Source organism: Anser cygnoides, chromosome 1 (genome assembly GCF_040182565.1).
Source record: "Anser cygnoides isolate HZ-2024a breed goose chromosome 1, Taihu_goose_T2T_genome, whole genome shotgun sequence".
Lineage (NCBI taxonomy): Eukaryota > Metazoa > Chordata > Aves > Anseriformes > Anatidae > Anser > Anser cygnoides.
Window position 1 is genome coordinate 35725915 of NC_089873.1, and position 72089 is coordinate 35798003.

General features: G+C 37.1%; 1 long non-coding RNA gene across 1 annotated transcript; it reads right to left on the reverse strand.

Moving 5' to 3' along the window:
• Positions 1–23665: 23665 nt before the first annotated feature.
• On the reverse strand, positions 23666–33743 carry LOC106045591 (uncharacterized). Its single transcript, XR_001212868.3, has 3 exons — positions 32491–33743; positions 29378–29455; positions 23666–23899 (listed from the first exon to the last, which is right to left on the reverse strand). It is a non-coding gene; the product is annotated as an uncharacterized lncRNA (long non-coding RNA).
• Between the last annotated feature and the right edge of the window lie 38346 nt (positions 33744–72089).

The window sequence follows — 72089 nt, forward strand, 5'->3', positions numbered from 1 at the left end:
GCCACAAGCGTCTACTTCAGCTGATAAAAAAAGGGCATGTCCCTTGTGGAATACTATTAACCCCTTTACCAACATGTCAATAATGTCATTCTCCAGATACCTTTTTTTTTTTTTTAAACGTATAGTTTGCACAGTGTACTTCTTTCTCTGTCAATTAAACAGAGCAGCTCTGCTAGCTCAGTCAATGTAAAGGATTTACATACCATACATATGAAATTTCAATAAGTTGTCATAAAGAATATTTTTGAAGCTCAAAAATAAAACATGATTTTCAATGTAAAAACATACATATTAAATGGAAAATAATATAACTGAAATGCTCTTTCACAGTTGTACATAGGTAATAATCCATATATCCTTGTTCCACACATAAATATAGAAACATTTGCACGTTTTAATTCTATTTAGTTTGTTGGAATCTTTACCTCACCAATAAATGCAAAACATGATTCACCATGAAACATACTTCCTTACTGCTTAAGCTGCAGTATGTATATCTAAAGGTAGTTAATGGATATAAAATAAGTATATACAGTTTTTTTTTTCTTTTTTACTTTCCAAAGTTGTTTGTTATATCAATGCTGAATTTAATGTATCTTTTAACCTAATTTTCTTATTTTCAGTTTGAAAAGGGAAAAATATGTACTTTATATGAATGTAATTCAAATACAAATTCAAATACATTTTAATGTAATTGTAAGAGACCTGAACAGAGGAGAGAAGCTTTCTCACCTTTTGCTATTGTTAATTCCAGTAAGGCAAAGCATTTCATCACGCACTGAGGTTCAACAAAACTTTAAGGTAGAGATTCATGTCCCCTAGCTTTGGCCATCCAAAGGTCAAGCATCCAGGCTAAGTTTGTCCTATTTCCCAACAGCCAATAGAGAGACAGAGTGAGGGCACATCCATACGGCATGTAATCATGTCGTATTTTCACATTATACCTCCTAATCAGACAGCCTTAGCTGTCTCAGAAGGACTGTCTACTTGTTTTGATAGCGGATCAGGAGTAACACCTGACTGAATTTGTATTAGTCAGATTATGTTTACTCACTACCCTCACAGTGAGGTCTATTGAAACCATCAACTTTTAGAGTCAAGTATACTTATCCTGAACAATCCATCCCCCAGCTGTGCCTACATCTCTTCATTTACTGTGTAGCAAATTATTGTCTAAGGTGGTATTCAGTCACTTTAGCAATTCAGTAGAGAAAGAAAAGCATTACAAAATGAGAATTCATCTCATTTATTCCACGAATGAGCACTCTCTTTTCAGAGGTATCTGTCTTCTCTTCCTTAGAGAGAGAATTCACATAACATTGGTGGTCTGTATTTCACACAGGTAAATTTCACACAGGTAAACCTGAAGTGGAAGAATTACACCTGAAGTATTTTGCCAATTAAGGATGAAAATACATTGTTTTTTACATTATATGATGGAGTCAGTAGAGCAATTATTTGGTGTAACAGTAAAAAGAAAGTGAATTATTAATGTGCCAAATAAAATACTCTACATCAAAGGCTTAAAAGTTCAAAATTAAAAATGTAGAATGCAATAGAAATGATGGAACCTTAATTAAAGACTGGTAATCTTTCCACACTGTTTATTTTTCCACTCTTCATAAGATCAAATGCCTAATAAATATTGATGAAAATTATTAGTTTGCTATGGTTAACTCAAAAAAAAAAAAAAACATCCCACTCTACTAACATTCTCTCTGTGAAATTCATTTTGGCTGTAACTTTGCCAAATTTGACAGATGAGTGTGTATTGGGTCATATTCACTTGGGATTCACAGGAGCAGAAACTCTTTCCATACATCCACCCTTGTTGTTGTTTAACTGCTCTACTTACTGCTACAATCTACTGTCACAACAACACTCTGAATTTCTTATCAGACCTTCTTATTTTGCTTCCCTATTTCCTACCACTGTCTTTGCTATGGAGACATCTACCTGTGCATCCCTTAAGTAAGTCAACTGAGATGCAACCTTAGCTCCAAGTAAACCACATTGCTCATCACCTTGAGATGTGACAGAGTCAAAAATTCTGTGTCAACAAGGTATCAGAAGGTCATTAGCCCGATGATTATTGTTGAAAGAGGACTAGCCGGAAGCATCATCTTAATTCAAGATGAAGACTGTATTTTTGAAGAGACCTGGGATAACTTCACTCCACCATGCCTGCCACTTGTTTGGATAATACTGGGGCTCCAGAAGCACCATCCATGCAGAAGCATTCAAAGCAGGCAGTATTCTCCTGACCTGATTTGGGATCTCCACTCCTGTGAAAGACACATTTAGGGACACACCCTGTCTGCACAAAAAGTTGCCTATATATATCAACACAGGTTTGAAGCACGCTCTCTAGAGCCCATGGAAAGCAATAGGCATCAACAGATGCTATACTTGTCCCTTCAGACAGGATGAATCATACCCTTAGAATGTCAGTGTCTCTGTGCTGGACTGAAAGAGTCCTAAGCAATTGCCTTAAATTACTGGCCCTGAGTAATTCAACACAATTCAACCTTTCAGACCTATTGTTTTTATCATCCTCTGAAAGGGCGACTCAGTGCACCTGAATTGTATGCTGAACATTGATAGTCTTGATTCACCTCATCAAACAGGTTTTGAGGTGCTAATATATCTTTACTGAGTAATCCACATCCTGTTACACACTTTTGCCAGACTACCACGAAAATATATGACATTTACTCCAATGACAAAGCCAGTTATCATTCCAGGGGTACCATATATGAGGTTGATAAACACCCAACCATCCATGCATTACTGTCAACATTCATGGTAAGTTCAAATTTCTGTGGGAAGAAACTTATATCTGTATATACTTTAGGAAGGTAGAAATTGATCCCAAATCTATCCCAAGAACAGGAACCATATGCTGTGTGAATTGAACAGCAGTTCAGAGGTTAGAGGTTATCTGTAATCTCTGGAAAATAACTGACAACACTTGAAATCAGTACAAGAACAAAGCAAATATTTCTGAAAACTCTATTAAGCCTTGCAAGCTAGTATATGACAAAAACTATTATTTCCTGTCAGAAATGTATGTCTCCATAAACCTTCAATAATCTTTCCATCCTCACTTCTCAAAGTGTAATCACTGATATTTACACAGATCACACAGTTCTTTTTCTGTCTGCATAATTGTCTAAAAACTGGGAATTTCTGCTGACTTTGATGGATAATCCAGCTCAATGGATTTTGAAAGGAGTCTGCACTGACAGGGACATTTTCAGAAATACTCTGCCAACTTGTACATTGGTGAAGCTAGTGAGAGCAACAGACATGCATGACACAATTGATTCAAAATTAAATTTAATAGGCAAAATATAAAGATGTTTGTGTTGAAAACTGATGCAATCACAAATTACTGTTAGAAAGTGTAAATGTTTTTGACTTTCTTTAATAGACTTCATGTTTTGTTATTGGACAATAAATCAGCAGCAATATTTTGGAACTGGTGAATTAAGAGCAGTATGTTCTTTACATTAATAAACAGACTTATGCATGAAACCACTACTGAATAGAATATTAAATGAAAACACTGCAATAATGGCCTAGATTCCTAATATTTCAGCTGTGTGAAAGATTTCTGATAAAACATCTGCATGTTACTTATGAAAAATTTTGATTTCCCCTAATCTTTACTGTCAGAGACCTTCCACTTGTCATAGAATCACAGAATGGCTTGAGTCAGAAGGTACCTCAAAGATATCTAGTTCCAACCCCCCTGACATAGGCAGGGACACAACCCACTACATCAGGTTGCTCAGGGCATCATCTAACCTGGTCTTGAACACCTCCAGGGATGGGGCTACCAGAACCTCTCAGGGCAACCTGTTCCAGTGCCTCACCACCCTCTGAGTGAAGAATTTTCTCGTCTAATATAAATCTCCCTGCTTTCAGTTTTAAACCATTCCTCTTCATCCTGTCACTATCTGATTGAGCAAAGAGTCACTCTCCATCTTTTTTTATAAGCCACCTTCAAGTACTGAAAGGTTGCAATAAGGTCACGCCAGAGCCTTCTCTTCTGTGGGCTGAACAGCCCCAGATCTCTCAGTCTTTCTTCACAGGAGAGGTGCTCCAGACCCTTGATCGTCTCTGGACCCACTCTAACAGATCAACATCCTTCTTGTGCTGAGGGCTCCAGATCTGGACACAGTACTCCAAGTGGGGCCTCACAAGGGCAGAGTAGAGGGGGACAGTCACCTCTCTCAACCTGCTGGCCACTCCTCTGTTGATGCAGCCCAGGATGCAGTTGGCCTTCTGGGCTGCAAACGCGCACTGACGGCTCATGTCGAGCTTTTCATCCACCAGAACATCCAAGTCCTTCTCTGCAGGGATGCTCTCACTGAGTTCTTCTCCCTGTCTGTACCTGTGTCCAGGATTGCCCTGACCCAGGTGCAGCACCTTGCACTTGGACTTGTTGAACCTCATGAGGTTCACATGGGCCCAAATCTCAAGCTTTACCAGGTCCCTTTGAATGGCGTCCCTTCCTTCTGGTGTATTAACTGCACCACTCAGCTTGGTGTCATCTGCAAACTTGCTGAGGGTGCACTCAATCCCACCATCTATGTCATTGATAAAGATATTAAACAGCACTGTTCCAAGGACAGACCCCTGAGGGACACCAGTTGTCACCAGCCTCCACCTGGACATAGAGCCATTGACCACCACTCTCGGGGTGCAACCTTCAAGCCAACTCCTTATCCACTGAATGGTCCACCCTTCAAATCCATACCTCTGCAATTTGGAGAACATGATGTCATGAGGCACTGTGTAAAAGGCCTTGCAGAAATCCAGGTAGATGACATCAGTCAGTCTTCCTTTGTCAACTGATGTAGTCACCCCATCATAGAAAGCCACCAGATTGGTCAGGTACAATTTACCCTTGGTGAAGTCATGCTGGCTGTCTTGGATCACCTCTTTGTCTTGCATGTGCCTTGTCATTGCTTCCAGAATGATCTTTTCCATGATATTTTCCATCTTTTCTTGCCAGGCACAGAGGTGAGGCTCACCAGTCTGTAGTTCCCTGGGTCCTCCTTTCTACCCTTTTTAAAAACGGGAGTGATGTTTCCCTTTTTCTAGTCACCAGGGACTTCACCTGACTGCCAAGACTTTTCAAATATGGTGGAGAGAGGTTTGGCAACTCCATCGGCCAATTTCTTCAGGACCCTGGTATGCATGTCATCAGGCCTCATAGACTTGTATCTGTTTCATCAAGTGGTTTTGAACCTGCTCTTCAATTACAGTGGGTGGGACTTTGTACCCCCAGCCTCCATCTACGGGTTCAGGTAAACAAGAGATGTGGGAAGCCTGACTTTCTGTGAAGACTGAGACGAGGAAGTTGTTGAGTACCTCAGCCTTCTCCATGTCTGTCAGTACCAGTTCACCCATCTCATCCATCAGAGGGGGTACACTCTCTTTGGCCTTTCTTTTCTGAGCAATGTACCCATAGAATCCCTTCCTGCTCTTCTTTGCATTCCTTGCCAAGCTCAGTTCCATCCATGCCTTGGCTTTCCTTATCCCGTCCCTGCACATCCAGACTGCATCCCTGTACTCTTCCCAGGGCACATGTCCCTGCTTCCACTGCCTGTGCATTTCCTTTTTGTGCCTCAGTTTGACCAGCAGGTCCTTGCTCAGACATCCCAGTTGCCTGACCTCCCTGTCCACGTCTTTAAGCAGGGAGAATTCTTGCGCTCTAAGGAAAACATCCTTAAAGAGTTGCCAGCTCTGTTCAGCTCCTTTGTCCCTAAGGACAATGTTCCAGGGGATCTCATCTACTAGGTCTTTAATTAGCTTGAAATTCGCTCTTCAGAAGTTCAGGGCCCTGACTTTGCTCTTTGCTGGGCCCGTATACCTCGAGGTCACAAACTCAACCAGGGTGTGGTCACTGCAGCCCAGACTGCCTCCAATCTTGACCTCTTTAATGAGCTCTTCCACGTTGGTGAGCACCAGGTCCAGTAATGCTTCTCCTCTGGTTGGTTTGTCTAATACCCGGACCAGGAAGTTATCCTCAACATACTCTAGGAATCTCCTCAGTTGCTTACAGCCTGTTGCATAGTTTTACCATCAGACATCCGGGTGGCTGAAGTCCCTTATCAGGATGAGAGCTCGTGACCATGGTGCTTTAGTAGTTGAAGCAAGAATGTATCATCCACAGGCTCCCCTTGATCAGGCGGCCTGTAGTAGACCCCCTACCACAAGCTGTCCTTTATTGGTGTGGTCTTTAACTCTCACCCACAAGCTCTCAACATGTCCTTGGCTGTTTCTCAGAGGCAAGTCTTCACAATCAATCCCTTTCCTAATGTAGAAGGCAACACCCCTCCCTTCCTTCTCTGTTTATCCTTTCTGAGGAGTTTGTAGCCCTCTATTCCAATGTTCCAGTTATGTGATCCATCGCACCACATTTCCGTGAGAGCAGTCAGGTCATATTTGTCTAATTGCACTACGGTTTCCAATTCCTCTTGCTTGTTTTCCATGCTGTGTGCATTGGTGTAGAGGCACTTCAGCTGGGCAATCAGTCGTATCACATTTCCAGAACCCTTCCTGATTGTATTGATCTGCACTTCATACAGAAATCAAACTGAATAAAAGATTCTGTACCCATAGAACCGTATTCTACATTATGACCTACTTAAAGTATCAACACTACACTCAGAAACCTTTGTCCTCTCCTAACAGTCACTATCAAACCAACAGGTACTATAAGATACTTTGTGATGGAATAGGTCACTGCTTCCCTGACTAAAATTGAACCCCTTTTATAATGTAGCTCACACAGGCCTCAACTCAGAAAACTGTCTCCATTTCTCTGTGCACCTAAGTGTGTATTTGTCTTTAGGCACACACACTCACACTGCACAGTGCCTTAAGTGTCTTAACCTTTGTAATGCTAAGGGCCTTCCATTTGCAATTCTGTAGTCTGACTTTTACTTCCAGCTCTGCAACCTCTCACCTAAGCTGATGTAGCAGGATTTTTTCCCTTTTGTTCCTAAGCTATTTTTCTCATGTTATTCTCTCAGCCTTGCACCTGCCAACCCCAATATTGTAGTTATAGACGATTCTCTTTGGGAAACAACTTCCACTGGCATGAGAATGACTCCCCCACACACACATTCACCTTCCCTACTCCTTGTTTTGTAGCTTTTAGCTTATACTGCAAGAATACAAGGACTTAGTGAAAACCATAGAAGATAATAGTCTATTCTATTCTATAGTTCTATTCTATAGTCATAAATCACTGATAAGCATTATCCAATAACACACGTACCCCAAACTGAGCAACCAATGTGTGCAACACTTGCACCTGATTAAGCATGTTCCAAAGAGTTCTACAAGCATCATAAATATAGAGTGAGTTTGGCCAGGTCCTGAGGAAAACTATACAGCACCACAGAAAAAGCATGGCAGAAAAAATCATTGTCATCAGCAGCACTTTCTGCATTGCTGCACTGGATGAACTGCTGAATTGGAGAGGATGTAAGGATGATCTCTAGAGAACCCACCTCTTCACTTCCCAGCTGGCCACTGGGGACCTCTCTCTCTCTCTTCTCTCATTCTTCTGAATTTTTCCCTTGTAAAGTAACTTGGAAGTCAATTTATGTCATCAGCCATGGATCTCACAAAAAAAACTTTTTGCACATGAACATGTCTCAACATCCTTTTTGCAACAGTTAAATACAGATTAAACATGGGGATCAAATTATGGCCCGAATGGGGATGAATTAACATGTTTAAATCTCTTCTGAATTTGAACTGGAAAGCTGGATATAAATCTCATGAGAAACAGGCTTAATGGCCCCAGTATTCCCAAAGATGGCACCAGAGGAAGTATTTTACATACATATGCTGTAAAGCAGACACATGAAGACACAGAGGTGGAAAAGATAAGGTTACAAACCAAGAATTACAAAGTCAGGGTCTATCCAATGAGCAACAAAGGCTGGCCTTCTTTGAGTAGTTTGAGAACTTATTCATTTCCCTCTGCTGCTTTCAGAAACTTCCAGTGTATGAGTGTCTGAAAATCATTAGATCATGAATGCTTTAACTAACTAGTAAATACGGTCATTATTGGACCCTCTCAACACCACATCCCATGCAAAAACACTGAGTATGTGAAATTCGGCCAATTACTCCTTCTCTCCATAAGTTCTTTCCTGACTGTGAATGTGGAATAACACTCAGCATCTTTAAAATGGCCCACAGATGGACATCAACAAAAGAAAGCACTATAGAAATATCAGCTTGCATGATGATACATCACGTACTGATGATACAAAAGCCACAAAATAAGATATTAATTTTGCATGCGTACAGGTAAGTTAAGTGTTTTCAAATGCCATGATAGTTGCCAGAGAGCTAGTCAATACATAACAGCTTTAAGTATCATTAAGCTCAATGCAAAAGTTGACATCGACAGGCCAGCCAGGTGAACAAATCTCTAGGCTTCACTGACTATATTGACTGTCAACTAAAAACAGAGTTTACGCACCACAGACATCTAGAGTCAGCTGCCCTAATCTCAATCTGAACCCTGTCTCTTCATGTTCCATATAGCATGAAACAATAAATACAAAGAAAATGAAGTGTTTTATCAAGTACGGCCATTATTATATACAAATCCAAACTTATTCCATTTTGATACTGACCTAAATGAGGTTTCAAAAGAAATATGAATGACTTCTCTTTGGCTGAGAAAGAATGGTATACCCAGTCCTAAATCAGATGGTGAATGAGTATACATATTTCCAAGTACATCAACTCATTTTGAAAGCCAACTGGCAATAGCATGATGAAACATTTTAGGATACCTCCCGATGTATTTTCCATGAGAGGAACTACCTTTCCTTTTTAAATATGTATGTAACACACAGTGTTAACTTTCAAAAAAGTCCTCCAAAACTACTATGCAAAAATGTTTAAAGCTGAGTATTTATAAAAAAAGTATATAAATTTGGCATTGCCTCCTGAAGCCTCAGGCTTCCACGACAAGCATAATATTCTTTGTTTTCTCTTTAATATTTCTGTATGGCACTGATATCTTTGACTTCCATGTGATACAAAGTGCAGAATTTGACTCTGAGCTAGTATTACATATGCTTTCTGAAGAGGTACAAAACATGATTTGTCCTTGTCTATATTTGCACTCAAACCATTTAAACATTTCTTTAGTTATATGCATTGCTAACGTCTTTTGTTAGCAACAGGTAATTTTCATAGCAGAGAAGGATGGAGAACCTAACCTCCTAATACTTGAAATCTAAAAAAAAAGGCAGACAGTAAAAGGCCTGAAAACACTTGAACTCCAGCAGCATAAGCTTTTCCCAAGCCTTTACAGTGGGCACAGATTTGCACTTTAGTGTGATAGGAATGGAACTAAGGAAGGATCTTTTCTTTTTATTGCCCCTTCCGAAAAAATAACAAGACTTTTGCAAAGATGAGTGTTTGCTAATCATGTTGGTTTCCACAGTTATTAGCAAAGCACTTTAAAATCACTATGTGACACCCAGTAAGAAAACTACATACATGTGGACTGTGCCAAACAAAAAAGTGCTCTGAGGCACAGCTTTCTTTTGGATTTCCGTGTGTGGAGATCTTCAAACCACTGATGAAAAATTGACTCCATTTCTCACTTTATAGGAGGTTTTCAGAACACTGCAGCACTCAGCCTCCCCAAAACTCTGTGTATCTGATCTGTGTGTCCTTGTAGCTATTGTTACTAAGGGTAGAGTCTCAGAAGTTTTCAAATGGTCTGTAGCTGTACCAAAGGTACTTCTGGCATGAAAGTATTAAAATAATGCTATTTGGCTAATATAGGATGATATAATGATAAGGGATTACAATTAAAAAAAAAACAAAACAAAACAAAACACGGAAAGCAAGAAAATAAAATGAAACATTTCAAATACAGGTCAAAGAAAAATGAAGTTACCTTAACAGGCTCACTAACAAAAACAGGGTAAATCAAGGAAATACAGTGTATAGAAATGTAATTTGTACAAGAGTGTGATTGTTGAAATTTAATTGATGAACGAAATCACTGTTGATTAAAGAGAGGTAGTATACATATCACAGAGTAAGAAGATTAAAGGGAGAAATCATTTAAGCTAGCATCAAATGAAAACGAGCAATTGAAAGGACTTGTTCAAAGTCCTTTTGTCTACAGTGCTTGAATGACTGCCAGGTCTAACAGCTGAGGTTCCCACAACTCCTTGTTGTTCTGCCATCAGAGTTCATAGCTGCTTGTTTCTGTGTGAACAAGAAGAAGTGCAATGAGCCTCCCAGATGTCCTCCTCTGCTTTCCCATGGCCCTGATGCTTCTTCTGGGATTCCACTTGGTACCTCAGCTTTAATATGGGGAATGACCAGATCACAATTACAACAGGACACTTATACCAAGAAAGCTCTGCTTTGAATACAAGCAAAGCAATCCTGCACACCTAGACAGATGTGTTACCCAGAAAATAAATAAATACGAGCTTGTGTTTTGACCAGGCTTTCCCAAATAGCATACGAGCAGCTAATTCTATTGCTTCTCAAAACCCTACGCTGAGTGACAAGTAGTATGCACAATTCTCAAAGGGCCATCAAACAGCTACTCCTCAAAGTCATAATAACAGGGACTTCTCAGAGCAAATCGAACTTATATTTGCCCATGGTAATGAGCTCACTGCTTGCATGCAAATTGTTTTAATTTATTTTAAACCTCTCCTGTTTCATCTTGATAATCCAAGAATTATAAACAAAAGAAAAGAGAGAGAAGAACAAAACTTTAGAAACAGCCTCCATGTTTACATGCTGATGCAGGCTGTTTCTCTTGCACTCTGTGGAGAGAGCTCATTTCTGTATAGCACAAGCACATTTAAAAGTTAAATTAAATACAGCTAAGAGTGTGAGAATAAAGACGAACAAAATTCATTATAAAACGCTCTTGCTTTCTCTCAAGACAATATTGAGGAACTCTAAGGAAGCTCCAATTGATAAACTACACCACACAGCTTCAGAACATAAACAAACTACTTTGGTTTGCAGCTCCCAAGGAATTTTTACCAGAGAAAGGCACAGCTGTGGAACAGTGAAGGATTTCTCAAATCTCAGTTCAATCAACTGCTCAATAACAGAGCAGTTATTAGCTTTAAAGAAGAAAGACCTAGAATTTGTATCTTACTTCTAAGTATCAATTTAGAAAATGCTGTGGGAAAATACAGTTTAATAAATAATGGAACAAATCTTTTCAGAAAGGTTAAGTAAGGAAATGTACTTCCTCTAATACTTACGCTATAAAATTAAGGAGAAATTTAGTAGAAGAAATTCTCTGGATACTGAGGAATATAATTAATTACCTTCTCTTCCAAATAAACTAGTTTGCAGTAATGTATCAGAAGCCTAGCTCATTCTCTATATTTTAAATAGGAAATGCATGTAATACAATAGATCACTTTATAGTAACTACCAGGAAAGGCCATCCATACCATTCTCTCTAACTGTTGTGATCCTTTTATAATTTTATTTTATTTTTTTTCTTTCAAAGGAAATCAGAACCAAAGCTGCTGGCACTTAGTGGAGAGTGTATAAGGTGACACATAGAAGAGTATTCTGGTTCCCACTGGTAAACTATCTCAGAACTTATCTGGAGTCCTCAGTGTGGAGAGTTATCCAAGGTAAATTAAGAAAAGCTAGTATTTTCATTTGAGCATATTCTTCAGTCAAACTTCCTAAGCTAGGAGAATGTCATTCCTTTGGTGTGATCAGCTAACCCACTATAACTGCATGCAATCATAAGAGTCTTCAAAAGCAATTCAATTCAGCTATTTTGAAGGACCATTTGATTCCCTTTTTCTCTTCTTTACATGTTTCTTGTGCTAAGAACAGAGTCTTATGAAACCAATTCCCATGGATTCTCACCTTTGAAACTGAGAAGGGAATATATTCTGAATGCTTATTTTACGCTCAAAAACTGCATTCAGAATTGATGAAAGGATTATCTGATCTAACTTCAACATTTATTCCAAATAAGAATATTCCTGTTCTTTGATCAATGTAATAGAAAAAATAACTATTTATAAATGCAGTTTAGGTAAGCAGTACTAAAAACAAATTAACCAACTATTCCAAATATCTTTTATTTCAACTGGTTTCTGTTCTCCACCTGTTAGAGATCAAAAAGAAGTTTCACAGCTTCTGTATCCAACCATTTCATTGTACTTAAACACTTAATTTCAGCAAATGTAGAATATAGAGTCATTTATGACGTATCTTAGTTTTGATAATTAAATGGAAGGCAGCAACAGATAATATGAGGAACAAAGAGGAAGAATGCAGTACTGGAAGTTGCTGTCAGCAAGGGTAATGTTATATCTGAACCACTGTTCAGATCACCTGGACCTTGATCAAAATCAAAAAACACTGGTGCATGATTCATCACTTTGCCAAGTGAAGACAGCCTCATGCTCCGACAAGTCATCAGGATCATCTGTCTCTGTGCAGAGCACAGAAACCTGACAATAGTCAAATGTAGGCTGTTAGCTCTGGTGAAGCCACCTAATTTGAAATTGGTTTTAATTTAGCTTAATGCATATAGTTTTATACATTATTTATTTTTATAGTTGCATGTTTGTTTTTCATTTTAATACAATTGCATGTTTTTATCATTTTAACAATCTCTATTTACTATGTGATTATGTTGTGGATTAATTTATCAAAATTGATTCACATTTAATTAGTAATAATTTAACAACAATTTTATTTCCTACTGCTTAAGAATACTATAGGTTTTAACAGCAGTCACCTCTTACACCTTTACCACTGCATGTACTTACTGAAGGATTTTTAGAGTATAATTTAATAAAAGATATGCAAGCAGTAATACAAAAGTTTCTTAAAGAAAGAAACTTCAGTAATAACCTTGCCCAAAACTAATGTAGCAACTTCATTCACTCTCTACATGTCTTTTTACTGAGGACACAATTCAGTGATAGTCTTTCCTCTGGCTGTAATGAGAATCTGATCACCATTAATTAAAAACGCTTGGAAAGTACTTCTCTGAACCATAGGTGGTTCCTATCTCATCGAAGTTTAGAAGATGAAAAATTAGCTCCTTAATTTAAGCTTGTTACCTTTGATCTCCATAGGGTAAATGTAGAGACAAATCACTAGAGAGCATTACTCCATTCTAAGAGAGTTGTATAAGGGTCGGATTCAGCTGTATATTAAGACATCTAAATTATATTGTGAGCAGGTACTGGGTCATTATGGATCATAATCATCTGAAACCTCAAAGTCATTTTACAACGCCTTTATATGAAAAAAGTATCTTCTGAAATTCTGTTTAGACACACAATTTTATCTCTGCCTTGTAATGAAGATGGAAAATTAAAAACACTGTCTTTAAAAAGCTGTATAGCTTAATCTGGAAATGGAAGCTTTATTAACCATTAATTGTAGCTTCACAGTTACTTTATAGTCTTGTAGTTATTGTGTGGCACTGTTCCAAAGAAAAATTTAAAGTGTTTTGTGCCTTCATTTCTTTCCAATGCAATTCCAGGTCTGGAATCCCTGATTTAACAGTGTGTAGTATGGAGATTATTAGAATAATTCTGAAATATATATATATATTAATTTCAGTAATTAATACATCCTTGAGCTTTGAACCCATTCTGAAGTTTTTGAAAATACGAAAGGTGCACATGAATAGGCATATCATGGTATGAATACTTAAAATGCATCTTTGAGATTAATTTTGGGAGATACATCCATTCCCACTTCCACAGCAAACTGGTGTGATTTAAAGTAAGAACGACTGAACCATTGCTCTGCTTTCATATTGCATGGATTTAGTGAGATAGATAAGGCATGCTCTCACCTCAGCAATTTCCAGGAATTATTTTTTGCCATACATTACTTTGGTGAGCTCATTTATTTCATAAATGGTTCTGGCTTCTGAAACCATGTAACAGATTCCCCATTAGCTGAAAGTTTGTTCCCTGTACAACATCTGGGTGAAATCCAACTGATTCTTGTGCCATCAGGTTCTTGTGCCATGCAACTTCTAACCTAAGTAAAAAATGATCTGTGACACAATACTCTGGAAGGATCTGCTTTGATATTCATTAGTTGTACATCTGGTCAAAACACTTTCCACATGTTCATTGTTGGAAAAGAAGTTTGCAAAACTATAACCCATGACTCAATGGAATATTAGTAAAATGTTTCAGTTATTCATTGCCATTTAAAAATGTCCATGTGGGTTTGTCAGTACAGCTTTTGAAATGTAACAAATTAATATCCTCACTTTGTCTTAATTTGTGGACAGATGGTGTGAAGAGGGCTGAGTGATGCACAGTGCTGTCCCTCAGCTTGTCAAGACTTATTTACAGCACAGGAGCCATCCTCTGATGGCTGATTATCTGCTTCATTTGGTAGAAGTGAAATTAACCTCTGGTTTCTGTGCTGATGACTCAGCAGGTAGTGTACCACTAATGCAAAAAACAGTACCAGAAAGACATTGGTCTTCTACCCTAACAAGGCCCATTAAAGAGCCAAATTGCTTTATTAGACCCAGGAGATAGAAGCAATCATTTCAGTCCACTAACTGGAAATAATAAAGTCTGGAAAAAAGAGGAAAATGAGTTTTCTTTCCATGCATGACAAGAAAAAAAAAAAAAAAAAAGAAAAAAAAAACATAATTCTGCAATTAAGTTCATTGGAAGCAGATATTTGTACTAAAATTGAAAAATCATGAAAGATACAAGAAGTTGTACATAGTTTCAGTTCCTGTGGCTTTTGCTTCTTTGATTGTGTTACGTAGTACAGAGAATTATGCACAGTGTATTTCCAACAAGAGTAATCTTAGTTAAACAGCTTGATGTTAAATATACCTGATGTATGATTCTTTATGCTGGCTAATAATACAACAGCAGTAATAATCCACCTGGAAATGCACATTAAAGACTCTCAAAAATGTAACCTCTTTTGAAAGGTTCTTCTAATGATAGCATTTATGAGCTCACAATGAAAAATCAGGGCAGAGGATGACTAACAAAGAGCAATATTAACCATATTTAATTGAATATGTTGAGAAATACATAAATCTCGAGGGCTACCTGTCAACAGGAAGAAAGTATTTGCTATTTGAAATCAAATTTACATTATATTTCTGCATGAAAAGCTCCTATGACAACTCCTGTTGCACAATATTGTGTTACATCACATTACACATTTGCTTGATCCGGCAATATTTAAGTGTGATGCATCAGAAATGTTAAAAAAAGAAAAAAAAATCCTTCTTTTTTCTTTTATCTTTTTTTTTCCCTGCTGAACATACCAGTAAGTGCTCCAGTATTGATCACCCATGGGTAGTTTTGAGAGCATGTATCAAGCATGATACCTGCTCATCTTTAGAAGAGCAAGTGCTGGGGAAAACTGCTATAAACACCAGATGGGAGATTAAACAGAGATTCTAAAGATTTTCTTGAAATATTAACAGAAAATATATGGAGCACACTGAGGAACTCCTATTATGGTAAATAGCTTGTGGGTGTTTGTTCAAGAGCTTTGAGTCATTATACAGATTTCTTTTTAACCCTTCTTGGTCTTTGAAAGCAGAAGCACCTTCATTACTGCAGATTCTTTTCCAGAAGAAATGCTAATATTTTCATCATGAATTTGTGTGTCCAAGAAAAATTGTCTGTTGTTGCCTCCTGGATATGATTTAGTCAGTTCTCCCAGACAAATGCCCCACAGCATTTTCTTTCTCCTCAGAGGCTTCTTACCTAACTATGAAAAACTCCAAAAGTCTTACAGTGACTGATCAAAGCTCCAGGCCCAACAGGTAGTATTTGGGTTGAGTCGAAGCTGTACAATGGATTCACAAGAACTTGCTTAGCCACAAATAAGCTTCAGGTATCCATACAGGGACATGAAAATTTATGTTGCCTTCGGGAAATCTGTATAAAGAAATAATCTCTAGTGAATCTTTTAAGTAACATGCAATTGCTTTGTAACCCCGGAAAACTGACATAGTTGAAAGACATACCATAGATTCTAGAAACTGATTTTCTCCAACTTAGTATCCAGCTTATTTTGCTCGTCTGCAACCATGTTCCTTACTGTACATGCTATTTTATTCACCCATGCTAACTACTGTTTCACATAATTGAATGTGAACAATGCTGTTGTTCTATCTAAAGACCAGAGACAGTTGCAATGTGATTACACATCTGAGAGCTGGGGGGCAAATGTGGGGCTCTGCATCTTAAGGAGAGTTTTTTTGGTTTTTTTTTTGTTTTTTTCTGGAAGAAGATTTTGACTGCCTATTTCCTCATGGAATACAAGAGGAAGTCAATCATATTTTTTGAAGGAAAAACATGGTACATAACTGTTTCATGTATTCCAAACTTCTCCTGGTAACCCAGTACTGCCATATTGCATTTAGCTACTTATTTATATAAGACCTCTATTACATATCCTGGTCCCCATATTTCTACCATGAAATCTTTATTTTTTTAACTTCTTTTAGTTTTCCCTCAAATCAAGTTGGACACAACCTGAGTTTTTCCAAATGAATAGATAATACCTCCCCCACTGAAATTGTGTACCCGGTGTGCTATGCCATGCCAACCCTCTACACTGAGGTATCTTCCTCTTGTTGCAGTCCTTCCCAGTTTATAGTTCACTCGCTCCAAAACTTTCTTTAGCAGAGTTTCTTGTCTGTTCAACAATCAACTCCTTCTTCTCCTCTTCTACCCAAATCAGTCCTCTTTTACCTGCCTTACTATTGGTTCTCAGTCCAGTCCCCTGGTGAGTCACTCAACTCTGTTCAAAAACTTCATTAGCCCTGTCAACAGGACTCAGTCCTGGGGTCATCTTTTCTGATACCAACCCCTGCATTTGATCACATTTATCTGTTACAACAATGCATAACATAAGGAACACAGAAACTACTGATAAATGTGTTGGACTGTAACGAAGATGATTAGCACCATTTTCCAGGTTACAAAGATTCAAGTCACATTCTAAAAGTTACACATGAATCTCCTGCTCTCAAGTGGACTGCAGCCTTTCCAGCTTTGAACTCTACATTCCTTCCAGGTAAGAGAAGGAAAGAAATTAAGTCTCAATAACGATTACACATCGGCTTCTCGCGGGAGCCCCAAGAGGAAAATCTGTCATTTCACTTCAACGTTTACTGTAGCAATATTGACAATGTGTCCCTATGCCACTAGCTCAGAGCACTGGATATGTGCATATCTTCACCAAATGTGTGAACAAGAACGATACTCATTCACTGCCACTTCTTTAAGGACTGTCTTCTGTTCCTGTTAAATCTAATGTCAGTTTTGCCAGATATTCAAATTGAATTACACTTTGGCCCCAGCATAAGGGAATTTTGTTCCTAAACTTTTCAGTTTGCTAATTATAAAATGGTTTTCTACACATATTTAACCACATAAACATTAAAGAAAAATACCCCAACAAAACTGAATGAATTCCTGTATTAGAATGTGTCACACATATTTGATGCAGTTTGTCTAAGCTAAAGCCAAACCATTTTTTTTTGGGGGGGGGGGGTCTAAATCCTTTTCCATACTTTTTTTTTTCTACTGTTCCTAGCGACTTCATTAGTCTTCCACAAATTTTTTAACTGTTTAGAAATATATCATCTGAAAAGATAAATAGAAGATGGTCACATCTCCTAGAATCTCTTGCACCAAGAAGCAGAAGCTTACTTAAAAGAAGTATCATACACTGTTTCCCAGAGCAAGCTTAGTTTATTCTAACTAGCTCAGCCTCTTGAAGATGTAGTGGTCTCTCGAATATTTTTCACAAGAACACATCTCATTTCTTTTTGTGTGTGTGTGTTTTGTTGTTGTTGTTGTCTGTCTGTTTATTTTCCCCAGATATCTAGGGTAAATACAGAAATAGAATTTCATAACTTCTCAGACCAACAGAGTGACTCATTCATCATCAAGTTGTGTTGAATGCCATGATAAATAAAATGAATATAATTCAACCCACTGAGTAGAATTTTCTGTGCAGGATACAAGTCTGAGGACATAGTCCCAGGCCAGAAACACAAATTTGTGCTTCATGTATTTAGCGTCATACCAAACTTCAGACTATATGTGCAGTCCATGATTCTACACCTGTACAGCATGCAGCTGAATCTCCCCAAACATTTCTCCATCAAACAGTCTTTGTTTGTTTATTAGCATTTTAACATGCACAAGTTTCAAAATCTCTTTGCAACACGACCTAAGACAATTTCTGCAATGACACTTTCCAGACCATCTAAAGTAGTAGCTCAGAAAGATGGATTGTCAAGTTTTTGTCGGAATTTAATTGAGACCTCACTTACCACAGAGTAACTCTCTCAACATTTAGTATTTAACAAAAATGCAATCCTTAATCTTTAACGCCTAGCTTCTAACAGTTACTATTTCCATAATCTTTTTAGATTTTACTTAGCAGCTATGCTTTATCTAAGCAAAACATAGAACTGAAAAGCTAGGAACAATACGTTCACCTGGGACGGGGCAACCCTGGCTATACATACAGACTGGGTGACGAGATGCTGGAGAGCAGCCCCGCAGAGAGGGTCTGGGGGTTGTGGTGGACAGCAAGCTGAATATGAGCCAGCAGTGTGCCCTGGCAGCCAGGAGGGCCGACTGTATCCTGGGGTGCATCAAGCACGGCATTGCTAGTCGGTTGAGGGAAGGGATTGTCCCGCTCTACTCTGCGCTGGTGCGGCCTCACCTCGAGTACTGTGTGCAGTTCTGGGCACCACAGTACAAAAAGGATGTGAAACTGTTGGAGAGTGTCCAGAGGAGGGCGACGAAGATGGTGAAGCGCCTAGAGGGGAAGACATATAAGGAGCAGCTGAGGTCCCTTGGCCTGTTCAGCCTGGAGACTGAGGGGAAACATCATCGCAGTCTACAGCTTCCTCGCAAGGTGGAGTGGAGGGGCAGGCGCCGACCTATTCTCCTTAATCACCAATGGTAGGACCCACGGGAATGGTGTCAAACTGAGGCAGGGAAGGTTTAGGCTAGACATCAGGAAGACGTTCTTCACCGAGAGGGTGGTCGCACACTAGAACGGGCTCCCCAGGGAAGTAGTCACTGCATGAAGCCTGTCTGAATTTAAGAAGCGTTTCAACTATGCACTTAGTCACATGGTCTAAAATTTTGGGTAGACCTGTGCGGTGCCAGGAGTTGGACTCGATGATCCTTATGGGTCCCTTCCAACTCAGGATATTCTATGATTCTATATAATATCACTTATCAATATGGAGAAAAAAAGCAGCACTGCAATGATTAGGTTTTCTCTAATAGAAAATTAATCAAAATCCTTAATTTTAAAATTAATACAATGCATCCCCCTCGCTACAGGAAGGACATGGACGTGCTCGAGCGAGTCCAGAGAAGGGCGACCAAGCTGGTGAGGGGTCTGGAGAACAAGTCTTACGAGGAGCGGCTGAGGGAGCTGGGCTTGTTCAGCCTGGAGAAGAGGAGGCTCAGGGGCGACCTTATCGCTCTCTACAGTTACCTTAAAGGAGGCTGTAGAGAGGTGGGGGTTGGTCTGTTCTCCTACATGCCTGGTGACAGGACGAGGGGGAATGGGCGAAAGTTGCGACAGGGGAGTTTTAGGCTGGATGTTAGGAAGTACTTCTTTACCGAAAGGGTTATTAAGCATTGGAATGGGCTGCCCAGGGAGGTGGTGGAGTCACCATCCCTGGAGGTCTTTAAAAGACGTTTAGATGTAGAGCTTAGCGATATGGTTTAGTGGAGTACTTAGTGTTAGGTCGGAGGTTGGACTCGATGATCTTGAGGTCTCTCCCAACCTAGAAATCTGTGATACTGTGATACTGATCTGCAGGTTGGAAGTGCTTTTTCAGAAAACATGGTGTGCAGCACTGTGGGATCTGGGGCATAATAAGGTTTTCAGCTGAAGATCAAGACTAACAGAGAATTCAAACTTTAAAAACAAACAAACAAACAAACAACAACAACAAAACAACAAATGTCAAGTTTGAAGATGTCTGATATCATATCATCCAGATATCTGGGAGGAGCATTGTCCACATTTTGAAGGAGGGGTAAATGGGGGGGGGGGGGGGGGGGGGGAAGGGGTGTTTTGTTTTTAATGGACAAGCTATGCCTAATACTCAATACAAAAGACTTTGGGGAAAAGAAAAAAAAAAGAGAGAAAGAGAGAATTGTGTAGCTTCCCAACTGGCTTCCCATTAAGCTCTCTTATCTACAGGGCTACTGAGTCACACTTCTCTACTGGATGAATGTGTTTGGCACATTCACTTTATCAGAAATTATGGTATGTGTTCTGGCAATTTTTACTGAGTTATCAGAGGCAGGCAACCTTTGAGTTTTCCTCTTAAGAAGAGCTAGAAACATGGGCAAACTCTTTCTAGAAAGGGCTCCAATGCATTAAGCAATTATCCACAGCTTGAGCTCCTCAAGATTTTCATTAGATTCTGAGAATGAGTAGGGTCTAATATTTGAGTGTCAGATGTCCGTAGACAGCACAGAGATAACTAACTAGAAGGCTGGTTTCCAGAATAAAGGCTGTATTTAGAGCACAAACAGGAACAGAATTCAAAGAAAGTAAGCAATTTTTTGCATGAAATCCCAGCTACCCACAATGTCTAGGGCAAAGTTATCTGTAGAACTTCCCTGAGTGTTAATCATAAATCCTGAGTGTTAAATTTCACTGGAGTTTACATCCGTACATTTTGACTCTTGCATGGCTTCCATTTCCATACATTGTGTCTCTCTCCAGTATATTTTGTAGAGATTTTGTGATGTTGACTGTGTTTTGCTTCTGCTCTGCGTCTTCTCCATTGCACTCCCAAAAAAGTACAGGGCAACGCTTTTGCATATCCAGCTCCTGAGTAGCACTTTCTCTTTATAGAAAGAGTTCACTTGACTTGACTCAGAATAACTTTTCTGTCCAATCTTCTTTTTATTGTCATGTTTATTGAAATGCATGTTGCAGAGCATCTCAGAATGACATTCCCAAGTCTACAGCCACTCACACCCCCAGGGTGGCAAGTGCACAAAACATTTTTGCCTACCTTGTGCATGCATGTGCATGCACGCATGTGAATGTTAGCAATTTTTCCACAAATTCATATTTGCCATAGTTCAAACTCAGTAAATATGAGCAGAAATTGTGAATACTTTTCACTATATATTTTCTGTCCAATTTTGCATTGTAAAATTTCTAATTAAAGTACTATGTTCAGACCATTTTCAGAAAGATTTCCTTATTCTCTGTTCAGCAGCAGTAGTAAGGGAGTATTGTACATCATACATTCCTGCTGATTTCATTTTATTCAAGTGATTTCCTTTTTCATCTACATGAAGAATTTAAGTGGTGATGAAATAAAGACTCAGTCTATGACTCATCTTGTCTGAAAGAAATCTGTCTGAAAGAAATCTGTCATGGATACAGAGTATTGGATATGCCTGTTGGACTTGAACTGGTGAACAATGAGGCAGTGCTTCACAGTAACATAGGGAGTACACTCAGCTTTTTGAAACAAAGTCCACAATATTGGTAATGGTCTTCCAAGTCTAGAACTCCGACAGTAAATACAGAATGGTAGCTTTTAAAACTGAAAATTAGCAAAATCTTTTTTTGAATAAATTTTATTTCTACCAAGGAGAATTGAAATATTTTATTTTTTAAGAACTCCTTCAACTTCAAGTTGATGTTCACACAACAGGTTAGTTGGTGGGTAGGTCTTTGTGATTCGTAAAAAAAGCAATTACAATAATTTGTACATTTAATCTTCCTCACTGCCTTCAAAATATCAGCAGATAAATACTCCAAAAGACATTGTGAAACATGAACTTCTGGACTTCCTTTTTAAATAGTTCAGACATCTCCTTCTCTTTGCCAGGTTGTCTCCGTTCAGTGAGACAGATTTACACCAGACAAATTATACCAGAATTAGAACCACTAAATCTGCATTTAACGGACTATGGAAATTATGAAGTATCCTAGTCCGTTGCTAGCATACTGACATACCCCACTTCAAAAGACTATTTCGGCAGGAAAGCACTCAAGCTGAAGGAGGCACAAATGAATACGTGTTTCTGCCAATTATGGAACCTTTTCTTGTGAGGACTTCTCAACACTGGAATTTGTTTCATTTTATGCATTTGAACAATCACCCTATGATGTTAGCTAGCTATTCAAAGGACACAATCTAACAAATTCCCCCCTGACATTTTTAAGGAATATTCTTACAAATGGCTATAGCATTTGAGATATTTTCAGCCGACTGATGTCCTATTGTTATTAACAAAACATTTTCTGCAGTAAACAGTTCCTACTGAAATAAAATCTCAAGAGCTTACTTAAAAGTTCACTTTTACCAGGAAAAATGCTACATTTGTCTTAAAAGCACTGGTTCTTTTTGATTGGCAGTTTCTTCCCCTGTCCTTTGCTTCTAGCTGAATATAGGCTTTAAGAAAATCACCCATCAACAAATACATTCATTAGGCTACATCTTTAAATACATTAGCTGAGTGTTCAGAGAAGCTGTATATATTGTAGGACTGCTTTAGTGTTTTAAGTTTGTATAGATAATGTGTGTGTGTGTATGCACATATATATACGTACACATGTACTTGCAATGTCTACTTAAGTCATGTTTATATTAGCTGCTGAGGGATGCATGTGTATAAGCCTTCTTCACCAGAGATGCAGCCAAAACTGTGTGATGGAAATGTAGTGATAGGAAAACTGTAAGAAGTTTGCTGAGAAAGGTTCCATGCAGAAAATGACTAAGGGGGTGAGAGCGCTGTTCTGGAGGATATCAGCTGGTGCAGGCACTGGTCAGTAGGTAAAGGATATAAATATGCTTTAGTTTATTTATATTTCCCCTCTCTCAAGAGGGAGAACACTGTAGAAGAAGAATCCAGCACCACTACCCCTCACCCCCCCTGTATTTTACATGTTATCAGCTTAAATAGACAAATTGAAATCTATTCTCTCAGTGTACCTGGGCAAGCAAAATCCTAAATTCCTAGTTTGATTACTAGACAAGAACTTTCAATTTGAAACGGAATAACGCATTTTAGTTATAAGATCCATTACCATGCACTCACTTTAATAATATTAACTTTTACACAGTCTGACCAAACTAGAAGTTATTTGGGTTCCAGCCTGTCATGAATAGATTTTTACCCAATTTTGATTTAGCAGCAATTTAAGATTTATTATTACTTTTATGGTAAATCACAAGATTAAACTGTATGAATCTTAACAGCACTTAATCAACCCTTAATCATCAGCCAATTTAGCACAATGATCCAACAGAATTTGTTACAGTGGAAACAGCAATTTAGTTAAAGAATCAAGAATGGCAAGGTTCATATGAGACTTCCTGCAGGGTGTTGGGCATCGGGCAAATTCCTTGTTGGCATTTGTCCACAGATGAATTTTGATGCGTGAGGAGTCAGCCCTTAGAGACATCCCAGCTCAAGTGGAGATTAAGAGTCACAGCCCGCTTCAATCCTTGGAGAGCTCCATGGGACTCTTTGCTTAGGACCACTATTTATAGGACTGTGAGACAATGGCAAGTACTTTTCCATCCTGGCTGTGGTTCAGAGAAGGCAAATTTGGTATTTTCCACCAACTATGCCATTCCAGTACCTTCCGGAATGTACAGTTCTGGTACTTCGCAGACTGGCATACGATCTAGGCCATAAGGGTTCAAAATGTGATTAGGGAATGTCTGTTCATATTCACCCATTATTTTTGTTGCCCATTGACAATAAGGGAATGATGCAATGTTAGTTAATCTTGAACAATACGTGAGTTTAGCGAAAGAGCTGCTCCACCACACAACCTTCCAAGAGAAAAAAAAAAAAAAAGTATCATACAGATGGAGAAATTACATTTCCTAAAATGGCAAACACTTGTAGGAAACGCAGGCCTGCTGCAAACTCTGATTTTGAGTTGATTACCCATCTAGATACCTAGCCTTGGTGGGGGGTCAGAATCAGTCTTTGTGAGGGGAACCAGGATCAGACACAGCCCCGGGATGACCAGGCAGGGCTGTGGGGATGGGGACAGGCCCAGGCTGGGTCATCCCATGGGCCTACGGGTGGACCCAGCTTGGTGGGGCCCATGGCTGGGCACGTCAGGTCTGTGGGGAGCAGGAGACCAGCCCTGCTATGGCTCTGGAGGAGTGAAATGGAGTCCTGGGCCCTAGGCAGGGTGGGAGGTTTCCAAAAAAGCTTTTCCGCACTTAATGTACAACCCAGAACCCAGCCTCCTCGCCCAGGTTATTTCAGAAACCAGCTGGTGATTACTCAACTGCTAGAAGCTCACGCTTCAGTTTCTTACAGAATAAGAAACTGAGGAATCTGTACCAGGTTTTTAAAACAAATATCTGGTTTCCATGTATCACTTCAACTCTTTGGTCTTTGGCACACATATTTCACTGATTCTGGCATTTCCATTTATTCAAATTAAGCATCAGGCTGATAATTAATTCACTGTTCCACCTCTTTTTCTACAAGAAGCTAGTGGTTTCTTACTGCAAACATTATTTTCCAACAGGGATTAGCCTTGTCTCGTTAAAGAACTTTCAGGCAAGTTGGAGAACTTTTGAATAACTACTCACCAGGAAACTTCTGTCTAAATATCCACAGTCTAAATGTTACAGAAGAACTGTGAGTCAATACTAATAATTTACACTGGCATCTCTGAATACATCAGAAGTTCATACTGTACGGTATTGTTTAATTGTATCTTTTTAATTAGAAATTACACCAAATATTATTTTTTTATTATTAAAAATAATAATAAAAAAAAGATCTTCCAAAACAAATTGCTGAATATAGTGAAAACCGGTGTCAGGCATGTGTCAATGAAAGGCAAAACACAGCTAAACAGCTTTCCCTCCAAATGAATGTGTAGAGATCTGAGTAAATTTGCATAACCTGTGCCATTATTCCTGATGAAACACTTCCATTACTGGTAAACTGATAAACAGGTACACAGAAACCACGGACAGAATATTCGGTGAAAATACCCAAATAAAATACTGTACACTGTCTTGGTGTACAGTAAGATGAGGAATCAAATCTACTGAACAAGACATTCAGTCTGTCTGGACTGAGAGTTTTCTTTTAACATTCCACTTTAGAACAATGACATCAACAACAACAAGATGCTAAGAACGCCAAGAAACAGCTAACAGCTTTCTCGTTTCAGACATTCAGTGGCAAAGCCCAGACTGTACTGTCTGGCTTTATTCTGTGCAGTTTATGCCACACAAGCTCTGTCTCAAAGTATTTTACTGATGTGAATAATATTAGCAAGCAGAGGGGTTGAGCTCTCAGAGAACAAGACAAAGTGTAGGCTAGCAAGGCTTCTTCAGCGGGGATTGAGAAGTGCCAATTTAGAAAAAGGATAAGACCAAGTTAAGAGAATGACTGTAGATATCACTAGGGGATCTCTGAGTGCTTAAGTGATGACCTGGCAGCAAGCCCTGCTGAGAAGGGAAGGGTTACTTTGGTGGTGACCTGGCAGCAAGGCCTAGGCAAAGAAAGAAACTAATTCTCCAGGGGTAAGTAAGAGCCTCTATTAAGAGCCTGAGCCTATTTGGAATCCTTGTCCTATTTATAAAGGAGATAAGGAGGGCTGAAGAGCTGGCCTTAAAGGTTATATGAACTGCCAGGTAAGCAGACAGAATGGTGCACTTCCTTTATTCATGCTCCACCAGGCTGATCCTCAAAAAGGATTTGCTTCCCCAGACACTGGCCGCCTGCCAAAGCTGCAGGCCTTCTTGCCAGAATGTGCTTCTTAGTGCTGCAGGGCACACATGAAGAGTGGGTGAAAGAAGTTTTAAATGCTTTACTGAAGTTGCTTATTGATAAAGGAGGTGAGGAATAGATTAGTAAATGTGCAGAGTAGCACAGTGGTACAAGGAAGACCTAATAATTCAGGCGTATTTTATTTGTGATACACTTTCCTAAAGAAAGGGAAAGGTTTAGGTTTGGCTTACACACTTTGCCCAAGATAAAAAACTGAAACCAATATTTTGCTCGGGGCTTCTTTTAAAAATATAAAATTTGTGCCAGATCAGAAGATGAAGTGTAGCTCCAAATTAAAACCTTATTCTTGCTGAGTTTTCAGTACTACAAAGCTGTTGGCTAGGTATTCCTCCATTAATATTTATTGATTGGTTGCCTTGGGTAGTGTTGAAACTGTGAGTCTGTGACGCAGACCAGTAAGTCTAACAGAACCATAAACTGCCAAGCTGAGAGAGGAGGAAATGTGGGAGAAAAATTGCTATAGGGCAATATTGCTGGTTATAGTTGTTATAGTTACAACACAGGGTGGGAGAGGATCAGCTTGAGCCAAGTGAGGGCAGCTTTGTATTACCACACTGGAATTTACCAGTCCTGAGGACCTGACAAACTGAAAGGCAGGGTATTTGCAAATGACACTATTTGCAAGCAAGAACTAAACAGGAAAGAACAGAAATGCAAATAATAAATTTGTTCTGATAATACTTTTCCAATTATTTACAAAGTACCATCCTACCAACGCACCAGTTGGGCCCTGTGTATGATAAAAACAAGAGCAAGAAAGCACTTCCAAAGATGATGGATACAATGATACATATATACATAATTTATTAGTAATTATTAAAAAAATATTACTCCCATTTTGAAACACTTTTCTGTGCACTTATATTGCACTCAATGCACTTATGTTGTCTGGCATATATTATATAAAATGGAAATGTCCAGGTTACATTGCATATGACTTAATAGAAATCGACCTTCAAAGTACTGATCCAGCTCAGGTGTACCACAACCAGATGTATTGGATTCAGAGGATCCAGTGATGTTCCAGTGCTAATTGGACATAATTTAATAAAATGGTTAATACTGAACCATTGAAAAACATTTGCAAGTGCAGATGGTCCATTGTAGACAGATATGTTCAGCTAATCAGCATCCCACCTTTGACCAGCTAATGCAAAATCACTGTTCAAGTAATTCATAAGTACTGCCTTGAGGTGGTATTGATGTATCTTGTCCCAATAAAACGTTAATTTCTCAATCTTTATACCATTTTATTCCCAGCAGAGAGAAATTTTTTTCTCGTTATTAGTAAAAGAAGTTATCAGAAATCATGTAAGTCCGTCCTTCTTACGCCTAAAGGCTCACATTCAATAGGTTGATGACTACTATTATCTCATTCTCATTTTTCCTTTAATTTTTCACATCTCCTCAATTTTTAGATCTATTTCTCAAAAACAAAGATTATAGTAGTACTTTTCACGTCTGTAGACTTGTCAAGTCACATGAGCAACTGTCCCATAAAGGTTGTGTTGGATTTCTGTGGCTGATAATTATCTAATTTCTATATTTTGGTTTTATAAAAAATATACAGGTTCCACTGAAGATGGCAAAGAGCTGATAACATATTAGTGACTGCACTTATTTAATTGTTAACTGATTATATAACAGGAAACATACTTTTCTCATGACTTTTTCATGTGGACCAGTAGAGATAAAATATCTCTGTTTTCTCTCCATGAACCAAAATGAAAAAAGATTGTGCTGAGCTCAGCTGACCCTGGTGTGTGTGGGAGATATGTAGCAAAACAGATAACAGCAACTGTGGCTTGGCTCAGTATATTATGGAGATACAATTATCGGTACAGCTAAAAAAAATGAAGTCAAAGGCAAATCAATGTATCTTTGCCTAACTACTATAATCCACTTCCACCTGTCAAGTAAAAAGGGCCACTTATTTTAGAAGAAAAATCCATATAGTTAAGATGTTTTAAAACACTTTAAAATTATATCTGCATTGTTACAAAATATATGAATTTGGCAAGAATAACTGGAATTTGCTGAAGACAGAACACTAAAGACTGCCAAGAAGGCCAGTGGTATCCTGGTTTGTATCAAGAATAGTGTAGCCAGCAGGACCAGGGAGGTGATCGTCCCCATGTACTCAGCTCTGGTGAGGCCTTACCTTGACTACTGTGTTCAGTTTTAGGCCCCTCATTACAGGAAGGACATCGAGGCCCTGGAACCTGTCCAGAGAAGGGCTACAAAGCTGGGGAAGGGCCTGGAACACAAGTCCTATGAGGAGCAGCTGAGGGAACTGGGGTTGTTTAGTCCAGAGAAGAGGAGGCTGGGGGGAGACCTTATTGCTCTCTACAACTACCTGGAAGGAAGGTGTGGAGAGCTGGGGGTCGGCCTCTTCTCACAGGTAACTAGTGATAGGACTACAGGGAATGGCCTCAAGTTGCACCAGGGGAGGTTAGAAATCAGGAGACATTTCTTCTCAGAAAGAGCAGTCAGGCATTGGAACGGTTTGCCCAGGAAAGTGGTGGCATTACCATCCCTTAGGGGTGTTCAAGGAAACGTTGGACATGGTGCTTAGGGACATGGTTTAGTAGGTGAGTCTGCAGTAGGGTGATGGTTGGACCAAGGTCCAAGATCTTGAAAGTCTCTTCCAAACTTAATGATTCTATGATTCTAACGATGCTAACCCACATTCATATTGAGATGGTATTTTGGTAGGTATAAAGCACCTACAAGTCCCATTGAAAACATCAGGAACTGCACCTGTTCCTATGATGAACAACAGTATTTATTCTGCTACTAACATATTAGATTATGTGTTCAAATATCAAAAACAAATTTTGCCCCACTGAAGTCTGCAACACAAATTCACACTCATAATGCTTTTTTTTCCCCTGGGTTTTTGCTGTTTCTGTCCACTGAGCTTTGCAAGGGAAAGGACAAAATTCATTAAAAGTAGGGGGCTGTCTAATGAATAAAACAAAGACACTACTGTAAAAAAACAAACAAGCAAAAAAAAAAAACCTACTTTTTCTTCAATTCAATTCTGGTGTTACTTGGAAAACAGCAGATTAAAAAAGTCATGCAAATATGGCACTGAGCAGGCTGCAGCATTTTAAAGCTCAAGACAAATATCTTCATATATTTTAGCAATGACAAAGTTTTGAACGTAGCAAATATTGTGTTTTTATTTTTCCCCTAAGTATTATAGTATCAGCGTTAAACCATACAAATGAGAACAGAAATTCAAAGGAGTTGAGTACTAGCAGGCTATATTTCACATTATAACTTGTCACAATGTAATTGTAAAATCATATGAAAAGTACTTTCTGGTGAACTGTTATTAATTCATATAAATTTTATAATAAATCTGAAGAGGAAAGAGAATGAATTGAACAATACATTTTCTGTGCCTCCAGTGTCTATACAAGAATCACAATTCTACAAAAATATAAGGAAATTCAGAAAAATGTTACTGTACCTACCTAAACTTTGGTCAAGCATTAACCCTTGTTTAATCATGCCGTTACTCAGTCTTTATTCAGCTGTGTGACATCTGGTGGCTAAAAATGATCAATATTAGTTATGTTATTAAAGAAGGAGTGAAAACCTCTGAATAGATTGTTGCTGAACATAAGAAGCAAGTAGCTATCTATCGCTGTGTCAGTGGGTAAATAACAGCAAACTGCCCTTCTTACATGAACAAGCTAGGAAAACCTATATACCCTTTCTCTTTCCACACTAACAGAAAATAGCCAGACATACACTGAAACGAGTCTAGTCAGACTGAAATTGCATATACAATCTCTTTATTATTAAAAATATAGAAAAAGACAAGGTAGGCAAGTATTACAATAAAATTACAATAACATCCATCTCATTTTTCATTCTCCCTTTGTTTTCCAGATAAGATCAAACCCATTGAACGACTGAGTATTTCTTTTGGTATCAAAAGACAGTATCTGTATATAAAACAAAGCATTAAATATTCCTAGCAACAATACCATTACTGCTATGTTATAGTTAATTCTTGTAAACTCTTGGTTTTCAACAAAGGGTTATTATGTACAAATTATCTATTGTGAGTGGTTCCTGGAATGTCCTAAGTCCCACACCACGATCTGAAATCATTTGGGAGAGTGTCCGATACCTGGAACCAAAAGCAAGCTAGCAATCATTATCACAATTCATCAGCACAGATGACTGCACTCTAGTAGGCACTGTTTAATCTGCTAAAATATCCATATGGAAGGAGCCCAGCAGAGCAGTGTGTTTCATACATTACTGCACAACTTTGAACCTCCACATAACATGACAATCAGATACCACTTTCTCATTGACATTATATTTACTTACAGACAGACCCATTTTTACCAGTCTCACTGCTCAATATGAAATACTGTTAAGGCACTAACAGCAGAGCTGCTTCAACAATGTAGTTTTATAGATACATATTTAGACAGCATTACCAATTGGAAGTATGCCTTTTTAGTACCCTACTGCTGATGCTTTGAAAGTGAGCTGTTTGTAAAACATCCGTCTTCCATACCACAGAACTACCACACAATGGATTTCTCACAGGGGCACAAAAGGTGAGAGTACACTGTTGGTGAGTTCAGACTTCACTGATTTGTATGCATCAGACAATGAAATGCTGCAGGTATGAACGCACACAGAATTTCTTATGCATACGAAGCCTCCCACAACAGTAATATCTGAGCATTCTGCATTAATGGATTACCTTCTTTTAAAAAAAAATAAAATATTTTCACTCTCCTGCTGAGAAACTGGAAGATGTTAAAATGAATATGGTTTTTGAATGTTAGCATAGCTAGGATGACACCAAGATTTCAACTCACAGCTCAAAACGACCATAGTGTTCTTTAAACTTCACTGTTTTTAAACTCTTTAATGCTATAATAAATATTTACTGTCCAAATAATTACTGTCCATTTTCTGCCTGCCAAATATATATGCACATACCTACAAATACATACACATACAAACATACAAAACTTTTAGTCACAATACTGCAGAGTTTAAAAAAGGAGAAAAAAGATTAAGCATTAAAATTTCACATCTAATTCAGATGGTAAATCTCTCAGCAATGGAAATCTTTTGCAGTGGAAAATTTCTCACAGTTTAAAAGAATAACATAGAATATGACATGCAACTGTAACAACAAAAGTTTTTAGAGGGCAAGTTTTTAATTGTTCACCATTAATTTCATTTCTGTAAAAAATAAAAGAAAAAAACTTATATTTTCATGTCTTTTGTCGCATAAATAGTGATTATTGATTTTACAAAAAAATAACTAGGTATAATTTTTTGGTCACAGATTTCAAAATTAAGCACTAGCAAAACAAGTGAAGAAGTTTTACTTTTTTTTTTTTCCTTTTCATGGCAAATTACACTTTAAAATACTACTGGACAAAGTACAGTGCATGTTCTTAAAACATAAACAATTTCCTGTAATAGGAATAATGTGTATAGATAACAAAAAAGCAGGGTAATGAAATCATAAGTGATGGCTATAGTAAGAAGTTATAAAAATGTCAGCGTAACTCATCAGGTCATTTTCTCTGTAATAATGACATTATTTTTATACATAATGAAAAATACTAAGTCAAAATAGCTACTTTTTCCTCTTCAACTATGTCAACACAATCTTACTCAATTGCAGTCACTGCTTGGAAACAAGCTGGTATCCAAACATCATGAAGGACAACACTGTATAACAGTGGATAGAGTGTAAACCCCATTCTAAATTATAAACGGGGAAAAAAAAAAAAAAAAGAAAAAAAAAATGGGACCACAAGACCTCCCACTCTCTTTGTTAGTAGTATTCATTTTCTTGTACTTCCTTACCTAAGAAACCCCAAGACATAATCTGTGAAAGGATATCTCCTCTCAAGCTCTTGCACTTGCCCATAGCTTCTATAAGCACATCTCAGACTAACAGAAAGCAGAAATATATGATTTAAAAAGGGAGGAAAAGATTTTCCATATAGTCAGGAAGCTCTCCTCTCTGCTTAATCATATCTAGTTTTTCAGAAGAAGAGGCATGGCCTGTAGCATGTAATACAGAGAAAATGCAGCAGTATCTCAAACTCACAACTATATTCCTCCATTTCTGTGAATATTTTCATGTCACATCAGATAAGGGAAGCCCCCTCTGCTCTTAGTCTTCTCTAGTCATTGTCTTTACTGAAGCCCCACTCATCCTAAAACAATTAAAACCAGGAACACTCAATTTAACATCAAGTTGCAGAAATTACATGTCTTCTGTGTTTTCTTTACCTGGTGGGTTGTGGTGGTTTTAGTCAGGTGGGCAACTGAGCTCCACCTCAAGCACAATCCACTCCCTTTACTCAAAGGGAAAGGGGAAGAAAATACAATGAAAAGGGCTCAAGGGTTTAGATAAGAACAGCCAGATCACTCAACAATTATTGTCAAAAACAGACTCAGAATTGGGATATCAATGAAATGCATTACCTATTACTAACAAGGTAGAGCAGTGAGAAACTCAAAACAAACTAAAAACACCTCCCCCCCACCCCTCCACCCCTCCACCCCTCCACCTTCTTCTACATCTTACCCCCAAGCAGCTGGCTGCGGTCAGTCCCTAACGCTTCATCTCCACCACTCCTTCACGGTCCCTCTCTGCCCCTGCTCCCCGTGGGGTCCCTCCCACGGGATGCCGTCCTTCCCCAACTGAGCCTGCGGGGGCTGCCCACAGGCAGCAGCTCTTCAAGAACTGCTCCCACACGGCTCCGTACCACGGGGTCCATCCCCCAGGAGCAAACTGCTCCAGCACGGGTCCCCCACGGGCGGCAGCTCCCCCCAGACCCCCTGCTCCTGCGTGGGCTCCTCTCCACGGGCTGCAGCTCCGGCCCGGGGCCTGCTCCTGCGGGGGCTCTCCATGGGCCGCAGCCTCCTCCAGGCCACATCCACCTGCTCCACCGGGGGCTCCTCCACGGGCTGCAGCGTGGAGATCTGCTCCGTGTGGGACCCACGGGCTGCAGGGGGACAGCCTGCTCCACCAGGGGCCTCTCCACAGGCCGCAGGGGAACTTGTGCTGCGTGCCTGGAGCACCTCCTGCCCTCCTGCTGCACCCACCTTGGGGCCTGCAGGGCTGTTTCCCACTCTTTGCTCTCCAAGCTGCTGTTGTGCAGCAGGGTTTTGTTTTGTTTTCCCTTTCTTAAATCTGCTCTTACAAAAGTGCAAACAACATTGCTTATTGGTTAATCTCTGGCCAGCAGCATGTCCCTTTGGAGCCAGCTGAAACTGGCTCTTATTTCACAGGGGGCAGCTTCTGGACTCTTCTCACAAACACCACCCCTGCAGTCCCCCCGCTGCCAGAACCTTGCTACATAAACATGGGGAAATAGTGGCTACTCCTTGTAAACTCTTTCAGATTTGTAGAGGACTTCTTTTGGCATGAAAAGTAGCAGATGTTCTGAAGTACAGGGAAGGATGAAATACTACAGATAAGAAAGAAAAGAAAAAGAAAGCTTTGCAAAATCTTGGAGATACAGTACATTTCAATAAAGAGTCATTTTGGTTGGACTAGGATCCTAATGTGGACCATGGCATGTATTATCAAAGAAGTCTGATTTCTTATTATTATTATTATTTATTTATTTATTTTAATCTTCTCTCATTGAGATCACTTAATCCACTTCCCTGAGTTAAGTCATGGTTAAGTTACTTCATTTAATGAAGGAATTAAAAAGCCCATGCTCTGGAATGTCGTAGCTGCTACCTGGCATTGCAAAGAGGAATAAAAGAAAGTATAAAAATGAGCTTTGTGCTTGTAACAGATTACCTAGTTGAGTAAGGAGGAATCGCAGCTGGCCTGAGACTTACTTTATTTTTTAAGATAATTATTTTATTTTTGTGCAGGCTGATAGACAGTTTACAATAGAAATTAAAAAAAAAAAAAAAAAGGCATTAGTAATCAGTCTGTAATATTTTTATATTCTCTTTTTGCTGTTACTCTTCCTTGTTTTAGCTAGCAATCAGTTGTCCAGGTCTAGTGTTACTCAGCTCACTAGAGTTAATATTGCAAGCAATTGAGAGTGATTGCAAAGCTTAACCCTGAAAAACAAAAGTAAATGCCTATTCTGTTATGAAAATTCTGAAGCTAATAGTATTTGTTTACCTGCATAATAAGAAGAAGAAATCAGAATTTAAATAACCTGTAAACATTTGGAGCTACTAAATTCTAATAATTAACAAGACACATTTATATGTGAATACATATTTCAGAGGCATTTGCAAATGAGACTTTAATGATGAAAGGAACCATGAATAAGCTATAAAAATATGGAAGATGGTTGATTATTAATTTTTCTTCACTGAAGTAAGAATAATTCAGACTCCATTGAAAACATGGAAGATACCTGATGCACAGTGGGTGTAAGAGTGGGCATATAACTGCTATTTCTGCATAACCAAAAATGCTAAAGGAATTGACATTCCAAAATAAAAGCAAGCTTTTAAACCTGAATGAAAATAGTATTCTATTACATTCTTCATGATTAGGAAAATACCACATTATCTGAGGTTTTTTGTTTGTTTTTTTTTGGCCTAAGTAGGAAAGAATAGCATAGCAAGCATGAATAGTGAAACCATTACCAGGAGCACACAGGCAAATAATTCACAAGGAGCCATGAGCCGAGCAGCCTGGACTTCATACTCCTTCCAGATGGAAGATTCAGTTTTGGAAAAGGAAACTGAGACATTTTCCCCATTAATTTTCCAGTATTCTCCCATCTCTAATATGAATTATTCTGCATTCACATCCTGCTGCCCACATTTTTGTTGTTAGACTCACAAACACTGAAATAAATCTGTGTAAGTTGCATGACAGTCTTAATCATTATTAGTGTAGACCTAATCCAGACCTCCAGAAGTCCATGAGAGTTTTTTCAGTGGACTATTATGTGGGTTTTTTCCTGCTTCAGTTTTTCATATCTGGCTTTTTTCCTATACAAGAAAAACAAGCTGTTCAACAGATGTAATTTTTTTTTTTTTAATTTATTTTATTTTATTGCCAGTTTTAGGAAGCCAACTTTAGTAAATATTAAATTCCTTTTTCGAAAAGATATTTGATTGTATACTAGTGAGTTGTATTTATATTTCAGGCATCTGATTTTCTTATTTTAGTCTTTAAATTAGGAGAGTAATTTTCTGTAAGAGACTCATAAATAGGACATTAGAAGAAGGGGGCACAGTATTTTTGAACAGATTATTAAGTAACAGATGATAGATAGCAATTGTTGGCAGCATATGAAACTATAGGAGCTGCAGGAGACAATGTATGTTTCTCCCTAACAGGTATTTTCACCTGCTTATTCTACTCCAGACAGAACACCTCAGTTTATGCCCCAAATTATGTTCTCACTTAAGCCCTCACTATTGTCTCCTCTGACACTGGCTAAAATAATGCCACTATTGAGCTTTATGACTTTGCTTTTATTTTTTCCACACATATAGGAATTTTCCAAATGTTCGTATTTCATCTGCAATGTATAAATTGTTCCAATTTCCTGAAAGTATTTTACAAAATTCCAGGCATGGTAATAATAGCAGAGAAGAAAAATAACAGAGATGTAATTAACTTTCACCTTTACATTAAACTACTTTGGCCCACCCACATGATATCAAAAAAGCAAAATGTTTCAAATGTTCTTAATCCAGTTTGGAATCTCTGAAGCAGACAAGTAGATGCTTCTCCAAATCAGGTTTTTGTTTTTTTTTTCCCTTTATTGACCACGCATTATTTATTCCCAGTTCTAACTTTTCCTGCAGTTTTGGGGGTCTGCTTCTCTTGAATTTTACTGTAATCTGAAGCCTTCTGCTTAAAAATGCAACAAGAAGCATTTCTCTGTCTACAAGTTTCTTCTGAAACTTTAAATCACAGAACACTATTATCTAAAAAAACAATTGTATCTCTTTCACTCTATGCAGCTTCACATAATACTGTGATGAAAAAAGAAAAAAAAAAGAAAAAAGAAAAAAGAAAAAAAAAAAGAAAAAAAATCCATTTCAAAGTTTGTAGCTGTACCTTGCAGCTAAGGAATGAAAATACAATACGGATTAAAGTTAAATTGTTTAGACATTTTTTACTATAAGTCTTAATCATATGCAAATACAAAAATTCTAAAGGACAACTGAAATCAGCTTTTTATTCTTTCAATGTCATATAAAACATAATACTTAGAATTTTACAGCTTACAAAAAAAATTTAAATTAATATCTATCCTAAAAGAAATGCATTATGATCATCTGATAGATTACAGATAGAAGGGAAAAGACATTGCTAAAAATTAATAATAAATAGATAAATAAATAAATCTGCCTGATTTATGAGCCTCAAAATGGTATCCCCACAACGAGTTCTATGTGGCAAGACTGGTGTCCTCAGCATCCTTTTGTTCAGTGGAGAGGGAAAGATGAATGCAGAGAGTGATTGAAAGCTTCTAAAATTAGGCTCTAAATTCAAATTATTCTTTGAAAGCATCTCTCTCTCAATTAACCATAAAACAGCTTGCTGTCTCTGCACCCTTTTGCAAACCTTGTCCAAAACCCAACAAAAGACAATCTCTTAGGGGCTACTTTCCAATGTGTTTAAATGGGTTAAGAACACAAATCACTCTGTCAGTAGGTATTGTGGAAAGTCTTCCTCTTTCATTATGAATATTTAAGCTTTGAGAGAGGTCATTTGAAAGCTCTGGGGAGTTCTGTATGGAAACTTTAGGATTACTGAACAGACTAATAAGTGACCATGTGGATTTCCTGCAAAATAACTAATCAAATAAATAAGGAGAGTAATACATGAAGGCCACCACTTCTCCAACAGCAAAATCTTTAGGCTGAGGAATGTTTGTGATGTTTCAGTACAAAAGTATACTCATTACAAAATAAAATTGAGAGTGATGTTTAACTTCCTTTTCAATATCATAATGAAAAGAGAGATTTAGACAAATGGTTTTGCTTGCTCGCCCAGGATCCTGACCTTCAGTCTTCTCACTTGTTTGTTCTAAGATTAAATACCTAAGCTTGACCTCTTCTGAGAGAATTAGAGCTTTCTCTGCAAATCATCAAACTAAAAATTCCCCTGCTGATTCACAGTCAAATAGAAAAAAAAAAAAAAAAAAAGGCATCCAATCTGGCTGAAAAAAAAAAAAAAAAAGCAAAACAGAAGGAAAAACTATATATATTCTCTGGCTATCTAAATAGATATTTTTCAGTCACTGAAACTCCATGGGGAATTAGCTTCATGAGCCACATCAGTCATGTAAATACATACCCTTTTAATTGCAGTAAGATCTTGGAAAGGTCTGATAGTTGTCTTGCTACACAAATATACTTCACATCAAGAAAAAAAATCAAGCATAGATATAAAAGAAACCGCAAGCATTTGCACATTACAGACATTAGGGATAGCTTTACAAAAATTTTAGACAAGATGAGCATCCAAAAGAGGATTCTCCAATTAGTATTCTTAACAGCATTCCCAGCTCCAGGAAAGCTCACACTTCTCATGCTACAAAACTGGAAGGATTGCAGTTTATTCTATCGCAAATCATCCTAATAAATGGTGCTGAATAAGTCCTCCTAGGGCTACACTAATTCCCATGACTGAGAGCAAATTAAGTGAAAATTGCAGTGAGTGAGGAGCAACCATTTGAACTGGCTGTGTTTTAAAAATAGTTTTGGTGGAAGAAAATGAGAAACTGTGAAGAAACATCCCTTGTTTAAGGGAGTATTCTGTTAAGACTACTTCTGAAATTGTTAGCAGCTTCGAACGGCCTATTTTGCTACTCATCAGAAGGAAAGCTTGAGTGAAATAACAAGGTATCGACAATGTCAAAATTGTCTGTAAAGAATTAAATAGGGCTGGAGATGCTGAGCCTTTGCTGTAGCTCCACAAGGACAAATTTCTCATTAAATAGAGAACTAAAGTGTTTCCTACACAGAGGTGGAAAAAAATAAACAGAAAGGGGAAAACCACAGAAGGAACATAGCATCACAGCACTCCATACAGCTGAAAAAAAATAATAAATAAATTTTAAAAAAGCAAAAAACATGTGCACAGAACCTGCTTTTTTAAAAGAAGTTCAGTGCTTTTCAGGTAAAGGGCTGCTGTCATAGAAAAATATTCAACAATTTGTATTAACCTAGGTGTACTTGGACAACATCTGCTTCCTCCTTATTTAATAGTTATGTATAGCAGCCCAATATACTAAAAGATAAGAGAACATCTTTATTAGATCTTTGCTGGATCAGATAAAGTCCATCACTGACTTTCTCTCTGATGATTTATTCTTCACATTCCCAAAGGACTATTGTATTTCTTAAGGTAAAATAGTAATGGTAGGATTCCAAATAATTACAGAAAACATGGAAAGATTTTCAGCTGCTAGTTCTTGGACAAATAAAATACATTTTAATACATGACTAAACTGCATATGAGTTGTGTATGTAAAGCATAAGTACTGTCAGTTATTCAGATATGTAAAAGAAGAATAGATGATAACATTGGCAACAACGTGAACAATGTCATCCAGTTCTTTGTATCTAATGGGCCTTTTCAAACCTAAGTCTTGAAAAGAGATACAACTATCTGCCTGTGTGTACTCTATGAAATTCAAAGCAAATGAGAAGTCTTTTAGGAGTGTTGGAAGGAAAGACATTCAGTGGTAAAATAAAGTCCTGAGTTCCTCATTGTGCAGTTTTTCTTCGGTAGATGAGTATTCCCCAAAAGAGCTAAAATCTTCCCAGTCAATATGAACTTGGCGATTGGCTTCATTGTAAGTACAATGATGACCAATTTATTGTTACAGTGTATGTTCCCTAGACCCCTTTCACTCCATTGAAGTTGATTAAATCCAGCCAAATTCTCTGTTGTCTCTCTTGTCAGATTTTTTATATTCTAGAATAATAAACTTGGAGCAATCAATTCCTCACTCTGCTGTTTTCATTTTTGCTAATATGTCTGAGTATACAAGCAGCCAACTTTACCATTATAGCTAAGACACTACAAATGAAAACTACAGGAGAAAATCAGTCTGCAAAAAGTAGTAAAATAAGACACTTCAAATATATTTATATGAAAATTTAATATAAATATATTGTTGAGTCTGATAGCTCTGACACGCTTTTTGAGTGATCAGGTACTGTCACTATTCCATAAGTTGACTTGTTGAAGTTCAGTCAATGAAATATTTTCTGCAAGAAAAAAGATCCCAGGATGCATACAAGAGAGTAGCTAGACCCGTATGAGCTTTACTTTTGACTTGCAGTACTTCAAAACGTTGTAATGTATGAGTAATCCATACAAATGTTTTCTGGTGTTAAGAAGAAACAATTTCTTAAGTCACAATAATTTTTCCATTATGATGGATATAGTATAAAATAAAACTACAAATGACTACAACACACTCATATTTTCCTTTTTTTTTTTTTTTTAACTGTATTGAGTTCACTTGAAATTAGTATATACCTCAGGTAAGAGAAGAAACAAGAAAAAGTTAATCTGCGTAAGAAAATTCTCTAAGAATCCACCAACGATGCTTTTCCACAGTCAGTGTTCTCCCCAGAATAGCCTTCCCATTTGAATTACTGAGTGTCATCTAAGGAAGGACTAAATAATGAAGTATGATGTAGCCCCAAGACACAAACCCATTATCTCCAATTATAATATTTGTTGCCCTCAATCTTTCTGTAATCTTCATCCATCTTAGTTTTAAAATAATCTTTAAATTTAATCTAAATTAATTTTAAAGCTATATTTTACTATAGAACAAGGAAGAAAGAAGAAAGAAAAAAGAAATCTGAAATTAAAAGAATCTTAGTAGAAGCCCCATCATAAAGAACTTTAAAATTTTCTGAGAGATTTCATCTAAATTATATAGTGAAGTCTGCAAAGATATTAATCAGAACCAGTCTTATCCCAGCTAATTTTAAATGATGAAATCTGCAAGACACTCAGTTTTAACACAGGAATTAAATTGTCTGAGACCTCAATTTCACAAGCCCATTCCACAAGAGGTACACCGATCCAAGCAAATAATCTGAAATACCTGGTCCCCAAGAATTAACATAGGTTTCTTCATTTGTTGTACAACCTATATATATATATTGTGATAAGTAAACATAAAGCACAAAAGCAGGTTTGTGTTGCGTTCTAGAAATCATTCAAACATCCACTACATCTTTCAAAACATGCCTTTAAAAGGAGTTACAAGCTACATTGTACTTATTACATAATGAATCAATATATTGTGGATTTATAAAAAATTACTCATCTGCAAAAGGGTAAAAGGAAGTTTTCACAATGAATATTAATTAAATTTATAGGTCACCAGCAAATATTACAATAAAAAAGTAGAAAATAAGTCATGCATAAAGTTTATCTGTTGAATACCTCAATTAGTAGATGAACATTCAGTGTATCCTGTCTCTCTTCTCTGTGTTTAAGAAGCTCTAATCAGCACACTGCCACATGACATTATTGGCCGTATTATTTTTGTTTGTGACATTAGCAAACAAACCAAAAACTATTTCCAAAACATTCAGTTACGTCAACAATTACTTGCTTCCCCTACTTCAAGGCACCCATCAACATTTCAGTGCATTATAGGTGTTTTCATTGCTGTCATTTGACAGAAGCAGCACAGAGTTCGTCCTTAACTTCAAGGAAGGGATGGCATGGAGACCATAAGCACTTTGGTCAACTATCTTGTAAACTCCTTTAAAATTTTTTTTTTTTTTTTTTTTTTGGTTTACAAGTTCTTCCCAATCCTTTAGTATAAATTGATGGTTTGACATTGTCATTTCAGCCTCAGAACTAAAAGATGTGGTATGGTAAGAAAGTAGATTTAAAATATATATATATATATTTTTATAAATAAATAAATAAAACGTTCTAAGTAGAGAACCAGTCAGCTGAAGAGGTCACTGAACTGTCTAAGAGTTGGTACCCCAGCTAGATTGTTAGGTCTCACATAAGAACCAAGGGATTAAAACATTTAATCATTAAACAATGGCTAACTGTTCAAATAAATTAGACAGTGATATGCTTGTTTACAGAAGCTAGAATCTGGGTGATAGACATCCATGTATGATCTTCATTCTTCCTGCAGAGAAGTGAGATATCTTGGGATGGGCATGGCAGAGCTGATTTGGTCTTTAAAGATGATTTTGATGTATCAGCTAATGCAGACTACTGGGTTATAAAGACGGGTATATTACAAATTCTTGAAAGTACTAGCCTTCAAGCATCTTCGGTATTTTGTAATTCTTCAGAAGTGCATTCTCAAGTTGAATCCAGGCTTAGTGCTTATTGAAGGCCTGGAAGCAGCTTCCTTGATGGGATTGATCAAATTGAGAGCATTGTTTTTTCACATTACATATATTCCGCTGAAGGTATCATATCAATTCTCCTTGCTTCCTGTGGCTTTTCACCCCATCTGTTATCCAGAGAAGGAACAGAGATAAAAGGAAAAGCATGGTGTTTTTTTATTTTTTTTCTGTCATGTTTTGTTTGTTGTTTGTCGTTTTGTTTTGTTCTGTTTTTCCACTGCTATGAAGACATGTTCACATTGGGTTGGCATATTTCTATATATTATTATTATTATATTGATACACAAATATATTTTAAATACATACATGCACTGTCTCTGGAGTTGTTTACTTGGTTAGCTCAATAGCTCTCAGGTATTCTGGACGACTTTTTCCTGTTAGCATGATATATCTCTCCTAGCATAATGAACTCTTGCAAAGGTCAAGTTTAGACAATAAATGCTGCAGGAAATTATGACTCTACAATAATCCTGTTATCTTCCTACAACTCTAATTTCATTTTGTTGAGTTGAACAGAGTGAGGGTAAAAGGGTAACTCTTTTCTGTCTACTAACACCCATGTAACCAAGTCCCCTGAGCGTGGTGTCATGTTTAATCACTGCTGTAATATATTAGTAATAAAAATTTATTGTAAAAACATATTTTGGGAGGGTGGGGGAGAACAGAGGGAAGGCTTGCTTTGTCATTATTAGCAAAATATGTTGAAAAACTATTTAACTCATTTTTGTCTTGGAGAGTAGTTTGATAATGCTACCCTGATATAACACTATAAATAGAATGCAAAGTGCATTGTAAACAACGTTTTTGTTGTTGTTAACAAATGTTGAGACTATCAATGGGTAGATGCTCTGTTAAATATTTGCATATGCAAGGTGGAACACCACTTCCAGATAATACTTTCAAAAGTTTGCAGCATTAGTCTAACCCTGCTCTGATCCAAACTAATAGAGCTTTATTCCTGCAACGGACTGTACTTTATTATCATTTTTATTTAGTAGTTAAAATAATTCAGTGCTATTTTTCATTAACTCTCTGGCATAATTACTCTCTGGATGACTTGTCCATATTTCCTGTTCCTATGGTAAAATAATATCCTGGGCGAAAACTCAACACACATTGGCATACAATTCAGAAAGCCCTGTCATTTCTGGGGTGGTTTAAGGAAAAAAAAAAAAAAAAAACAACAAAAAAACAAAGCCCTATCTTTCTCCTGCTAGACAAGCAGTTTAATCCTACGACAATCCTACTTCAGTAAATGGATCCCAGTAGCTTACCATAACCAAGTCAATGCATTGTTGTCACCATTACAATACACCATCCAAGGGTAGTAGCCACATTTAAGCTGCTTAAGAAGAACTTCCCCTGCTTTGTAGTTTTCTTCTCAAGCTATGCTTGTTATCAGAACAAAATTTAAGCTACCTCTGTGACTTGATACCCTCTCTGTTGCCTGGCTCAAATGTAACTCAACTTTTCTAGGGGTCTCTAAAGGACAATGTATTAACTAATGTCACAGGTGTAATGCAGGCCTACTCAACCTCTGATCAGACTAGCTGCAGCAACAGAGTAGAAGCTATCTGCAAGCACATGGCTAGCCCATCCTTGGAAGAGCTTTGGCATCATGCAGCAAGCAAATTAATTAGTTAAAAGCAACACTACATGTAGTCATGTGAGCATAGACATTCTCATAAAACCTTACTTTAAGGAAGTCCATTTGAACACCTCTATATAACAAATCTTAACATTTGTTTTTATACATCTCCAGGGTGGCCACACAAGGGATGCAGCAAAAGAAAAATATAGAATAGGTACAAACAAACTGAATTAATTTAATATGTAATATGTTCTTGTACAGAAGTACATTCATTTGCTTGCTTCTAAATCATGCCAAACACATTGGTACTTGGGCATTCTGTGTGTGTGCTGTTACTGTAATTCGTTTTGTCTGTTGTCTAAACCCTGATCAGAAAGTGTAGGAAGCTTAGCAGCTTACTAGCTAGGAAAAGCATAGTAAGTACTGAAGATGTTCAAAAGTGCCAGTGAAGTTGTACTCTTCTCTGGATTTTTTTATTTTTTTTTTCTGGAAAATTTCACAGTGACGACAAACAAGATAGGCCATGAAGGAGATAAAGGCAATATCATGTCATTGGCTCAGCCTGTTCCAAAACATGCAAAGCCCATGGGTAAAGGACCCATTTGAATGGCTGTGGCTATTAACTCTACCTTTTATATTTTCATTATATGTGAATCCCAGCTGAGGTTTGTTGCTATCTTTTGTAGCCTGTAGCAATAGGTTGAAGAGATGAGTTTACTCAGATGTTGAAAACAGAAACCTGGAAACGTGAAAAATTGCAGTGACAAGGAAGGAAATCATTTCTTCTGATGTAGTGAAATGAAGTTGTTGCCCCATGCACCTAATATGTCTGCATAGGCAACAGATGCATGCACAGAGGCTGTAGCGATATTTGTTTAAACCAGTTTTCACGCCTCTATAAACAATACAAATGTCAGCTTCCTATAATCTCTCTTCCACACTTCTGACCTGGCAAAAAAGGTTGCCCAAACAAAAAGTCTTACAATTTTGAATTAAAGTTCTCCCTCAAAGCCCCCCAAAGTTTTTGTTGTTGTTGTTTTGATTTTTTTTAACTTACTGTTACTAAAAAAAAAAAAAAATAATAAAAGAATAATGAAGATAGAACAATATATCACTTGGAGGATCATTGCCCAACAGAAAGTGCATCCACCAGAAAGACAAGTTGTTTACAAAGTCACTCTTACTTTTATGAAAATCTGGTCAGATACATCCTACCAGAAAACCTATAATCAACTTCCCCAATATCTGTACTGTTGACTAATTCAGACACATTAGAAGTTACATCACAGCTAGCTATTGGGAAGCAAAAACACAGTAAATGAGAATAGTGAAAGAAATTGTAGTTTAAAATGTTAACCTTTCTTTTCAAAGCTATAAAAAGATAATATATAGCCAGTAAAAGAGAAGACCTCTTGCTCCATATTCCACCATGTTGCAGTTTTCTTGCATGAACAACTGCATCAATGCATTAGGATCCTTGGACTAGGGTAGAGCTGAACCAGAAAACTCTTGAACAGGATAGCATTCACCATGTGAGGGGTGTTGACTGAAGTCCTTGATGAAGACTTCTTTGTGGAGGCATTCTCAGTTCATCTGGCAAGACTCCCCAGTCCATATGTGCTGGCAACTTGTTTCTGTAATGCATATATAACATACATGCTCTTTATATTTGACTAGCTACCTGACTGATGAAAGTTTCTATACCTTTCCCTGCCCCCAGTCACTAACTGGCTACACAGTAAATTATGTGAGCAGTTAAGCAAGTTAAGGACTCTTTTCCATAAAGAAATTGGAAGATTTTTATAAGTTCATATAATAAGGTTATTTTAAGTTATTAAAATTCACACCCATGGTAATGTAATGTAAGCTTGGTTGGACAGAGGAGTCAAAGCTGGACATTCCACATAGTTTCCTTCAGGACTGACTTTCCAGATTTTCAGACAAACTTCTTGTCACGGTATCCCTTGCACTTGGAAAATAAATAAATAAATATATAAATATATAAAACTAACAATAAAAAAAGACCTTAAACGTACCTAAAATCAGTTCAGAATTATCTTTTAAGTCCCTTCTTTAAAATTCCTGTCACATACAGCCTACAAAATCTTGACTACAGATTTACAGGAATCTCATTATTTGCTTGTATGAGCAGCAAGCATTCTCTTGTTCTCTGCCTGTGCAATAAGCAATGTAGACTTTTAGAGACTGTTAGACAATCTTCTAAACATGCTGTTAGCCATAGTGCACACAAATGGCCATGATATACCCTATAGAATATATACCCTATATACCCTATAGAATAATGTAGAAGAGACCTTCCAAAGGAAATACTGGGCTGTTAGTTAAGGGAACACAAGATTTTCATGAAATGTCCCAAATGTCATGGGAAAAACAGTATGAACAGAGAGATAAGTGGTTAAGAAGCTAGTGTAGAATTGAGTTGTTTTGATTTAATAAGAACTGTGGAAAAAAGTAAAACCTGAAGTACTAATTATATTATGTAAATTCTCCCCTGCATGGTCTACATATCTCCATTCATCTAAGAAAATATTCTAACTTTACCTTAAAAGAAAATAATTGCTAATTAGAGGTCAAATCTGCATGCCAATAGACAGAGTTAAGAGCTCTCTTTCACGTTTTAGGGACTTCAGCAGCCTCTCTACAGAAGTAGAGACTTTCCCTAGTACACTAACCAGAAAGAGAGGAGATTGCTTGACTTGAAAAGAAATTGCTGACAGAAGAGTTATCTGTAGAAACAGAGCCAGAAAGCAAAGTTCAATGACACTTTTTTTTTTTTTTTTTTTTTTTAAGAAGGGCATTTTCAGTTTACTGCTCAATCCTTTTGCAGCACCGTTGCCAACTGGATAAAATATTTAATGGCACTGTATTCTGAACGATATATTTTTGACAATGCATTTCATGCTTTGAATGCCACTGAAGTTATGAGATCGGAGTGAATAATGAAAGAATAACTCAGCAATCGTTATGGCACTGTGTTTGGATTTGTTATTCTTCATTGACATGCCACTAGCTAAATCAAGTCTTGATGATACATAACTGGTTCTAACTTTGTAGGAATTATGTTAAGATATAAGAAGGGCTCAACCTTCTGTCTTATTCTATGCAATATTAAAGTCACATTAATATTTAAAGCTTCAGTATCCATTGTGGGAAATAAAATTTTAAAGAGCATGTACAAATCTGTGCTACAAAAATTTGATTTCAGAGCTTTAGTTTTCATACCAGTGTTATCTGTTCATAAAGCAATCCAGCCAGGAAAGAAAGAATAGCAGAGCCAGACAAGCTTTCAAAATGTTTATCATAGTGTTACACGTATGAGTAAGTAAGGCATTTTCAGGTTTTCAATACTACTTGGTTTAAAGTTATAAAAGGGAAAGGTTGAAAAGAAATGAAGTTATTCAAGAGGAAGAAGTATAAATTCAAGTATTAATAAACAATGATAAGACAATAACCTACATGCCTTCAACAAGAAGTAGCAGAGTTACTCATTTAGAACCGAAATTTTCATTACTCATTTTGAGGATGTCATAAGCGCAATTTAAAAAAACACTTAAAGCAGTTGTAGCAGTTGCAGGATGATCAAAAATAAAATAAAATTTAACAATAAACACTGACCAAGTGTTTATAAACCAAGTGGCAAATGACTCATTTCTGGTTAAAATCACAAAAGCAGGTGTAAAATGCCTGCTGTTCACAGAGAAGTTGTATGTGGACCTCTTCTGTTTCACTGCTCCAAAGTACACTGCAACTGTATCTTCTTCCCATGCCATAACCACTGCTTATCCTCACTGCATTATAGCAGTGCAAAACGTGTGCAGAAAAATATACCAAATCAGATCGATGGTGCTACTTGCTTAGACAAACAGCCAAGTTGAGCATAAAACTCTCACAATGAGAAAGATTTTAAAACACTGTGGTACTGAAATCTGTGCAATGGGTAGCTCAACTCCTGATGTAAACCACAAGCTTCATCTGCTTCATGTATTTTTAGCACAACCAGTGATACTACCAGATACTCTTGTTCATATAAATACCTTGTTTCTTTTCACTCCTCCTAAGTTCTTGACTGTCAGTAAGCCCTTAACCGTGATTTCTGTAGGATGATTGAATACTAAGGGTAAATATATTAGCTTTTTATCATTTTTATGTGCCTTTTAATTTCATTGAGTTTTGTCTTGAATTGTAGATGGAATAAATGGGGAATCTGAACTGCTGTCACACCAATTTGAAGAAATTCTCTCGATTATAATAGAAGACATACTCCTCCTTTTCTTTTGAAGCATTAACAATTTGTGATGCTCTACTCCAGAATTCCTACTCTTCAACAATTTCCAAAAGAGTTTTTCCCAGTCAGCAGTCTCTGCTGCTCCTGTGCAAACTTCAGCTCCTTGCCCTGGTGTTCACGATGCACCTCTGTTGTGTTGTTCCTCAAGGAAGAAAAAAAAAAAAAAAAAAAAAACTTGCAATATTTTAGTTATTCTTCTTCTTGTGAACTATTTCCATTATTTCCACACCATGGTATTATAATGCTCCTTTGTATCTAGCAACATTAACCATAACAGAAATCTCACTCTCTCATTCTCGGTATAGTATAGGAGAAACTTCATGTCTGATTTGTATGTATTTATTTTACATATATGCATGTGGCAGCTGCCCCATTTTTGCAAAGCATTCTGATAATAAGACAAATTATAAAGACAGTTTTTGTATCCGTCTGTGAATGCCAGGTTATCTGCAGTCATCTACACCTTCATATTAAGACATTCTATCTTCCATTGACATCCTCACAAAATGTAATAAGGGATGTAATAATCACAGAGAAAGGCAAGGCAATGGGTAAAAGTCTGTAAGAGACTTTCAGTGGCAGATATATAATTCAGTGAAATCTAAGAAAAGAAAGAAAGCACCTGAGTAGTGCTCATGACTGTTTTGTATCAATCACTGAGATTTCCTCCTAAAATTATCAACTGGATCACTTCAAGATGCACATGGTTATATACAGAGATTGCGTGTCTAGGTTGCTGATCCCTCCTGATTACGGAGTTACATATTTCACTTTTTCGGGTGACAGTCAGAAGGAACTGAGCTACCAGCAGTTGTATTTGGTTTGATACAAAACAGAGCTGCTATCCAGCAGGTCACAAGATCTCAAGAGCTGAGCTGGTTAAGTAAGCATTTCAGTCAGCATGACTATCATATTTCTAACAAATTTACAGAACCATAGAAGCAAGTTAATTCATTCAATGATTTGAAAGTAGGTGCTGTCAATGATGAAAATGTTCCAGAGAAAAATATTTTTCCCAGTTTACCCCCGTTCCTACCTAATTTTACGTCAAGCTTTTCTAGATTTTCCATGTAGCAGCCTACTCTTCTAGTAAGGCAAGATTTGGTCAGACATTTAAGAAACCAGTACTTTACCTAAAGTTTCAGGAATAGATAGATATATAAGGCATCTTTGAGCCAGACACCCAGAGCATGGGATAAACAGTGCCATCGCAGAAGAGGTGAGCTCAGGCACCAGAGACCTCTTTGCAGGATGGAATGCAATCTAAATGTGCTACTGTGGTGCTGCACCATACAGCTCCTAATGCCTCTGGTATCCTTGCCCATAATTTGTCTCCTTAAAATTGTCAACATCTCTGATTGACAGTAAGCAAACAGTACCCTAAAGAGTCAAAGAATAATGCTACTTACGTTGGGCCAAAGTGACCTGCAAAATGCTACTTAATCTGTTTTGCAGTATACCAGAACAGATGCTGGCAGCTGCCACTGAGCACGTAATGCAGTTTTTAAGTATAATACCCATGTTGGGAATAAATAAATAAATAAATACAAATTGAATCCTACATTCCTGAATTAAGTGAAATATAATTAATGAAAAAAATAAATAAATAAAAAATTAAAAAAAGTTATTACCCAAGTAGGGGTAAGAGGAAAAATCAAATCCATTAAATATTAAGAAAAATAAAGCAATTACTTTAAAAGGACAAGATATCATCTCTCCCAAGTTAACAAAGTGATAAATTTTTTAACTTCAAAAATATTGATATCTTCACTATCTTTCTTCTATATATTGCACTAAACAAATTCTATTTATTTTACCCAGCATTTAATATCCTGCTAATATTTGTTTTGCTGACTTCATCATATGCAGCTGTTGAGTGACTATGACTAATTGTGAAGAATAAATACAAATACTAAGGGGAAAAGGTGGAAATTTTCTGTGATCAGCTGCCTTATGTACATAATTAATCAAGTGACAGCTGACATTGATCCAAAGTTGTTAGTCTGCTGAGACAAAATCATTAACAGATATTCTATCCCCTCGTAAATTAAAGAGAGTGTTTAGCATTGTAGGGTATTTACTTGATTGGCTGTAAATCATTGACAGCTTGTATAAACTATCAGTATGTGATGCTTTCTGATGCTAAAGTCATGACACTAATCATGGGCACGATGGATTCCAGACAAATGCATAAAGAAGTACTCATTACAACAAGTTTGTATGATATTAGGACTAATGTGAAAAATTTACAGACCCTGACATTTTAAGAGTATGTCATAATATGGGGTTTACAATTTTAAAATGACATATTTTAAAAGGATGGATGTTCATTTGCTTCACCGGGGGGGGGGGGGGGGGGGGGGAGGAAAATAAAAGCCTTGTGAAGGGTGTTTCATATGAAGCACTCACGAAGTAGAATCAAAAACTCATTTTTGAAAATCTGCAGGACTGTAAAAAGAAAAAGAGAGAAAGAGAGAGAGAGAGAGAAAGAAAAAGAAAGAAAGAAAGGAATCAGAAAAAATAACATCAAAATGAGCGAAAAGAAATTGAGAGCATACTTTAGCGTACTCAATTATTATAATTTTCACTTTTAATCCTGTTTATATTACTTATTGGAGGAATTAAAGTGATGTTGGTGGAAAAGTGATGTGGTGTTTTCAAAAAAGTCATTAAATGACACTAAAATTCTGCATTTATCATACCAATATTTGTTTGCAATTTTGTGAAAAGGCTTTGCTGTCAAGCATTTTCTTATACACTGCATCACTTTAATGGCTGTCTTAGGCTCACATGGTGTGAATATATATCCATTTCATTATATACATAACCTGAACAACTTTTGTTGCATGAAGACTTAATTTGAAGTTAATGTAGAACTATGTGATAGGTTGTTCTTAAACAAAAAAAATCTTCAGAACAAATTGTCTGACATCATGAAGACTAAGTGAGCAATATCCTGTGAATTGCCCTTGGATCTCAATAGCTAAGGTTAATAATCCTTCCAAATAATGTGATATAGGACGATAATTTCGCTAAGAAAATAAAAGATAATAAACAAATAAAATTCTACTTCAGCAACCCACAGAGGACACATGCAGCTTAACTTCTGAGTGTAAAATAGGGATTGGAAAAGTTATGTTCAAAGGCATAGTAATGTGATGTTTAAATATGTTATCCCTACACTGTACCTTCATGTTCTTCATAACCACTGCATTATACTTGGACTCCTGTTGGGCTGCATAAGACAGTGGCTTTCATTGTGACAGGTCATAAATACTGTCCTGCTGTGCAGTGCTTTACAGGGTTGAGGGTAATTGTGTGCAGCTTAAAAACACACTGGTAACATGACCCCCAGACTCCATGAGCTCAACATAGAAAGAACAAGAAAAAAAAATAAGAAGAAATATTTCAAAAATTATCTACAACTTAGACAACAAGAAACTTCTAGACGTTGGTCTATATCAGCTATGGGCTTGTGAGAAATCACATGCAATTTAAAAAATAATAATTTTCTGTATATGTTTCTTCACATCCATTTTGCAGATCAAAAAAATAAAGCATAGTCTACTGCAAGTAATTATAGAGTATTGTTGTGGTTTAACCCGGCCAGCAGCTAAACACCACACAGCCGTTCGCTCAACCTCCCCCCTCCCTCTCTGGGATGGGGGAGAGAAACGGGAAAGTGAAGCCTGTGAGCTGAGATAAAGACAGTTTATTAAGACAGAAATATAATAATAACAATAATAATAATAATAGTGATAATAGTATTAATAATAATAATGTGTACGAAACAAGTGATGCACAACGCAATTGCTCACCACCCGCTGACCGATGCCCAGCCTATCCCCGAGCAGCCGGCCCCCCACCCCGGCCAGCCACCCCTATATATTGTTTAGCATGACGTCAGATGGTATGGAATACCCCTTTGGCCAGTTTGGGTCAGCTGTCCTGGGTCTGTCCCCTCCCAGCTCCTGCTGCACCCCCAGCCTGCCCGCTGGCAGGACAGAGCGAGAAGCTGAAAAGTCCTTGGCTTGGTGTAAGCTCTGCTCTGCAACAATTAAAACATCAGCATGTTATCAACACTCTTCTCATCCTAATCCAAAACATAGCACCCTACCAGCTACTAGGAGGAAAATTAACTCTGGCCTAACTGAAACCAGGACAAGTATCAAGGAAAGGGGAAGGGGAGGGGAAGGGGAGGGGAGGGGAGGGGAGGGGAGGGGAGGGGAGGGGAGGGGAGGGGAGGGGAGGGGAGGGGAGGGGAGGGGAGGGGAGGGGAGGGGAGGGGAGGGGAGGGGAGGGGAGTGGGGGGAATGAAAACCTTTGAATGAAATGCATTTGCAAACTACATGCAGTGGGAATTATGTGGTTTTGTTTTTGTTTTAGTTTTGTTTGTTTGTTTGTTTGTTTGTTTTACTTTCCCATGGCTGTGGATTAGAAGTAGATGATCTGACTCTGCTGGCACATTAGCATCAAGGCTGAACCCACAACCAGCCATGCACACATGCACCACACACACTTTAAACACATAGCCATCTGCGTGGATCAACACAGACAGGAAACAGTGGCATCCACCAAAACAAAAAGATCATCCACACAAACATGAACAGCACAGATTGGCCAACCCTGTTCTTCCTCTGTGATTGATCAGAATCAAAACCTGCCAGTGGAATATACACAAACTATGGGTGTGTCCAGAAGCTGGTATTAGGCACTCTGTTTACCCAGTAGCTGTCTCCTAGACCTAGGTCTTCATGACTTGCTGGCATCTCAGGCCCTCGGGCTTCTGGGGTTTGTGCTTTGACTCCAGCTGCTGGTAACCAGTTCTCTTAGTCTATCATCAGCTAGTCCAGCTTGAATTTCCCTAGCATTCACATATACCCACAAAAGAGATAGTTAAGATTTAGTGAGAATATAGGATAGCTTGCAGTGATCAGGTTCAGCCAGATAAGTATACTGACCAGCCCCTGTCTGCGCTCAAGAGGCCTCTTTTACCCTTCACCCTTTATTTTCCCATGCTTGTTCCTCCCCAGTACACTCTGACTCCTCCCTTTCTTTACCTTTCGTCCTTTCACTAAACATCCCATGATGAATGTCACATATTCCCAAACTTCTGTTCTCCCTGCATCCCATGACAGGTCCTGTACTCTGTAGGCAGTAACCCCTGTTCATAATGTCAATGATAGCAGTAGGAACACCAAGTCAGCATTCTTCATTAGCGCTGATTAAATTCTTGGGGTTCCCCCACCTGCTGTGGATCCCCTAGTCCCTTGGGGGCTTTTTGTTTATGGGCATTTGCTTTTAATCATATTGCCTAATGTTCTCAGTTCTCAGTATAGAGTAGATGAATACCAAGAAATTTCAGTATCTTGTTACAAGTAGAAGTAAAAACAAATTATTCTGAAATAATTTTGCCTCAAATTAGAAAATTTGGCCATGTCCCAGTGTCTAGGATGACTTCATAAGGTAGAGCTGTAATGCTGATTTAGAAACATAAGGCCACAAGTGATCTCCAGAGGCATTCTGACTTTCCCAAGATAGAGGGGAGAAAAAACAGTTTGAGGCATAACCCTCTTGAAAGGACTTCTACTCAGACTTTGCTAGCACAAACTGAATATTTTCACCAATAAACTAGCATATCCAGGGGAAAGGAGAGGGATAGGAAAAGCAGACTTTGGTCCAAGGTTGTGTTGCCTCTTTCAGGATGCTTAACAAACTAGACTCTGAATAGTCCCTCATTTTTCACTGTCTGAGGCTGAGGGTCCTGAAAGTCAGACAATATCCTTGTAATTCTTCCAGTCTCTCCTTTGTATGCTAGCAGGACAAACTGTAATTTATCCTAGCTGAACACTGAGGATTAGCCTTCAATCCTTAAAAATAAATATATGAATTTTTCACCACAATTTAATTAATGCATGTTGTCTTTATCATTGAAGAAGCCCAGAGACAGCAAGGAATTGCAGTTTCAGTCTGAGATAAACTGAAGAAGGTCAGCCCAGCAAGGTGGTATGATGACTGATGTTACCGTGTAGATGTTTCACGATAAAAATATAAGTACTCAATCTTCATTTGAATCTTTCAATGTGTTTTCATGTAACAGTGTTCTCATTTGTAAAAGGCAGATTATTTTTAGGCAACAACAAAGCAACCCCCAAGTGCCACCCACATTGTGTAAGCCCAAATGAACAACAGAATGTTTTAATCAGACAGCTCTTCTATTTATGTATTTATTTATTTAATTATTTAGGATGAGCCTCTGCTAAATAAATTCCCTCACTGAGAAAAAATAAAAAATAATTTAAAAAAAAAATCCAGGGGATAATTCATGGAAATATTCCTGGATAAAAATGACAAATGAAATACACTGGAGATAAATAAAAGAAAATCCAAAGTAGTGCTCAGGGAATAAGGATGATTCTGACATCGGTAAAATTTGAAGTAAGAGCACATACCACAGGGGTCCCTCCAGAAGCAGAAAAAAAGAAACAAAGTAAATATACAACACAATAGAACAAAAGAACTAGATGCCTTGAAGATATTCATAATCTAACATCTATGCAGAAGACATAATCATAGAATCATAGAACGGTTTGGGTTGGAAGGGACTTTAAAGATCATCTAGTTCCAACCCCCCTGCCATGGGCAGGGACACCTCCCACCAGACCAGGTTGCTCAAAGCCCCATTCAGCTTAGCCTTGAACACTTCCAGAGATGGGGCATAATAAACCTGTGGTGAAAAATAATCAGCTCATTTTCCAAACAAACAAACAAACGAACAAAAATTGTGGAGGGAAAAAAATTGTGAAGAAAATTAAATTCACTGTCAGTAATGAGGAAGGGACTGCACAGAGGAATAGGGCAAGCAAGAAATATATGAAGTGCCACAACCAAAATGACAACTCAGAGAGTTTAGATAAACCCACAGTTGTAGTTCAGCAGTTCTGAAGAAACCTGAATTCTCTATGTCAGAAATCAAAACAGACACAGCTAATACTCACAACCATGAGCAGTAGCATGACTTATTTAAAAGCATCAGTGTATAATCCTGTCATGACTGGATTGTCAAATGTAAAGCAAATAACTTTATTAATAATTCCATCTCAGTGAGTGGAGATCATGATACTAGAATCCTGATTTTCTTTCTCTCTCTCTCTTTATTTTATTTTTTTATTTAATGATATAAGGCTACAGATTCTGGGATATTATCTCAATGGATGGGATTCAGTTCAAGATTAAGATATGCACAGTTAACTGTTTATGTCTAGGTGAGCTTGATGTCTATGATCCCATTATAGGCAATGGACATCTAGATAAATATTCAATAAAACCTAGGGTTTAGCCAAGTGATTAGCCAGCAGGTATAGTGATTTTAGGGTCCATGAGCTCTACAAAAAGGTTCTACATCAACTATAACAAGAGTTTATAGAATCATAGAATATTTTGAGGTGGAAGGGACCTTAAAGATCATAGAATCATAGAATCACAGAATCTTTGAATGACTTCGGTTGGAAGGGACCTCAAAGACAATCTAGTTCCAATCTCCCTGACATAGGCAGGGATGCTACCCTGATCAGGTTGCTCAGGGACTCACCTAACCTGGTTGTGAACACCTCCAGGGGTGGGGCATCCACAACCTCTCTGAGCAACCTGTTCCAGTGTCTCACCACCCTCTGAGTGAAGAATTTTCTCCTCTAATATAAATCTCCCCTCTTTTAGTTTGAAACCATTCCCCCTTGTCCTGTCATTATCCTATTGAGCAAAGAGTTGCTCTCCATCTTTTTTATAAGCATGTTGGTTTTTTTTGTTTGTTTGTTGTTATTTTATAGTACTGAAAGGTTGCAGTGAGGTCACCCCAGAGCCTTCTCTTCTGTGGGCTCCAGCTCTCTCAGCCTTTCTTCATAGGAGAGGTGCTCCAGCCCCTTGATCATCTTTGTAGCCCTCATATGGACTTGTTCTAACAGGTCCACATCTTTCTTGTGCTGGGGACCCCACACCTGGGCATGGTACTCCAAGTGGGGCCTCAGGAGGGCAAAGTAGAGGGGGACAACCACCTCCCACGACCTGCTAGTCACACCTCTTTTGATGCAGCCCAGGATGCAGTTGGCCTGGGTTATAAGCACACACCACTGGCTCATGTCAAGCCTTTTGTCCACCAGAACCCCCAACACCTATTGCACATGGAAACAACTACATTTATGTATTTAAACCTGAAGCTGGTTTGAATCTAAATTGTTTTCTTGACTACTTAATTCCCTCCTTAATTTCTTTGACAGTACATCAATATACAAAGACAGTGCAGAAGATGACTCTGAAACAGTAAAAAATAATATATGACAAATATATATATAATATATAGATAACATGCGTATATAATATAATATAATATACATGTATATAAATAAAAATATATTAACAGATAACAATTATCTGGCACAAATGAAAGAATTAAGGAGAAAAAGAAACTGTAAAAGCAATAGAAAGCTACAGGCTAAAAGCAGTTTCTATTTGAGCATATTTTCCTTCTCATGCTGTAATTGAACTTTACGGTACTGAGTACCTACATTCTCTTTTATTATAATTCACCTGTGTGAAATGCACTGGTAAAACATAAACTTGTATCAATCATATAAAGATATATTTGTTCAACGAGGTTAAAAAGTTGCAGACTTTAAAATTTCACTGATAAATTTGACTGATTTCTTCCATCTTATGACTGCTTAATTCTGAAAGGTTAATACATAAATACATATTTTGGACAATTTAATATGTATCATTGGTAATAACATTTATTTTTCAAACTGTTTTGTTGTTATAGATTGAAAATACCTCCTTACATAAAAAATATTAAGTCCCCACCATTGAAAAGACTTCTAAAACACATTCTTAACTTAGATAATAATTTTTCCTCTGATAACATTTCTAGAATATCAAAGATCACAGAATCACAAAATCACTAGGGTCATTAATGCAGTTGTCAAGCAGTACTGATCCCAGTACTGACCTCTGGGTACACCATTGGTAACTGGTCTCCAGTTCGATTTTGTGCAACTGATCGCAACATTCTGAGCCTGGCAGTTCAGCCAGTTTTCAGTCTCCCTCACTGTCCATTTTTCCAGCCTATATTTCATCAGTTTGTCAATGAGAATGTTATTGGAGACAGTGTCAAAAGCCTCGTTAAAGTCAAGACAAACAACATCCACTGCTCTCCCCTCATCCACCAAACCAGTCATCTCATTGCAGAAAACTATCAAGTTGGTCAGGCATGATTTCCCCTTCATAAATCAGTGCTGACTACTCACAAACAACAATCTGTCAGAAGATACATTGGTATCACTTTGGTAGACTTACACGTGTGCTAAAGTGAAAAAAAAATATATAAATAAATAAAATAAAATGAATAAAATAAAATAAAATAAAAAAAAAAAATAAAATAAAAAAGAAAAAGAAAAAAAATGGAGTCTGAAGTCCAAGAGAGAATAAGTAGAAATAATATGAACACATCATAGAGTCATCAACAACAAAAATCTGGTCCTATATTTCATTTACAACATTTACAATACTTGAACATTACATTTATTTACAACAATTTTATTTTCAGAATTCAGTTTCAATTCAGAGAGAATTTTTCTTTCAGTTATTAAATAGATCAACAAATTTTTATATTATTATATCTAACCTTTTCTGAAAGGCTGATCCTACTATGCTAAATTTGAAGACTACGGTTCTTATCAGGAATAATTTTGACTGCAATGCAAACAGTCCATTTCAGGATTTCTGCTCAACTGGAAGAGCAATTGGATAATTCTCTGAGATACTGAAATACAAGAAGGAAAATAGAAATGAGGAGTTTTTCTGTGATATTGTCCCACAGAAACTATACCAGTTACCAGGAAGATAACAGGAGCCACTGCACATAAGAGGCTATCATTTAGATAATAACAAAAAAAAAAAAAAAAAAAAGCAATAGAGTTGTTAAATCAATACATTTGCTTTTAATAAGTTTATGGTAGCAGAAATCTCAATCTTCCTATGTTTCAAAAGTTCTGCTTTACACTCCTCTGTCTTTAATTTTAAAAAGGAAGATGGATACAGTTTTTAAAAAGGTCCCCTCTAGAATTAGAATATTTAACAGGAAGTGTCTAAGTCTTTCAAAATTGTTCTGAAAATGTGATTAAAAAGATCAAAGTTTATCTTCAGTTATGTCTAAGTCCAAAATGAGCATGAGGAACAAGCTCTGCTGAGAAATGGTTTCATAGTTTTCTTGGCATTAATAACTTCATTTTCCATTCCAGTCTCTATACCCTTAAAGTAATAAATGATGTACTCAGCTGTGTGCGGAGAAGAACAACAAAGCCAGTGAAGGGACTAGAAAACACAGTTTATGAGTATCTGAGGGAACTGGGATTGTTTAGTCTGGAGAAGAGGAGACTGAGGGGAAATATCATCACTCTCTACAACTACCTAATAGGCAGTTGCAGCAAAGAGTGTTGGTCTCTTTTCTCCAATGACAAGTGTTAGGACATGAGGAAACAGTCACGAGTTGTTGCAAGGGAGCTTTAGATTGGACTTGAGGAAGAATTTCTTTGTGGAAAAAGTGGTCAAGCATTGGAACAGGATGCCAAAGAAATGGCTGAGTCACCATCCCTGGAGGTATTTAATAAAAGATGTGTAGATGTGGAACTAAGGGATATAATTCCTTAGTAGGGAATTAGTAGATGGGTCTTAGTAGTTCAGGCTGATGGTTGGACTTGATCTTTTCTGACCTTGATGATTCTGATTCTGTGATTCTAAATTAACAAAAATCTGACAAAGACAAAATAATCGAAGAAATGTTAGAGTTCAAACATGAAGATATGAAATTACTATTTCTATGCACTTGCTCTGAAACAATTATTTTTCCAGTACTTTCTTTACATAAAGGTCTACAGGAGGTAGGCATCCCTGCTATACTTATTGAAATTTTGAGAAATAATCAGTACCGCCAGCAGAAAACACTAGGATGCTCAAAATATTCTTGCAGAGTATCTACTGAACTGAGAAGCCATGGGGTTTATTTATTTAAGTATAGATAACAAGTATCCACAACAGGATGGGAAATGGTCTCTGCTTTCAGAAAAGAAGAAATGAGCAAATGGCATTTTGCAATTAGATCAGCCTGTTAATTTAAATATTTCATCCATTTGTGAGCCACTACACGGCCTTTTAATTGTTTACTTGGACTTCTCACTGCACTGTTTTTATTAATAATTCTTGCACTGCCGACTGTCAACACATGGTTTGGTTCTAATAAATCAGTATAAAAATTCATGTGGTAATATTTTTGATTTAGCAGAGAGATCACATTGTATATGAGGTTTTGTGTGAGTGTTCTCATTTCTTCTTAGTTTTACTTCTCTGTATTCATACAATTTACAGAAAAACTTCCCATTTTCTGTATTAATATATGGGTACAGAAAAAAAAAAAAAAAAAAAGAGCTCAAGGTCTTAGTCCTCAGCAAAAACATTTGAAATATTTACTTGCATCTCATTTCAAGTAAGCCCTAGACATTGAAGCACTGATTGGTGACTGACTACCACAAGTATTTCATCTGCTGTGTGAATGAAGACTCCCATGAAAGGGAAAGATAGAGTCAAATTTCCAAAAAGCACAGGAGCATATAATATATTGTTCAATTGCAATATGCAATTTTTTAATCTTTTTCTTTTACACTTAGAAAATTATTTAGGTTTGAATTAAGGGACAGATTTTAAATTCCCATTATCATTATGAATGCTTATGAACAGATTTACCCCTTACCCTAAAATCCTTTGCTAATTTAATTTTTTTTTTTCTTTACAGTAACCTGAACTAGAGTCCTTAAGAAATCCAATCTCTTAAAGGTGCTTAAGGTCTTAAAACAAAACAGAAAAGAAATGTAAAAGCATCAGTTAACTGCTCACTGGTACTAGCACTGATTTATAAAAAGCTTAATGCAAAGACTGTCTTTTGCTCTACATAGTTTTTTACAACTTGGTCTTGCTCCACAAATATGACTCTCGATGCACCGGTCTGGGCGGTGAATAATAAAGTAACATGTTGTCATCAACAACTGGGACATGATCAAGCACAGTCCTCCTGAGAGAAATAAAGCTGTTGATTTTCTAATATGAAACTTAATTAATAGTCTCTCTGGAAATTTTGACAAGGATTTTGTGATGTGTATTTTTAGGAGCCTCATAAAGGAGCAGGATTGAAGAGATATATATTAAATTTAATGATTAAGAAATAACATCTGGAAAACATAGGGCTGTTTGCTCACTACTAAAGCAAACCTCTTTTGAAAAATTAAAAGTGAGAAGCTATTACTGTAGTCCATAAACCTCTCCTTAGCCCTAAAGGCAGAAATATCTGCTAACTCTTGTAAACGAAGTCTACTTAAAAGAAAGTTACCAAATTATCATTACTGCTTTTGCCTAGGGAATGTCTCTAGAGTCAGTAGCAATTACTACAATAGGTTTCAGAAATGGAAACAATTTGCTTGTTAGTGCCACTTGGGTTTGTGCTAGATTTGAACTGTCAGTTTTTAAAACAGTAAACACTATAAACTTTGAGAGAACAAGCAGGAGAAATGCCTACTGGAAAGGAGGATGCTTTCAATGATTTATTTTTTATCAAATAGAATCATTAATTACTAGATAAGAAGCCTTTTGAAATATTTTGTCAACTCTTCAACAAAAATGAGTGTGTTATAATATTTGTGGTCAGTTTATGGTGTTTTTTTATAGTGACATTCCAAAGAATAATAGAATTTCTTCTGTAGTAATATTTACTGAAAAGAATACATTTTGTCAGCTTGAAGAATTTAAATATGTTAGAACTTGGGATTTGATTCATGATCACCCCTAAGAATTAACAAAGATTTTTTTTGTTTGTTTTACTTTCTATTGCTTTTCACAAGCCCAAACTTCTTCAAGGAGGATGGTTTTGAGTGTGCAAGGTAGAGCTACAATTAACATATGGCAAGTAAGGAAATTAATTCCCCTGAGTGGTCAGCTCTCCATTCACTGACTGACAGAGGTTAAAGGAAAGCATAGATACCAAACAGTATGTGACTATTTATAAGTCTTATACAAAAATACTCTCAGCATAAATTATGTCTTATGTGCAGGTATGAGTCTCTCATCTGTTCAACGGCTGTTAATATACCAAATTCATAGAATCACAGAATGGTTTGGGTTGGAAGGGACATTAAAGACCACCCAGTTCCAACCCCTTGCCATGGACAGGTTGCTCAAAGCCCCATCCAACCTGGCCTTGAAAACTTCCAGGGATGGATCATCGACAACCTCTTTGGGCAACATGTTCTGGTGCCTCACCACCCTCAGAGCAAATAATTTCTTCCTAATATCTAATCTAAATCTACCCTCTTTTAGTTTAAAACCATTACTCCTTGTCCTATTACTATACTCCCTGACAAAAAACCTCTCTCATGCTTTCTTTTAGGCTTCCTTTAGGTACTGGAAGGAATCTGGCAGTTCAGTTAGATTGTGATAAAGAGCAGAATTTGAAAGATTACTATATGGTTTTGTGATCCCTTGGCCTAGTATGGCTCATGTCCTCACACGTAAATCATCTTCTTCCACAAACCAGGTTGGCCAGACCTGAGCTGGGAGCACAACTGGAAAATAATACATGGTGTGCAGTATCCAGACCATGGCTGAGTGTTTTCTGGGATGCTGCTAGCTGACACAGGAACATAAGTGTCAGAGAATGGGCTAACAATAATGAGAGAAGACCAAGTACACACACACCTGTATTTTGGTGCTGATTTTATAATCTAGCACAGGCCTAGCCTGTATTGGCCCTTTGGCCAAAGTATACTGCACTCCACAAGACAGATCTTTGATCATCTAACTGCACTGAATTCACTTCTAGTCCTCTCCTGCTCCATGCCTTCTGTCAACCCAGTCTCTTCTGGTTTTTAACTCAACAATAGATCCTGTGCCTTAAAGGACATGCCATTATCCAAAACAGCTCTGTTTGTATGTTTTATGTGGCTGAGGTCACTTGGCCTATTCATCCTGGAAAAGAGAAGGCTGAGGGGAGACCTCTTTGCAGTCTACAGCTTCCTCACAAAGGGGAGTGGAGGGGCAGGCACCAATCTATTCTAGTTAATGACCAGTGATAGGACCCACGGGGATGGTGTCAAGCTGCGACAGGGGAGGTTCAGGCTGGTTATCAGAAGTTTCTTCACCGACAGGGTTGTCGCACACTGGAACAGGCTCCCCAGGGATGTAGTCACAGCACCAAGCATGTCGGAGATTAAGCAGCATTTGGATTGTGCTCTTAGTCTTATGGTCTGAATTTGGGATAGACCTGTGTGGTGCCAGGAGTTGGACTCGATGATCCTTATGAGTCCCTTCCAACTCGGGATATTCTATGATTCTATGATAACTTATTATCAGGGTACTAACAGGATACTACAACAATATCAACCCACAACTATATATATATTTTTTTTCTATATCAAATTTTCTATTTTTATCAAATAAGCATACTATCAAGATGTTTGCAGCTGCACTCCAGTAACATCATCTTGACCCAGATCAAAATATTTCTGGCACATCACTTCACCGGCATGACCAGCTGCTGTTACAGTCCATCCTGTTGTTCTGAGATGAAGTCAATACTCGGTACTCATTTCATGTCACATGATTCCTGCAAGGTAGTTGGCACCTGAAAATTTCTGAAAAACCTTGTTAATAGGCCTTTTGTCCAGAGTAAGAGTTCATGACAGTTATTACACAAGCAGATTTCTGTTCCCATCTCTGTTCTACTGCTGTCTCATGCTTGAATTATCTCTTCTACATGTATTGCTAAGCAAACTCTCTCTTCTATATGTATTGCTAAGCAAACTACCATATAGATACTAAAGCATCTCAACAAAATCACATTTTCTGTGATACAGACCCTTTCATGTTCTGCCTTCCCTCCTCACTATATTTTCTCTCCTATTTCTCTTCCTCAATTTGTTGTTTGTTTGTTTGTTCTTAGTGTTTAACAGGGAACACACTCTACATTAATTACTCTATTCTCAACTCTGCTGTCATTCAGTTAGCTACAGGTATTAGTAATACAAAGGTGATTTCTACATACAAAATCACCCAGAATAAAGACTGTGGTGGTTTCATATCCATGATAGCTGCCACTTGTAACTCCATTGAGCTAATTTCCACAGATTGACCCCTCCAGCAAATCAAAAAAGTGTGTAAGCCATATAGGGTAGTTCAGCTATCCTCTTGCACTGTACGAAGCTCACTTAAAAATCTCTATCAGGCCACAGTAGGACAGTGGCTATTCCTCTACAGAATTATGTTCCTTTAGTAGTGACTGCTAAGGAGATGACACATGCCCACCTTAGCTCTAAACTCAGTTACCAATAAGTCTAGCTAGCCATGATACCACAGTGCCTTGTACAACAAATAACCCAGTTATCACCCTTGAAGTACTTGTGCTCTGTACTGATGTTGCCACCAGTATTCATGCTAGCTGTTGAACAGGGTTTGCATCTCATAACAATAGATGCAGCATTAGCATAGAAGCCAAAAAGGGTCTTGAGACCTGTCAAGAGAGCCATTACTCACACTGGAAACATTACTCCTTTGCCATTTGACAAAGCTGGTCTGCAGTTGTCACCTTTATGGGCTTTCTTTCATTCCACGTAAAAGAAAATAAGAAATTTTCTTGTTCAAAATGTTCTTTGTTATTACAGGGTCAAGTATAGTTCTCAACAATTTCTGAAACAACTGCTGAGAAATAACATTCTTTCTTAGTCGAGAGTTAATTTTTATTTCTTTGACATGTAGGAAAAAACTGCCCATGTGGAAGGCTTCGTGAAATAAACTATTCAGGTGTACCATGACTTACAGAGCTATTTCTTTGACTCTTGATTACTTCAATAACTGAACATAGAAAATTAAATGAATATGGAGAATTTCTTATTCATTTAATTCATACTTGGTTTCATTCTTTATTTTAAAGAACATTTGATTATATGGATTACATTTACATCCATGATAAATTGTCCTGCATAATTACTATTGCCAACATTCTGTGATCATTTGCTTAAAGTTATCTTTCAATCCATATCTCTAAGAGGATTTATATGACATAACACATAAGGTCAAGAGCTGCAGAATCTAGAGATAGATTAATATTTGGCAGTAAAAGTTTCAGTCTTCTATTGGCGGTATCTTGAAGATTTTTCTTTTTTATATTCTTCAGACCACCACTTTCTTTAGTATTTAGTGACCCAGAAGAGATGGAAAGAAAAACAAGTCATTATTGTGAGTGAAAGTCGGGACTTTCTTTTCATATTATGTGTTACTCTCTTTGGAACTTAGATCTGTTATGCCTTTTGAAGACTGTACACCTTCTCCTGATCACTTGGAAATATTCAAATGTGGATGGAAGTGTTTTCTACATTCCTCTGCTTCTCAGAATTCAATTTCAAATTGTATTTTACTCTTACTTGCTTAGGAGTGGATAAAAATATTCCATTAATTTACTGAGTTACTCAACAGTTTCACCACTACATATGACAGTAGAGTAGAGTTTGCCCTTTTGGGTGACAGTTCGAGGTATTTTTGATACTGGTTTACAGTCATTTGTGACAACTATGGAAGTGCTTTCATACATTCCAATATTTAGTTATAGGAAAATAGTTAGGAAAGGAAGTTGGGAAATCACTTTTACCTAGAAAAATCTGCTGCTTTACGGAAGATGATAATATACAGGATTGTATCTTTTCATGTAACAAACAGAAAGCATTTGAATGGAAGGGATGAGAGTCAGTGTACATCCATTTGATGCAGGCAGTGAGTATTTAAAAAATAAATATATACATCATCATATACATCATCAGGATGAGCTGCTTGTCAGTAGGATGCTTTGAACTGTAGAAATGTCTTCTCACCCTGGTACAAATTCTTCTAGAAAGAAACGTTACAAAATAGATTGGACAAAATATAGAATCAAGAATAAACTGATATTGTAGTGAGATTTAAACAACAACTGGAAAATACCGACACATCTTATGTTGGTAATGTGAGTCTACTTTAGCACAGAGTATGAGGAACAATTCACAGATAGCAGTGATCTAAAATGTCTTGCTTCTGGAAAATCATTCTTGGAAAATCTGTCTAATGAAAATAATAATAATATTATTTGCATAGCATTATTATACATAACTTCTAATGCTAAACATAAAACATAATAGGTATTAAATTTAGAAATGTTAGTTATTAAAAAACAAAGAACATTACCATAAGAAAAGAATAGAAATCTTAAACCTAGTGAAATACTCCCTTATGAATTAAAGACCATTTGTCTGTCTAAATTGTCATCAGAATCAATCCATTGCTACTAAGCAATGCAGTTTAAGGGAAAAAGTATTTTTTAGTAAAGAACTGATCCTTCAAGTATCTCTAATCAGGTCTACATCTAGATCAGTAACCAGTATATAATAATACTTCATAGGCTTCAGCAAAAATGTCAATGTAAAATTGCACTACACCTACACCACACCTGCTGATGTAGTTAGTCATGTTTTACATTCCTCAAATAGCACAGCTTAACAAAAATACCATACAGATTTTTTTACACTCTAATTTGGCAATTATTTTTTGATCTTATATCTTAAAATTTTCTTCTAATACCCACATCTGATCTTACATATTGGTCTTGTTATTATTGATCAAGTCTGTAACACCCTGTGGAGATGTTGCATTATGAAGAAAGATTATTTTTAAACATTTTTTTCAGAACAGTTTCAGAATTAACAAGGATAGCATAATATTCTTCTCAGCATCAGAAAACCCTTTTGCAGAGATGGGCAAAGTCATACAAAGGCAAATTAAAGATCTGCATAGCATTTGCAAATGTTGTTAGTTTTACTTCTGATACCTTCTTTGCTAACAGTCCTGTCTTCTGTGCTTATATAATACTGATTATATGAACCCTTTTCAGAATCACTCTCTCAAGCCATAATGTTTGATCAATACCATTTAACCTTAGCTCTACTAAATTTAGCACAAGGTCTGTCTCTGATCTGTTTCAAACATAGAGTCTCCCCAGTATTTGTCTCCTAGAAAATGATGAGTTTGTTTTAACTCACTTGTTTCTAGGAAGATCAAGGTTAGGATGTACTAAGTACATAACAGCTATGATGAAGTAGGAGGGAAGAAGAATTTTATGTGTGTATATATATATATATATGGATATATGATTTAATTACCAACATTATATTTTGCACCCATTTCTTGATTCTTTTTTATGTTTAAATTCCACACATTATAATTCTCTAAATGCATTTAATTTGTATCAATTTATATCCATGTGGCTAACAAATTCATTTATATCTCCTCTGAACTTAGCCCACAGTGTAAAATTTGGTCTGCACTGAATAAAGTCAAGATATCATAGATATCCCTCATGAATCCAAATTTAGGGATAAGGAACTTTAAAAAAAAAAAAAAGGTATATCAAATGCACATTATTCAAATACCTGTACAAGTGGTAAATAACTGTGAACTTTGTCTCAATTTAACATGGGAATAACTAGAATCTGTTTTACACACAGATGAAATAAGAACAGTATGTACAAGAAATCTAAGTAAAAAGGTCTGTATTAGAAAGTACTATAAAATTCTACCATGAAAATATTCATCATGTATATATTGCTACTTCCTATATGTGCCAAGCCATCCCTTCATTGTATATTTACATTTATGGGATTATATGTAAATGGTGGCTATTTTTGGCACATGACCAGCCATGTGTATATGGACTGGGGGGAGAGGGGTATTGGATTTTAACATAATGAAATAAATAGTCTTTGGATTTCTTCAAATTGGATATGATTGAACTCAAATGATATAATTGTTTCCTATTGATATAAATAACCAATTCTAAAAGCAAAAACAGAGCTACATCCATTCAAACTGCCAAAACTGTAGCTTGTTTCACTTGTAGGAAACCTCTGTTAGATTACAATTTGCCAAGTTAATTATATTCTATTAATCAGAAATAAATAAAGGGAATATTTAGATTTTGCTTTACAAAGAAGTCTATTTCATTTAGCACTTTGTTCAGTGGCACAAGACTACAAAGAACACTTTCAGCTGAGGTAATTCAGGTTATGTGCCTCCAGGAATTTCTGCTTTAAATTGGCAACACCTTTTGTGAAAATGCTTACCCAATAATAACATAAAGTTAGTGAAGATTCTGAGCACCCATAGTTCAGAATAAGGCTGCTCAGAGACTTGAGGCTCATGGAGTAAAGTCCCTCAGAGTAGAAAGCTTCCTCAGATACCAAGGGTTTTGAAGTAAAGTCATTAGTTAACAAAACAATATAATTTTCTACCCCATTGGACAAAATATGTAGCCTGCATCTGATTAGTGGACTGAAAATACAGGGTGTAGTATGCAGAGACACCATATTTCAGAGGTGATTCACAGCCCATGAGGTATTCTCTAGCTACTGCATGGATTGTTGGAAGTGATGTGGGCAGACACAGAGCTGGAGCACCCACATCTTCCACAAGGAGGGGTGTGTAGGTGTGGGAGCCAGCAGGGGAAGGGTTCTAGTAAACCACATTGCCTAGGGCAGCAGGTGCTGTGAATACATGATGGAGGGCATGAGACCTTTAGGGAATTAATTAAAGAAGAAATTTACAGAAGTGCTTACTAATATTTTGCAGTTTTCTAGTAGTGTGATTTATTTGTTGTCTTGCTGATATTGGATCTGAATTATAGCTTACTGATTCCTTGTTCGTTATGTGTTGCTTAAAAAAAAATTAATAATAATTAACTACCTTTATCCTTATTTGATTTAAGCTGCATGAACTGAGCATGTTTTTTTTTTCCCTGTGACAACCCTCAAAAACATTTCTAAAACCTATTAAAAGAAATAATCATTGTGAAATAAGAGATAAGAAGACAAGATATATTACAAAAGTCTGCAAAAATATTGTTAGGGGCACAGACTTGATACAGTTCCTGCTGAAGGGAGGCTTAGGAAGAACACCAAGTGCCCCTGCACTTGCAGATAGCCACAGAGTTTCCATGGAGAGTTATGTCTTACCTGGATTCAGGAACAGAAGTCCTTTATTAGGTTCTAAACTGGAGAAACTTTTGAATTTTTGAAACTTTGAAAGCTTTTTAGTATTCTGGCAGAGAAGCTTTTAATGATAGACACTATGCCAAAGCAAAAGAAAGTAAACTCATTTAACTGAATGGGTACTCAGTTCACAAAGCAAAGCCAAAAAGAGACAGAATCTCCCAGTTCCACACCTGCAAATACTTTCTCTGCTGCAATCTGCTCTAGCTGCAGGTGATAGATGAACCTTTTTGGCAGCACACCATCAAGTGCACTGCAGCAATCCAACCATAATAGCAAAAAGATCCATTTAGCAGGTCAACATGTGAGAGTGAAACGTAAAGTTCTCATCAACCTAAAAGATTCAAAAAACCTCTATATCTGTAGTTGTGACTGACACATCATTTTCTGACATTCATTTTTGATCAATCTTTTCAAATAAATTTCAAGGTCAGCATACAATCAGTTCTCCAATACAGCCAACATAACAGCGTTTTTTCCTATATCATTTAAAGGATATATAGCACTGAGTATAACTAAAACATAGAATATAGGTTCTCTCTAGATGTCAGTTTTTCTTCCCTCAAATGGCAATAGCTAAAGAAGATCGGAATTAGATTATCATGTTTCTAGTTGAAAAAATTTTCCAAAGCTTTAAAGATCAATCAGGACCCTAAATACTCTATGGATAGAGTAGAACTTGAGACTGTAAGTCCTGCAAAGCCTGTTGACAACTTTGGCTACTTCAAGCCAGTTCAAGATGAAAGTTGAGACTGGGAGTCCCTACTAAGTATAAATGAAAAACAAACACATTCCTTTTTCAGGGTATTTCCTAGCAAACAGTGAAGTCAGAAAATAAGAAGCTGAGAAGTAAAAGCAGCCTGGAAGAATAGAATCATAAAATCATAGAATCATTAGGGTTGGAAAAGACCTCCAAGATCATCTGGTCCAATCATCTACTGCCAATGTCACCCACTAAACTATGTCCCTAAGCACCAGGTCCAACCTTTCCTTAAACACCCCCAGGGATGGTGACTCCACCACTTCCATGGGCAACCCATTCCAATGCCTGACTAATCTTTCATAATACAGACCTCAGAGCTCATAGAGGGTTGAAGTAGTAAATATCCACAAATATGATCTCACTTTCTCTCTTCCGTGGTTTCACGGTATACTTTAATCGTAAGACATTAGACATCTCCAAGAAAAGTTGCCTAATTATATGAAAAGCATTTTTTAGTAGAAGAGAATGGTGATATCTGGTGAAGTATGCTATTTTCAGAGCTGCTGTCCTTATTTAGCAGCAATAACAAAATCTTAGCTGAAAAGAGGAAAAAGTTTTTTAAAATGAAAACTTTAAAAGCAATTCATTTTGATGTTTTCTTTTTTGGAGAGGACTTCACCCTCTGGCTACCTCCTCCAAGTACTTAACCTGCCCTTTCTGCCTCTGTCTCACTCACAGCACTGTTGTTTCCAGGTGACATTTAGAATGTCTGTAAGCTAAATTTCCACGCTTATTTTAATGGGGAAAAAATCAAGCATGACATATGGGTAATTCAGATAGCATTTACCTCACTATAGGAAACTAACTTCACTTGTTACTTTAAACAATTGGGAATATGCCTCCTCCAAACTACCAGCTTTCTAATGTTGCAAATACTATATTTCTATTTTTAATCTTGTCTAGAAAAATATTTTTCTTCCCTTTTCCATGTAATGAGGTTAATACTGAACTGTATGGTGCTGCTTTAGCAGAATAAATTTAGTTCACTGCAATACTGTAATTATTTACCATACATTCATAAGTCAAGACAAGACCCAGACTCATTCCATCTTACTTTTAGGCACCTAGACGAAGTGACAATTCACCTTACTTGTATTGGTACTGGAATGAAAAAACACCTTCACATGGTAATTCAGAACCTAAAGAAAATGCCTCTTTTTCTCTCACACATGCCTAACAGAGAGTCCATAGGCCTCTCTGTGAATGTATGTCTAATGATAGGCAAGATGAATGTGATCTTACGTACATGTGACCTTTTATGTGGTTTGGAAGGACATACTCTGTTAGTTCTTGGAATAAGCATCTTCTGTGAAAGGCCACCAGCTACTGCAGGTACTACATCAGGATCACTGCTGACAAGTAGTGAAATAAAAAGAATTTGGGAAGAAAAAATAGAAGCAAAAGGCTCAACAAAATCTGTTTCTGGAATAAGTAGTAGGAAATTGCTTGAGGCACAGTGGGAATGTAACAATATCTAAGCAAAAGTTCATAAAGCGGGAAGATATATAAAGCCTTTCATAGGGTATATGGATTTTGTGAGAGATGGAAAGATCAGTGGAAGAACTTGAGAAGCATGATTGTAGGGAGAGAAAAATGAAGAAAAATTATGATCCTATGTTCTGCAAGTACAGGAATGTGGTATGGCTGGCATTATTCAGAGAATGAAAGGAGGAAAGGAAAGAGAATTTGGGTGGAGAGAGCAGACAGGTAAATGAATGCTTTGAAAACAAAGAGTATCACTGTCAACAGAGAGAAGGAGGAACATAGGAAGCTGAATTTTGAGAAATTTCAGAAGTGTTTAAGAGGTGATTTCTGATATTGGCCATATACAATAAGAAGTCAGTGGGGAAAAAAAAAAAAAGGACTTCTTTTAAAAAGAAGGGTAGAAATCACAATTTTATTGTGGCTCTTTCACTTATTTCTAAATGAGCTTTTCCAACCACTCTTTTGTGAATTGTTACCTTGAGCCCCTTGCTACTGGAGACAAAACACAAGTGACTGAAACTGTGACAACATTTACAGGAGTTGATCCTGCAGGGAAAAGTCTAAATAGCTTTTGCTGACTCACTTAAAGATAAGCTGAAGTGTAGTGTATCGGTACTGAACTCACTTAACAAGCTGGCTCCTGTAGCAGAACCAGTCAAGATCAGCTGGAGCTAATTTACTCTGTGAGTGGGACTTGGGGAAGGGGGGATCTAAAACACATCTTAGTTAAAAGAAAACCTCAAAGTCAGGAAAAAATGGTCTTAGTAGAGATATTTCTCAATGTTGCAGTTTGCCGAATAATTCCTATTCTGAGGGAAAAGGCTTTGTGTGTTTTGTTTTTTGCCTTTACAAATAAAAAACACTCTCTTTCATAATATATAAATGATAGAAATGACATGTTTAACTAATTAATATTTCTATTAGTAAGGGTGTAGTCAGTAATATGGGCTAATTTATCCCACTGCCTCACTTTCTGGCAGGCAGATAGATTTTTAATCCCGGAGGATTTAAGAGCGGAGCAGAGATCTTGCCATATTTCTCATCTGAAATGCCACCCTTGGTGTAAGGTCTAGTAATGACTGAAGTCAAAACCAGGAGCCTGGTATTCATTTGGTGCTTAAAGTAGTAAGGATTCTTGCCTCAAACATTTTATTCTATTTCAGTACAGCCTACAGTTATCATACAATTTTGGATGTGAAGTTGATCTTGATATAAAGATATTGGGAAAGAGGATCTCATTCACCAGCTGACTTGTTTTCCAGCTCTCTTCGTTTCTTCATGTTGCTAGGTATGTTGGATTGCTAAATTCACTATGGCAACTCCCTAACAGTTTACCTTCAGGCAACCTGCTCTCATTAGATCTAAATTATTCCCTGAAAAAGAAGACAATTTACATTTTTGTTTGGGTACACAGCATGTTAATAGGTTCCAGGTGCCAGTTTGATTGAGAAGCTTTGTTTTGGGTTTAATTTCTCAGACAGCATGTTGAAAAAGCTTCTGTAGATTACTCTTCCCAGTGCAGAGTACTATGCACAGGGATACCTAGACCATGCATTGCCAGATCTGTGCATGAGCTAATTTTCCCGGGTGAGAGAAACAGAGCATGTTATCTTAGACATGACACCCTATTAAAGAGCTAAACTAATTCTGTGAGACAGCAAAGCACTACTCAAAGCACTTTCTTCCCTATAGAAATATGTCTTATGGGGTCACATCACATTAGGAATTTTACTGACACACAAATTGAAGAGAATGCATACTTATCCATCTATAAAATAAAGCCAATTAGCAGATGATAAAATATAAGTGCTTGCTATAGCCTTGTATATTTTGACAGTTAGGCAGAGAAGCAGAATGCAATAGTAAAATAAATAAATAAATAAATTTGCAGCCTGGCTTGTAAGTTGTAGACATGCATTTTATATCCCTTCTGACCACTCTGTTCTTGTTTTTTACTTATGATTTTTCTACAGAATTCATATTTCTTCTCTTCATTCATATTTCTAAACAATATGCACTTTAATGAAGTTGTAACACTGATACAATCATCAACCAATTCCTAAGAAGAGATTGTTCAAATCTTCCTATATTAAGTGACAAAGAAAAAAGGCAATTTATTCTATAAAAAACAATCAACTAAAATCTTTTAGTAGGGATCCAGAGGTTTTAATTCCTTGACTATAAACCATACCATCTATTTTTTTCTTCTGGCTAAAGGAGTAATATAGAAGTCTAACAACAAACTTGGAATAGAATTGCTAGTTCCATTGATTAGATTCAATTTACAATGCCAGCCCAGTAAAACCTAATTATACATAACTTAATATCTCAATTCTTACTCTGCATGTCAGTAAAGGACTAACTTATTTTCTTTTCCGTATGATACTATTATCAATCATTTTGAAGTGAAATAGAATTTCAAAGTTTTTTCAGTCTTTAATCTTTCAGAAGTCAGACTGTTATGCTTGTTTTTGATCAAAAGATAAATACTGAAGAATAAAAATTTAGAACTGGTTAT